The sequence below is a fragment of the Megascapheus bottae genome, chromosome 7, assembly GCF_031878675.1.
Source record: "Megascapheus bottae isolate mThoBot1 chromosome 7, mThoBot2.hap1, whole genome shotgun sequence".
Classification (NCBI taxonomy): Eukaryota; Metazoa; Chordata; class Mammalia; order Rodentia; family Geomyidae; genus Megascapheus; species Megascapheus bottae.
The window spans coordinates 41,197,767-41,262,835 of NC_143515.1; the positions used below are offsets into that span (position 1 = coordinate 41,197,767).

A 65,069-nucleotide genomic window follows, 5' to 3' on the forward strand; every position below is an offset into this window, starting at 1 on the left:
TTTGTTTTGTTTGTTTTGTTGGTGTTGAGACAGTCTCCATATATCCCAGGAACTCTAGATCATTCTGTCTCAGCCTCCAGAGAGATGAGATTGCAGCCAGGAGCATAGCATAGTGGTAGAATGTTCATCTAGCATGCACAATGCCCTGGGTTTGATTCCTCGGTACCACATACTCAGAAAAGGCTGGAAGTGGTGCTGTGGCTAAAGTGGCAGAGAGCTAGCCTTGAGCAAAAGTGTCCAAGGACAGTGCCCAGGCCCTGAGTTCAAGCCCCAGGACTAGCTAATAATAATAATAATAATAATAATAATAATAATAATAATAATAATCTTTAAAAGAAAATATAATATTTAAAGAAGGGTCCAAAATAGACATATCATCCTGAGTGACAGAATAGAAGAGGGACAAGTGAAAGTTAAGGGAGAGTCAGGGGAGGAATTGTTTGGTGAAGAAAGGTTGTCTTGTTGTATAGCTAAGTCTTTTGGGAGACTTAGTCTTAGAGACACCTTTTAAAAGATGAAAAGGTGTCACTAAGCAGCCTTCAAAACAGGTGATTGTTAAGCCAGACATCAAATTCCAGTCTCCTCTCTTCCTATGATCTGAGTTCATGTTCGCTGGTTGATAAGATTCCCAGGAGAGGATTCATGACAACTGAGTTCCTTCTAGAAGCTCCTCTTAGATGGATAAAGGGAACTCAGAGAAAGCCCCTGCCTGCCCCCACCTTGCCCCCAAGTGCCCCAGTTCAAAAGAATCAACAGACCAAAGTGGCATATTTTAGGGTGGCATTTCTTGAACTTCTGTATTCATGTATAAAAAGTAAGTTATTATTTCTACTTGAGGGTTGTGCAAGGATTAAGTGGGATAACGTATGCTTTAAAACATGCTTTGCAGGCATTAATGCATTACACGAACACTCTTAGACCTGGGTGGGAAGTGAAGGGGGTAGGGTTGTGTTTAGTACGTTGTTTTCCTGAGTACAGCTTGAGAGCCATGAATAGGTCATCAAATAATTTTTTTAGGGGCTATAAGAAGGGAAGAAGTATTTTCTTTCTATTTTTTTCCAGTTAGGGAACTTATTACAAGACACAAATTAACATGGGAAGATGAGGTAGGGGCGGGGAGAGTTAGAAGAACCATAAGTTTTCAGACCTAAAAAAAAAAAAACAAAACTTTTTTTTTGGGGGGGGGGGCAGTCCTGGGCTCGAGCTCAGGGCCTGAGTGCTGTCCTTGGACTTTCTCAAGGCTAGAGTTCTACCACTTGAGCCTCAGCACCACTTCTGGCTTTTTTCTATGCATGTGATATCAAGGAATTGAATCTGGGTCTTCGTGCATGCTAGGCAAGCACTCTACCACTAGGCCAAAGTCCCGGCCCCAAACCCAACATTTTTTAAAAGAGATATCTTTCCCTGTTTCCCAGACTGATCTTGAACTCCTGGGCTCAAACTATCCCCTTGCCTCAGCATCCTGAGTAGCTGGGAGTATGTGTGCATGCTACCTGCCCAGACATTTATTAATTAATATGTATATCTCAAGCAAAGGGCAGTATGGTGGTGCAAATCTATAATACCAGAATTCAGGAGGTTGAGATAGAAGGATCACAAGTTCAAATCAGCCTGGAATACACAGCTTAATCAAATTTGAGGAGACTGATGTATTATTGAATGTATACGTCAGTACTAGGGCCTAGAGTTTCAGAAGTGAGCTTGGACTGGATATCTGAGACCCCTGAGTCTAACTTGCCATTGATATGAACAGGAATTTAGGAAGCTTTCAATACTATGGACTAAATGAGGCTCGCCTCGTCTGATTGAAAAGCCTTTTCTTACAAAAAGCATCAGGCCTGGAGCAGTGTTCATTAAATATCCTTGCAGGGTTCTCTCCAGATGGTTCACCTCAGGAACAACAGGAAGATCCCTGTTTGGGAACAAACCATCTCCGAGAAGTGTGCACAACCTGTGATGGAGAAACAAGAAGGATCCAGAAATCAGGAACAACGCGGAGTTAAAGGATTCCAGAGACTTTGAGTGGCTTGGTTTGTTTGTACTATTATGCCAGTGCCAAAGACAGGACAATTTAGAATGAATAGAAATGCATTTGGCTTATGATTCACGAGTCTAGGAGGCCTATGGAAAATGTGAGATTGAGAGGCTGCGTCTAATAAAGACCCTCTCGCTGTATCATAACATGGTGGAAGATATCACATGGAAAGCGGGGAGGGGATCTGTATCCCAAGCCCTTTCTCCATATTCATTCGTTCATTAATGAGGGGGGGACTCTCTTGAGCCAGACATTTTGGGAATTAAGTTTCCAGTATACATTTTGGGTCGGGGAGGAAGCACACTTAAACCACGGCAATAGGGTGAATCCAGCATTGGTAACAATATCTGACAGGGAGCTGAAATTCTAGCCTCAGACCAGGTTAGTTTCTTTGAATATTTAAGTAAAGATTACTATGGATGGCTGGAAAAAATGTGGGCCACATTCCATGTCAAAAGCTAATGAGGTTCAAACACAGTTGAAAATTAGGAAGTTACTGGCCTGTAGCTTTAGGAGACCTCCCTTCTTGGCTGGTCCTGAAGCTCATATCTGTCACATAAAATTGTTTAAAAGCCTTTCACCTACCACTTGTGCATGTATATAAAAACACCGATAACAAAATTGATCATTTTAACAATTTTAAGTGTACACATTCAGTGGTACATCGTTGTTCTACCATTCATCACCTTTATCCATCTCCGGGACATCTACATCATCCCAAGCTAAAAATCTCATTAAACAACACCCTATTACTCTCTCTCCTCCCAGCCCATCTCTGCCACTGGTTAGTTCTAGTCTACGGATTTGATTATTTCTAAGGACCTCATACGTTTTGTGTATCTATTCATCACTCATGGTGTCAGTGGGATTGTTTCCACTCATTTGATTGTAACAAACACACATGTATGTTTATCTGAGTCCTATTTTTTTAGATCTTTGTGGCATAAACCTAGTGGCCTGGAGTTTGGCCTAGTGGTAGAGTGCTTGCCTAGCATGCACCAAAACCTGGGTTTCATTCCAGGATCCCATATACATAGAAAAAGCCAGAAATGGTGCTGTGGCTCAAGTGGTAGAGTGCTAGCCTTAAGAAAGCCCAAGGACAGTACTCAAGCCCTGAGTTCAAGCCCCAGGACTGGGAAAAAAAATAAAGAAAAAGGGAAAAAAATGTAGTAGTGGAATTGTTCAATCATATGGTAATATTTTTTTTGTCAGTTGTGGGACTTGAACTCTGGGCTTGGGTGCTGTCCCTATACTCTTGAGTTTAAGGCTAGCACCACTTCCAATTTTCTGATGCTTAGCTGGAGATAAGAGTCTCACAGACTTTTGTGTCCAGGCTGGCATTGAACCTCGATCCTCAGATCTAAGCCTCCTGAGTAGCTAGGATTACAGGTGTGAGCCACCAGCATCCAGCTCATCTGCTGACTTTTCCAGTACCTGAGAGGAAAAGCAGAGCCAACTGGGACTCATCTCTCTCTAGGCTTCCCTGGGTCAAGGCCTGTGTACTTTTCACTCTCTTAGTAATTTTCCACACCTATTTTGCTCCACTTTTTCTAGTTGTATTCAGTGGGAAGTTGGTTGAAACATGCTCTTCTGCTATGTCTGCCTTCTCTGTACTTTTGGAAACAAGGAATATATTCCAAAACTTACACCATGGGGGCTGCTAAGTCTTATGTTACTATGACAAAATGCTTAAGATCAACTTACAAGAGAAAAGATTGTTTTGGATCATAAGTCAAAATTTTCAGTCCATGGTAGACAGAGTCTGTTGTTTCTGGTTGGCGATGAGGCAAAACACCATGACTGAAGGTTATGGTGGAACAACGTTTGTCACCTTATAATAGGCAGGAAGCTGACAGACAGGAAGGGGTCAGGGACAGAGTGTACCTTTCAAAGTCACGCCCATAGTGACCTTGATCCAACCAGGCCCCACCTCCTATTTCCCATCACCTCCCAGGAAGGCCATCAGATTAGGAGTCCATCAATGGACTCATTCATTAGGTCAGAGCCTTCACAATTGAACGTCTCAGTGACTTACTCCACTGGCTCAAGAGCAAGTCTTTTACGCACAAGCCTTTTGGCAGGGATTTCATAAACACTGTAAAACACTGAGAGAACAGCTAAGATCATCAAAGTGAGCTCCTTATTTGTGTATTTTGCCAACTATTTTTTCTTTGGTCCCATTCTGGGAACATTAGGCCTGTATTTTTGGTATCTTTGTGGTTGCATGGAGGCTCATGAATAGTTGTAATTAATAAAAGGGTTACATGATATTTGCCAGATAGAGGGTGCATTAATTCACATACATTGATAGCCTTTCAGATGTCTTGGTCCCCATTACCCTCCCCCCCCCGTCTTGATTTTTTCCCCCCTTCCCTATCCAATTTCAAATAACCAAATACAAATAAATCCAATATATCAGATAACAAAGTGAGATACTGTAACAATATGAGATACCCAAGGGACAGCAAAAGAGATGAGAGTACATTAAGGACAACTATCATTCGTTATATGGCTTTTGTTTCACTATCCTTGGCCAATGATTTTCTTAAGTAGAAATCATAATGTCATTTGAGGGCCAAATGTCTAATTGCTGAGAAGACCTGACATGGTCACTGGCCAGTAGATAGCAATTGCTCACCAGCCTAGGTCTCCAGGATGGAGGCAGAAGGACTTAAAGCAGCAGCAGTGAACTTCTACGAGGTGTCAGAAATGCACTTCCGTTAGGCACTGGGATCTTTTTTCTTAAGGATAATCCAGTCTACTCTTGTAAAACATATTGGTGTGCCGCCAGTGGTTGGGTGTTACAGAGGTTCTTCAGTTCTTGGATGCTGCCCCCGGTACAGCAAAATTAAAAAAAAAAAAAATGTAAACACTTAAAAAGTAGAAAGGGCCGGGAGTTTGGCCTAGTGGTAGAGTGCTTGCCTAGCATACATGAAGACCCGGGTTCGATTCTTCGGTACCATATACATAGAAAAAAAGCTCGAAGTGGTGCTGAGGCTCAGGTGGTAGAGCTCTACCCTTGAGAAAGTCCAAGGACAGTGCTCAGGCCCTGAGCTCAAGCCCAGGACTGGCAAAAAAAAAAAAAAAAAAAAAGACGGAAAAAAAAAAAGTAGAAAGGTAGTAAAAAGTGATTTATTGGGAAAATGGAATTCATCCTGCTCAAGGGTTAGAGTGGGCAGCTCAGGAAAGTGGAAGCTGGTGTGGGAGGGGGTTATCCAATAGGGTGGGGTTACTGAGTCTCAAAAAAAAAATGAGAGCTCTGCCCTCATGGCCTTCCCAAAAGCTCTGGGTGCTAAGCAGAGTCTGCTCAGGTATAAGAGGTTTAGATCTGCACATCACCTGTGCCCTCCCTCACTAAACGTTGCTATGGAGAGTGGCCTCCATAAAAGCAGAGTCTGTGGCCATTATCTTAATTGTTATTCCAGGGTGAAGGTCATCTAGGGATTTCAGAACACAGTCTTGTAAGCACAAGGCATTATCTTGTTCCTACTTAGGCACTTATCTGTCTACAATAACAGATATGCTTTAAAAGATATAGGATAGGAAGTGTATAGGAAGTGGTGCCGTGGTTCAAAGGGTAGGGTAGTAGCCTTGAGCTGAAGAGCTCAGACAGCTGCCAGGCCCAGAGATCAATCCTCACTACCAAAATAAAAAAGATTAAAAATTCTAAACCAGCACCAAGGCTCACATCTGTAATCCTAGCTACTCAGGAGGCTGAGATCTAAGGATTGCAGTTTAAAGCCAGCTCCTGCAGGAAAGTCTAAGAGATTCTTATCTCCAATTCACCAACAGAAAACTGGACATGACACCCGGCTCAAGAGGTAGAGCAGGGGTGGGGGGAGGGTAATGGGGACCAAGACATGTGAAAGGGTATCAATGTATGTGAATTAATGCACCTTCTAGCTGGCAAATATCATGTAACCCTTTTATTAATTACAATAAAAATATTTAAAAAAGAGGTAGAGCAATAACCTTGAGTGGAAGAGCTCAGGGACAGCATCCAGCAGAGTTCAAACCCCACGGCTGACAAAAAGACAAAAACAAAAACAAAAACAACAACAAAAAAAAAAAACCTTGAAAAGCAAAAGAATTGTTCCCTTCCTTACTGGGTAGCTAGGATTACAGGTGGAGCCACCAGTGCCCCGTGTAAGCACCATTTTTAATGTTTATTTTTCTCTTAAGTGTACTGAGATGATGGGGGATGGAACATTTGATTTCCTAATGACAGATGACAGACTCTTCCCTGGGTTCCTGGCTGCCTTGATTGAAGGACTATCAGCCAAGTAACCAGCCAAATATTCTCAACCCAACACCAGCTATTTTGAACATCCATGGACACATGAAGGATACATATCCAAGCACAACTGTGGCTATCAAAGGTACTATCCCAGCAAATAGTTTGCCTGGTGCTTTTTGTTATTTCACATCTTGGTGAACTCTAGAGGGCCTTGGATCCAAGAACTAATTCAAGAACACTTTTCACCTGGTGCTTTGACAGAAATCTTGTGATTGGTGTAAACACAGTCCTTCATTTGCATTAGAGGCAGCTATGATTGGGATGGGAGACTGCCTTGATTGAGAAAAACACCATCCTTCATTTGCATGAAGGGGCCTGCAATGATTGGTATAGACATACTGTCATACTCCTCACCCTCTTCCTGTCAACATAAGCAAGCTACTCAAGTCAATTTCTGAGCAGCTGGAAGACACCCTCCTGTGCTGTCCCCTGTTGCTATAACATTTGGTCTCAATAAAGGCCTGTCTCTCAAGTAGTCTTGCCTAGCTTTGCTGAGCTAGAAGTGAAAGAAGAGAAGCTGTGACAAACAACAGTGGCAACAGGAATGACACTGTCCTCACAGCAGGACAACACAGGGGCCAACAGAGCTTTCTACAACAGTGGGAAGAGTGAGCAGAATGGTACTTGCCCATCACAACTGCAAGTGGAAAGACCCATTCCCACCTCAGGGCCCTGCCAGGAGAAAGAGCTGTTGCGCTTAAAGCCTGAGGCCTGAATATCCCAGGCTACACCCTCAGCTGTCATCCTTGCTGTCAAAAGGCTCAGCATCCCACTGCTGCTGCCAGCTGTCATCTACTCTATCCTCTGCCAAGAGCCCAGAATAATTAATTGAAAGAGCATCTCCTCTCCTGCCTATGATTTCTACCTGGACAGAGCAAAAGAACCCTACCCTGCCAGCTTGTGACACTTTGAGCAGCTTCATTCTAAAAACTCTGTACTCTGCCCTGAAAGGGTTCTGCCTAGTTGTACTGACCCTTTTACCTGATTTCTTCCATGTACATTTAACCTAGCTACTCTTGTGTATGTGTGTGTGTGTTAGGGTTTGAAATCAGAGCCTCGAACTCTTACTTGGCTTTTTGCACTCAACGCTGGTGTTCTACCACTTGAGTCACAATTCAAGCTCCATCTTTTTTGTTAGCTCATTGGAGGTAAAAGTTTCATGGGCTTTTCTATCCAGGCTGGCTTCAAATTGCCTCCTGAGTAGCTAGGGGAACAAGCATAGTCCTAACGTCGCTACTCATGATGTAGTCAGCAGACAAGCTAAGCTTTTAAAAGGCCGCTCTAGATTCAAGCTTTGAGACAGAAGCCAAAATCATCAATGACAAGAACAAGAAAAGTGAGTGCACGTTCTAGCACATATACATATATACATACACACACACACACACACACACACACACACATACACCACAAACCTTGACTTGGGGCAGTCAGACCTCTTAGATTAAAATCTCAATGTGCCCATTTATTGGCAGAGTAATCTTGGATACATAACATAATCTCAGAGTTTCAGTTTCCCCATCTTGTCTATAAAGATGCCTTCTCTGCCTTAATGGCCTTGTCACCCTTGTCTCTCCTAGTTCCTGCCTACAATGAGCTTGGTAGGCTGCAGATAAGAACCTATAGGCGGGTGGGGGACTGGGAGTTTGGCCTAGTGATAGAGTGCTTGCCTAGCATGCATGAGGACCCGAGTTCAATTCCTTAGTACTATATACATAGAAAAAAAAAAAAACCAGAAGTGGTGCTATGGCTCAAATGATAGAGTTCTAGCCTTGAGAAAGCACACAGACAGTGCTCAGGCCCTGAGCTCAAAGCCAAGGATTGCCAAAAAAAAAAAAAAGAACCCATGGGATATAGCAAAAGTGAAGCTAGGTCATAAGAAGCACTGGAATCTTAGAATGCTAGTCCAGAGGAAGCCAAAAGACAGTTAAGCAATCTACAGTGCTAGGAGGGAACCGAATGCAGAGAAGTATGTAGAGATAGCTCAGCCAGCCTCCAGATCTGCTCATCTCAGCGGAGACATGAGAGATCCAGTGTAGTTGGGACTTGCTTTGTTTTGTTTTGTTTTGTCTGGGTGCTAGGGATCAAACCCAAGGGTCTTGTGCACGTGAGGAAGGCAGGCTCTTCACCACTGACTTACAGCAAGTGATATGCAACTGTAAGAGAGCTGCTTTTAACTGTCCAAGTTTTCAGAGTGATTTGCTACACTGCGATTGGTAATGAGAACATCATCTGAGTATAATAATACCATGCTTCAATAGTTGTGTGAGAACAGAGAAAAAAATGTGTGTCCACATGGTATTTTTGTACTTTATGGAAAATGATTGGTAATAAAAATGGACTGTCCATATAAATACACACAAATGGAGTAAATTTCTCATGGGGAGTAAATACTGATAACCACAGCAAAGTCATTCTTGTAACATGTAGAAACGTAGCTAGGCTAAAAACAGGTACAACTTGATCAAACCAAAGACTCTCAAAGGTCACGGCAGAGCAGAGACATCAAGATGTATTTGCAGGTATAGGATGCCAGAGAAAACTCTGAGGCTTCAAGTTTATTTATGTTCCTGGGGTATCAGTAATAGCAAAAGGAAATGAACACAAGATAATCAATGCATTGTTTACTGTATTCTCTGTAAAATCTGACTACTTAAGCTTAAATTTGGTTCTCTGGATTAATGAAAAAAGACTTTATATTCTAGGGCCCGGGAGTTTGGCCTAGCGGTTAAAGTGCTTGACTAGCATGAACAAAGACCCGGGTTCGATTCCTCGGTATCCCACATACACAACCAAGCCGGAAGTGGCAGAGACGAGACACAACCAAACCGGAACAGTGGCAGAGACAAGACTGCGACGGCGACAGAGAGCGAAAGAAGCGAGCTGAGCTGAAGTGAACAGAGCCCAACCGAGTGGTGGCCGGAGCGAGCGGGGCCGGAGCGAGCGGGGCCGGAGCGAGAAGGGGCCGGAGCGAGCAGAGCCAGGAGCAAGCGAGAGCTGGCCGGGCTGGAGCGAGCGGGGCCAGAGCAAGCCAGGAGCAGGGCCGGGCCGGAGCGAGCGGGGCCAAGAGCGTGCGGGAGCGAGCCGGGCGGAAGCAAGCGGGGCCAGAACGAGCGGGCCGGAGCGAGCCGGGCCAGAAGCAGGGCCGGGCCGGAGCGAGCGGGGCCAAGAGCGTGCGGGAGCGAGCCGGGCGGAAGCAAGCGGGGCCAGAACGAGCGGGGCCGGAGCGAGCTGGGCCAGAAGCAGGGCCGGGCCGGAGCGAGCGGGGCCAAGAGCAAGCTGGAGCGAGCCGGGCCAAGAGCAAGCTGGAGCGAGCCGGGCGGAAGCAAGCGGGGCCAGAGCGAGCGGGCCGGAGCGAGCGGGGCCTGAGCTAGAAAGGGGGCCTAGCCGGGCCGGAGCGAGCAGGGCCGGAGCGAGCGGGGCCAGAAAGAGAAAGGGGCCAAAAAAAAAAAAAGACTTTATATTCTAATTGAATATCCTACTGCTGTGTTAATTGAAAAGCAGAAATGAGAAATAACCAACACTATACTGTGGGAATTAAAGTACTAGCTAATTATAATGCAATAGATAGATAGATAGATAGATAGATAGATAGATGTTTTTTTTTTTTTGCCAGTACTGGGGCTTGAACTCAGGACCTGAGCATTGTCCTTGAGTTTTCTCAAGACTAGCACTCTACCACTTCAGCCATAGCAACCATTTCTGTCTTTTTTTTCTGGGTATGTGGTACCGAGGAATCAAACCCAGGGCTTTGTATATGCTAGGCAGACATTCTACCACTAGGCCATACTCCTGGGCCATAACATATATTTTTATTTTTGCCAGCCCTAGGCTTGAGCTTAGGGCCTGAGCACTGTCCTAGGCTTTCTCAAGGCTAGAGCTCTTCCACTTGGTGGCCACAGCACCACTTTCAGCTTTTTCTATGTATGTGGTACCAAGGAATCGAACCTGGGTCTTGGTGCATGTTAGGCAAGCACTACCACTAAGCCAAACTCCTGACCCCCATAACATATATTTTTAAATAACAGATGCTGGCAGAGATATGGCCAGGAGAGATTGCTACTACACTGTTGGTGGGAGTGCAAACTCATTCAACCACTATAGAAAGCAATATGGCAGTTCCTCAAAAGACTAAAACATAGAGCTCCCCATGACCCAGCAATTCCAGTACTTGGCATTTACCCAACTGTCCAGAAACAAGGACATACTAAATCCACTAGCACAACAATGTTCACTGCAGCACTGCTTACCATAGCAAAGATATGGAACCAACCAAGATGCCTCGTAGTTGATGAGTGGATCAACAAGATGTGGTATTTATATACAATGGAATTCTATGCTGCTGGCATAAAGAATGGCATCCCCCATTTGTAAGTAAATGGAAAAAGAATTAGAAAAGTCATATTAAGTGAAGCCAGACTCAAAGGAACATAGCCTCAATGGTTTCCCTCATTTGTCATAATCAGTAGAAACCTTGGGCTCTCCTAGCAGAGATTTACAACAGAGCAAAACCTAGATACATAAGGCCATATAGTATGATGCTAAATGAAAGGATCTCCAGGATATAGAAAAAAAAGCCATATAATGAATGATTTTTGTCCTTAATGTACTATGCTATCTCTCATTTCTTTTGCTGTCCCTTGGTTATCTCATATGGTTATAGTATTTTACCTTGTTATCTGATATATTATATTGTTACAGTATTTTACCTTGTTATCTGATATATTGTATATATGTTTATTTGGTTATTTGAAATAGGATAGGGAAGGGAGGAAAACAAGATGAGAGGCAGGAGCGGGGGAGGGAAATGGGGAACAAGACATAAGAAAGGGTATCAATGTTTGTGAAGTAATGCATCTTTTATTTGGTAAATATAATATAATCCTTCTATTAATTACAATAAATATATATGAAAAAACACATATGTAGGCCAGGAACAATGACATATATTATAGTTCCAGCTATTCAGAAAGTTAAGGAGGGAAGATTACTTAGCTCAGCAGTTTGAGACTAGCCTGGGTAAGAGGCTGAGACTTAGTCTCAAACAACAAAACAAAAGAGCAAAAATACTTACACTATTGGCAAATCTTGCTGTGCAAAATTCCAAATAATTTATGTAGGTGTCCAACCTTCAACCAAGAGAGAATAATTCTCTACGCCTTGAGTGCATAGGGCCATCCTTCTAAAGATATAGTGTGGATAGAGGGAGGCAGAGTAACTTCATAGTGAGGAAACCACAAACACCACACCAACCAGATGATCAAGGTCAAGGAGAAGCAATGTTGACAGAGATTCCCATGGTGGATATAATGAAATGATACTTTCCCCCATGACTTTCCTCCACCCTCAACCCCAGGCATTCTTGGAAAAAAAATTCAGAAAAAAAGACCAACTAATCAGCATATTTCAAAACTGTCAAGGCCATCAAAAATAAGGAAAGTGGGGGCTGGGAGTTTGGCCTAGTAGTAGAGTGCTTGCCTAGCATGCATGAAGATCCAAGTTCAATTCCTTGGTACCACACACATAGAAAAAAGCTGAAAGTGAAGCTGTGGCTCAAGTGGTAGAACTCTAGCCTTGAGAAAACCCAAGGACAGTGCTCAGGCCCTGAGCCCAAGCTCAGAAATGGCAAAAATAAATAAACAAACAAACAAATAAATAAATAAGGAAAGTGAGGAAATGGCATAGCCAAGAGGAACCTAAGGATATCTGACAAATTAATGCAATGTGGTAGTATTCTGGATAGGATGCTGGAATAGAAAAGGGAGACTAGACCAAAACTAAGGAAATAAGACTACAGTATAGATTTTAGTTAATAGCAATAAATAATTTATCCCAATGAATGGACCAATATTCATTGGGATAACTATATTATAATAAATAAGCTAAAAGAGTTTAAACTATATGGGAACTCTAACTACCTTTATAATAGTTCTGTAAAAAATACTCATAGTTTATTTAATAAAAGTATTTGGACACCAGTGGCTCATACCTGTACTCCTAGCTACTCAGCAGGCTGAGATCTGAGGATCACAGTTCAAAGCCAGCCCAGACAGGAAAGTCTATAAGAGTCTTCCCTGCAATAAACTATTCAGAAAAGGCTCAAGTGGTAGAGCCACAGTCTTGCGCATAAAAAGCTCAGAGACAGCACCCAAGCAATGAGATCAAGTCCCAGGATTGGCACCAGTAGCCTTTCTTAATGTTTTTGTCACATAAACTTTGAATATGATAAACAGGCATCACATTGGCTGTTTGGAGTTCGTTCTGTCATTCTAGTTATGTGACACTGGGACTGTCCCTATATCTCACCTTCAACCTGCGTGAAGTTTAGGAGGCATGCTAACTTCTTACATGACAGATACTGTTCAAAATGCTTCACCTGAATGAACTCATTCACTCATTGCAACATCCCTAAAGGAAAGGGCATCTGTCCCTATGACTAGGATCCTACTTTTCAGAGTCCTTCCAGCACTTCTCTAGAGACTATACTCAGAAATATGTTAGCTAGGAAGTAGCTCTGTGACTCAAGGGGTAGGGTTGTAGCCTTGAGCTAAAGAGCTCAAGGACAACACCCAGGCCCAAAGTTCAAGTCCAACGACAGACAGACAGACAGACAGACAGACACACACACACACACACACACACACACACACACGAAATATGTTAGCTCCTGGAAGTCTGGGATCATGCCATGGCACACCCTTTCTCAGGTAGGTACTCCTTTTTCCTTCCACACGATTGTGGGAGAGTCAACAAGAGAAGGTGTCATCCTTCAGCAATGTGGCAGTCATGGAGACCTCGAGGCTGATTCCTCACAGCCTCCTGGACAGCTGAGGAATGGATCAGCCTAGCTCAGCCACAGTGGCTGGAGGGTGTATTGGGGGTTGGTGGCCTTGCACCCACAGTCTGGAAATGTCACTCTCTGGGATCTTATGTACCACACCTGTAAAATGTGATAATAAAGCCTACCCTGTATCTCTCTTCTGAGGACAACAAAAGAAGATACTTGAGCAGGGTGGCTCATGCTCATAAAATTAGCTACTCAGGAGGCTCAAGTCTCAGCATCATAGTTCAAAGCCAGTCAAGGCAGAAAAGTCCCCACGAGACTCTTATCTCCAATTAACCACCAACCCTCCCCCCCAAAAAAAACAACAACAACTAGAAATGAAGCTGTGTTTCAAGTGGTAGAGTGCTACTCTTGAGCATACTCAAGGAGACCACCCAGGTCCTGAGTTCAAGCCCTCCCTCTCCCACACACACAAAGATAATACTTGGGAAAGCACCTAGCAGGGCAATTAGCATGTAGCAAAACTTTGATAAAAGCCTGTTGGATCTGAAATGCCTCACCCACATGAGAGCCTCTTGGTCTCCTTATCTATAAAGTGGGGAAGGGCTAACAGCAGCACCTCCCCAGCTTTGTGTGATAAGCCAGGGGGACCAGGCAGACCCTGAGAAAACCCCCATAGAGGACAGCGGGCATGCTTGCTGCATTCCTCCACATTCCAATTGCTCTTGTGCTTGAGTCTAGATAGCTCTCATCCCAAAGCCTCTCAAACCAACCCCAGGACCACTCCTGGAAGAACTCCAGAGCCTTGGCAACTACTTCCTGCCCTAACTCTCTGGTGGTACAGATGAGCATCTCATCCACAAGCTCTCTACTGGCCAGGCAGGCCCACCCAAGTGATCCTGTGTCTTCACCACTTCAGAGCTAGGCCTCCCTCCCTTAGGAAGCTGCCTCAGACATCCATTATAGAAACCTCACAGACAAAGAAGCTTGGTCAGGTTCAAGCTTCTTTATTTGGTGGTCTCTAGATAAAGCACCTAGACCATCTGTATATTGTGGTTCACAATTCGTGATTTACAGGAAAACAGATATGGAATAGTCTAACTAGCAAATGTGAGGAAGTTCAGAGTTCTTCCAAGCTAGCCTTCTTTACCCTGAATTTGGGACTCGAATATCAGGTCCTGAGCCACCAGTGGAGAAATTTCAGCCAGTGCTGGTTTCCTGTCAGGAAGGGCAGAGGAGACACAAGCTGCCTCAGCTTTTCATGGGCGAAGGCAGTGAGTAAAGCCCACTGCTACAACAGATGCCCAGGTCCCTTCTCTAGATGTGTTAAAAACAACCCAGGCCTCCAGTAATCACTGGCGTCCTGGCCCAGAGATTGGGGATAGTAGGACAAGCACAGAGCGAAACTAAGCCAAGAAGTCTTACCCATGTGTTTACCTGAAATATTCACAAAACGAGTCATCAAAAGAAAGCAGAAAACAAAACAAAGCAGTGAGTTGTGTGGCCACGTCCTGTTCCACAGAGCAAAGAGAGGGGCAGGAGATGCCTGTGGGCAGTGAACTCTGCAGAGGGTCCCTGCCTACCTCCACCATACATCCGGCCTGACAAGCATGCACGGCAGGAAAGTCCCTGCAGGAAGCCTGCTGTTGATACAGCCTTCCGAGGCACTGGCAGCTGCTTTCTCCCCATGCAGAGGACTGGCTTATGGAAATCCAGATGTTCTCTGTGCTGTTATTCCAAATAAGGCCTTTCACTTGAACAGCATCAAGTGACATCTGATGACACAGCTGCACAGCACTCCTGATGCATTCCTATCTCATTTACCCAGGTACAGGGTGACTAACTGAGGCTTACAGACTTAAGTAACATGTCTAGATTAGTCTAGAGCCTGACTAAGAAGTAGCTCAGAGACAGCCAGATTCTGTCACACTGAGTGTAGTGTACATTCCCTCCATCGATGCCAAGTGTCTGGCACAGGTTTCTCAGTGCTCCAGCAGGCAGTACAGTAGTCACAGCTGCAATCACCCCAGCTCTCAGGAAACTGAAGGAGGACAGTCACGCAGCTGGGATTACTTAGTGAGACCTTATCTCAACGAAAAGAAAAAAACACAGCTAAGACCAACATGTGATTAAACATCTATAATCCTAGCTACTCATAAAGCAGAGACAGCAGGATCATGGTCTGGACATAAAGCTTGAGACACCTAAAAACGAACTTAAAAAAACAAAACAAAAAGAAAAAAAAAAAACAGACAGGTGCCAGGTTTACAAGCTCACACCTGTAACTCCTAGCATCTCAGCAAGCGGAGAGCTGAGGATCAAGGTTCAAAGCCAATCTGGACAGAAAAGTCCATGTAACCACCTAAAAACCAAAAGTACAGTTGTGACTTAAAGTGGTAAAGCATTAGCCTTGAGCAACAAAGTACAGGGACAACACTCAGGCCTTGAACTAAAACCCCATTAAAAAAAAAAAAAGACTAAAAGTATGGCTTATAGGGTAGGTAGAGAGCTTGTCTAGAAAATGTGAAGTCCCAAGTTCAATCCTCCATACTACCAAAACAAAATCTTTCCAAAATCTCTGTCACATCAATGAGTGCATCATTCTCTGTGCAAAATACTAGGCAGCGATCATCTCCTCTCATCTTCCACGTCACAGACGAGCTCAGGTGCGGCAGAAGGCAGGAGTGCCAGCCGCTACAGTCTGCATGACTAGTCAACATTTTCCTGAGACTCACATCCAGGGCTTTTCCCATGACACCAGTTGGCTGCCATCCACCTCAGCACATCTGGAAAAAATGACTCAGGTGGCAGTGGTCTGCTCCTGTTCTGAAGCACTTCAAAGTGAGACCAAGTGGCCCGGCTTTCCCCAGTCCTCTAGTAAGCAAAGGTCATGTGTTGACTGGCTCACAGGAAAGAGTTTCAAAGGCTGCTCTTGAGATAAGGCTGGCTTTTGGAAGCAGCTCTGCAGAGAGTGGCTGCAAAGATGCAGTCATCCCAAGCTGTGTGGTTTTGATGAGTCCCGGGTCTTACCTGCTGCCTCCACCATCCCTGCTACCCATGCAAACAAATATCCTAATGACAAGAAAAAACAAAAACCAAGAGAGGGTGAGGACCAAAGACCATTTCTGGACTCCCTGTGGAACAGAGATTTATTTATTTATTTTTCGCAGTGATTTTCATCCTATAAGGGGATATTTTCCATCTGGTATCCACAGAAGATTTCAGATACAGAGTCCAGAGGTGGCTTGAAGTAATCTGGTCTTTGCACTAAGACTTCAGCTCAGGTATTTCCTCTTTACGAAGACCCAGGTTCAATTCCTTGGTACCACATACTTAGAAAAAGGCAGAAATGGTGCTGAAGCTCAAGTGGTAGAATTCTAGCCTTGAGAAAAATCCAAGGACAGTCCTCAGGCCCTGAGCTTAAGCCCAGGACTGGCAAAAAAAAAAAAAAAATCTGAAAGTAGGTATGTGGCTCAAGTAATACAGTGTTAGCCTTGAGCAAAAAAACTAAGCAGGAGCACTAAGTTCTAAGTTTAAGCCCCAGAACTACCATACATGTAGGCACACACACATGTACACATACACACACGTGTGCATGCACATACATAAACATACAACAAGTAGAACAGGGGTAAGGATATCGCTTAGTGGTAGAATGTTTATTTGCCAAGAATTCACAAGGTCTGGAATTTGGTCCCTAGCCTAACAAAAACAGAGGGGTGGGGATGGGGGCAATAGAAAACATTCATGTGGCTTTAATTACATGAGGACTACTGAATTACTTTATATAAAATAAAATCCTAGACCTGACTAAAGCGTTTTTTAAAATTTTATCAATGAAAAATAAGCTTGCATGTCTACACACTTCCTATTCCTGCTTTGCAAATCAGGTGAGGCTTGGTGGTCCACACCTGTAATCCCATAACCAAGGTTAAGGCGGTGGGATCGCCACTTCCAGGCCAGCCTGAGCTACATGCAAGACCCTATCTGAATATTTCTCACCTTTCCCCAAAAAACTATAGCTATAAAATATTCCGTCATTAAGTACCAAGTTAGAGGTTATGTTTCAATACTCCCCTACCTTTCCCTGAAAGATACAGTTGTAAAACACTCTATCAATATTAGAGGTTATTCCTAGAGAATCCAGTCATTCCCTGGGGAAAGCCTGCTAGGAATGCCCAAGCCCAGCAAGCCACCCAAGTCCTAGAGGAATCTTTGTCCCATTGCCAAGTCTTGGATAATTTCCCTCCTACTCAGTGAGAAAACAGTGAGCCAGCTATCAAAGGAATATGGTAGTTCTGTATTCCTTTTTTTTTTTTTTTTTTTGCCCTGTATTCCTAGGAAAGCGCCAGCTTGTCTCACCCTGGGAGGACCTCAGTAGATTTCAGGACACTATATAACTATTTAGAAAGGGTGATAAGAAAACAAAATAACAACAACAGAGCAGGAATTGGTTTCTGGCTCCATAACCCATAAACCCCAGTCCTCGGGTTCATTCTCGTCCCAGCATCCCAAGAGAGTCCCTCTGTCCTTCTTTTCCAGACATTAGAAATGGGATGTATGCGGGGGAGGGGTTGTTAACTTGTGGGAAAGCAGGGGGGGGGGAGGGCACGGAGGGAGGAATTGGAGAACAAAGTGCTGTGGCTGGCTGGGAAGAGGTCTGGCCTGCCAGCTCCCCTAGAACAGCATCTGGGTTTGGATGAGCCCTGGTACCTGGCGCCATGCAAACTCCAGTAGCTACAGAAGAAGGAAATAAGCAAAGCTGCTTTGCTGGAAGAGGAATGCTAAAAATGTGTGTGACAGGGAGCTCAGAGCTGGCACAGGGAAGCCAGCCAGAACCTGTAAACAAAAGGTCCTGAGAACCAGGGGTGCAGGTGGAGAGGAGGTGGAACTGGACAGCCCAGGTGTGGCCCCTCCAAGACCAACCAGATGCCCTGTTTACAGAGCTGGTCACCCTGGGGCAGCTGGAACAGAGTCAACTGAATTCTTCTCCTCCCAGGGGACTATGACCAGAACAGGGAGGAGCTGACCTGTTCCCCATGGCATTCATGCCACCGGCCTCTCTCCTGAGGCTTAATAATTCAGGCCTCTCAGCCTGCATAGTTTTATTTGTGAGCTGCCTTTCCACACCTGGAGCCTACTAGAGGAGGGCTGAGAGGTCACTAGCCCAAGAGTGACATCAACGAGTGCCCCTACTCACCCACTCTGTGTCCTGACTGACCTTCAGCTGTTATCTCAGCCTGGGAGGGTTGCTTTGCGCACTGCTCTGTGGTCCTCTAGCCAATCCCTCCCTTGGGATATTGAATTCACACCTTCCTAGACACAGCTAAACTAGGGAAGTTCCCTTTCCCCTCCCTCCAGCAGGCCCTGAGCTCATCTTTCCTCTCCCTCATTCTGCCCTGTTCCCTAACCTGATCTGCCTACCAAGGGGAGATATCCAGGGCTCAGTGTAGAACTTCAGCCTGTGCCTTCACTGGAGACCTCTGACTGGGCTCTGAAGTAGTCTCCAATCTCCAGCCCACGGAAGGGTGCCCAGGTGTGTGGCTGAGCAGAGGACCTGGGCTTCCTAAGGACTTCCTCCCTCTGAGTGGGTCTCAGAATGTCTTGTCTCAGGCTTGAATCAGGAAAATAAACCAATGAAGAAGTGGTCTCCTGCCCCAGGAATAAGTGAGTTAGAGGGTCAGTCACTGACCTGGGTTCTAGACTTCCCGCAGTGCATTAAACTGGGACAGGTGGGTGTGAACAGAGCAGGAGAAGGGCCTGGTGTTGGGACTTCTCACAGACAGCTGAGGTGAGGGGGTGGGGAGGGTAAACGCAGCACGCACCCCCACACACAAACAACCAAATTACCAGGAGTAGGTGACAGGCCTTCTGCCTTGTTGCAGGCAATTTGGGGCCTTCAGGAAATCTAGAGATGCTGAATGACAGCCAGGAGAAATCTGAAAAGAGGACAGAAGTCTCTAGAGGGTCCCAGAAAGTCTCTTCTCTCTCCAAGCAAGAGGAACCATCTCAAAGAAGCCAAACGTTTCTGAACCTCAGTGAGAAACAGCCTGGAGGACAGCTCTGCTGATGTTGACACCGAAGCAAAACCAAGAAGCAAGGAAACTAAGATCTCACACAACCTTAACACAATGTTCCAAAAGCTGCAGCACACCCCAGATTCCTAATGACACTCTAGAGGTGACATTCCTTTACTGGAGCTCTTCTCATTACAGAGGTTCTCTTACTTTGAGCAGTTGAAAGCCAGGCCTAGTCTGAGCCTTCCCACTCCACCACAGCCAGATGAGGGGGAATTAACCCCCCAAAGATGTGGCCTGTGGTTAAGCTGCCCTCGCCTATGATCTAGCTCCATCTGAACGTCTGCCAGTCATTTTTGTACCCATATAAAAGGTGTCACATTTCATTCCTAAAAGTAATTTTGAGGCTAGGAGTTTGGCCTAGTGGTAGAGTGCTTGCCTAGCATGCACGAAGACCCAGGTTCGATTCCTTGGTACCCCATACATAGAAAAAAGCCAGAAGTGGTGCTGAGGCTCAAGTGGTAGAGCTCTAGCCTTGAGAAAGTCCAAGGACAGTGCTCAGGCCCTGAGCTCAAGCACAGGACTGGTAAAAAAAAAAAAAAAAAAAAAAAAAGTAATTTTGAAACTAGTCATAAAAGACTCCATAGAACAGGAGCCCATTTAACTGAAATGTTCAAAATAGGCAATCTGTAGTGAAAGAGTGCAGATGTGTGGCTGCTTAGGGCTGGGGGAATTGGGGCCTAAAGGGTACAGAGTTTCTTTTCAGAGTTAAAAAAAAGTATCCTAAAACTGGCTGTGAGGATGATTACCTAATTCTGTGCAAACTGTACAGTTTGCATAGGTGAATTTTACCCATATATGAACCTGTTATATAAAACATAATAATTGTGGTACATTTTTGCCTCATAGGATGATCTGTCATTTGTCATATGACATACAGAATGGCTTTGTGTATACTCAATAGCAAACATCACATGGGCCCAACTGACATCTCCTCTCTCTGTCAGTGAGTATGGAAGGGAAATGACCATTTTCAGATAATAGGCCTTAGTTCCACAGATAAGTCAACAAGAGGCATGTCAGTGACATCTATCCTCCTGTCAGGATTGGCACTGGGCCTTTGGGCAGTGTCAATGGAGGTTGTTGTGCCTTAAAACACAGATTCCAGAACCGGGAGTTTGGCCTATTGGTAGAATGCTTGCCTGGCATGCATGAAGACCTGGGTTCGATTCCTCGGTACCCCAAACATAGAAAAAAGCCAGAAGTGGTGCTGAGGCTCAAGTGGTAGAGCTCTAGCCTTGAGAAAGTCCAAGGACAGTGCTCACCTCAGGCCCTGAGCTCAAGCCCAGGATTGGAGGGAAAAAAACCAAACACATTGCCTTTCTGAGTGGGTCCTGGGATGGCCACAACTCTCAGGCTGATAAGCTCAGGCTGTTATTAACATAGTCCTGGCTCCAGAATTCTTCTAGCACGTGCCAGTGGCCATATTTTGCCCAGAGGTGAAAATGGCTGGGAAAAAAATGGCTGCCTAGCCCAGTCCTTCTCCAGGGCTAGTACTGAGATTAGCTGCAGAGCGTACTTGGAAATTTTTCATAAATGCAGATTCTTAGGTCACTCCCAAGACAAACCGATTTGGAAGCTCTGAGGGTGGGCCCAATGACGTATGTTTTAATAAACGCTCAGGGCACACTTGGAGATCTAAGAAGCATGGTATAGATTCTGACATTTTCCAGTGTGAAACCTCAGCATATCTGGTCCCAGCCTGGGATAGAGAAGACAGTCAGGAAGCAGCATTGAATGAATGAATGAATGAATGAATGAATGAATGAAGTGAATGAGTTCCATTCGTCACTGAGTATTTCTCTCCAACTAAGTGCCAACCAGCACCTTAGTAAGCTGATAAAAAGAGGAGGGTGTGGATGCAGCTGATAATTTACCTAGCTCTTTGTCAGCTCAGTTAGGTCTCTGAATTATTAAGCAGGACTCACAGCCCATTTCACATTGTCTTTTTAGAGTTGAGACTTGGCCCTTGGACAAGTTTTTTCTAACCTCCATAAACAAAAGCACTTACCATTTGATATTCAACCCTGGAAGAAAAAAAAGGAGGAAGCAGGTGGAAGGATGTTTTTGCATTTTTAAGTTAAAATCATTATATATTTGGCTCCCAGGAGAATCAAAATACACGGACCAATCATTTGTTAGAAGCTCTGGAGTGAAGAGGGAGGCAGTTGGACAGGACAAGGAACACACTGGCTGGTCCCCATCTGTAACCTGGTAGAATCTAGAAGCTGCTTGGAGTTGGGTGTCTACTTTCACCTGGTCTGGTAATGGGCTAACTCTCCCATTCTCCAAACCTGTCACCCCCTTTTTAAGCTTTCAAAGCCAGCACATGTTTGGGCTCTGAATTCCCCCAGGTACTACCTCAGTCATCTACCCTGTGCTCTACCTCTTGTAATCATACACATTTCAACTGGAACCATGCTGGCCTCAGACAGGCTGGGTAGTATCAGGACACTGAAATATCACCTATTTCAGAAGCCCATGGCTCCCTGCCACTGGCGCTATCCTTGCTGTCACCTCACTCGACTCACAAGCAGAAACCACCCACACTGGACACCCAGCACCTTTTCTTGCTTTTCCTTTTACAACACAGCCAGAGCAGCCATGTGGTAGAACAAGTGCATTAAGAAACAAACCATCAGAGCAAGGTGTGGTGGCTCACGCCTGTAATCCTAGCTACTCAGGAGTCTGAGATCTGAGGTTTGTGGTTCAAAGCCAGCCCGGGCACTAAAGACTAGGAGAGGCTCAAGGGGTAGGGCAGTAGCCTTGGGCTAAAGAGCTCAGGGACAGTGCCCAGGCCCACAGTCCAAGCCCCACGAATGACAAAAAAAAAAAAAAAAAAAAGAAAGAAAGAAAGAGAGAGAGAAAGAAAGAGAGAAAGAGAAAGAAAGAGAGAAAGAAACGAACAAACCATTAATCATTTTCTAGGCTGAAGAGTCATAATGAAAACATCAAGTACCTATTTTCCTAATGGGTAAATAAGTCCTCAGGGCTTAACTTTCTCTTGCCTTCTTATTTTTTTTTTCTTTTCTATCCTATTTTTTGGGGGGGAGGGGTGTGCCAATACAGGGGGCTTGAACTCAGTGCCTAAGCACTATCCCTGAGCTTCTTTGTTGAAAGCTAGCTCTCCACCACATGGGCCACAGCTCCATTTCCAGCATTCTGTGGTTAACTGGAGATGAGTCTCACAGACTTTTCCTTCCCCTGCTTGCTTTGAACCACATCCTCAGATAGCAATCTTGTGACTAGCTAGAATCACAGGCATGAGCCACTGGCACCTAGCTTCTTTTTTTTTTTTTTTCCTGGCCATGGGGCTTGAACTCCAGGCCTAGGCACTGTTCCTGAATTCTTTGCTCAAGTCTAGCTCTCTACTACTTTTGAGTCACAGTGCCACTTCTGGTTTTTGGTAGTTAACTGGAGATAAGAGACTCGTGGACTTTCCTGCCTGGACTGGCTTCAAACCCTGATCCTCATATCTCACCCTCCTGTAATCCTAGTTCCTCAGGAGATTGAGATCTAAAGATCACAGTTCAAAGCCAGCCCAGGCACTCAAGTCTGTGAGACTCTTATTTCCAATTAACTACCAGAAAACTGGAAGTGGTGCTGTGACTCAAGGAGTAGGGCCGTAGCCTTGAGTTGAAGAGCTCTGAGACAATGCCCAGGCCCCAGAGTTCAAGCCCCCAGGACCCCCCCACCCCCCCCAACACAAAAAGAGTCTTACAGACTTTTTTTGCCTGGGCTTTGAACTTATTGAGTAGCTAGGATTACAGGCATGAGCCACAGCTGGTGGCTGGATAAATCTTTTGGTTTCTGTTTTTCAGACAGATTTGTTTGGAATAATTTCAGATTTACAGAAAGGCTATAAAAATGAGCTAATGAGTTCCACATAGCTTTCAACAAGCCTCTGTGTCTGACACCTGTGAACCTTTGAGATCCAGGCCCTGCTGGGTCTGCGTCCCTCTAAGTCACTAGGGAGCTGCTTGTCTGCCTCAAGCCATCTTGGAGGTAAGAAAAGTTTTACAGTCACTTCAGAAAGGCTGTTCAGTTCTCTCTGAGCTCTCAGGGAAGAGAGTTCCAGAACAAGCTGTGGTCTGGTGTTTGCTCCACTGAGGGCAAGTCTGAGATCAAAGTCCACTAAGCACACACCACTTTTCAGTAAACAGGCACAAACAGCTCAGTAGGAGATTAGGGTGATACGGTGGGTGGACCTCACACCTGAGGATTGCCACATGGCTAAGCCAGCTGAGATCAGATCATATAAAAAGGAAAGGGCGGAAAAACCACTCCAGGCAAAATAGAATTACTGCAAACTGATCATCGCAACTGAAGGAAAAGTACTTTCCCTGTTTGGAGCATGTGTTCACACTGGGTCAAAGTTCTGCAGGGATAGGAGAGGACAGGGTGCCTTGGGGCAACTTCCTCTTCCTGTGCTCCTCTCAGCCCAGCCACCCACAAAACTCCCAGGTCTAGTCAGGCTCTCACTCTGTCCCACTGCAAATCTCTTAAACTCTGATGATCTTTTCTTCCTGATAACGGGCTTCCTACTCAAGGCCAGGGAGCCTCTGTCCTGGAAGAGTCATAGCAGGCCAAGTGCGTGCGTGCGTGCGTGCGTGCGTGCGCGTGCGTGCGTGCGTCTGTGCGTGCGTACGTGTGTGTGTGTGTGTGTGTGTGTGTGTGTGTGTGTGTGTGTGTGTGTGGTGTGGGTGCTGGGCCCAAGTTAGTGAGCTTTGAAGGAGGCCACCATAAAGCCAAACCCAGTCTTTATTCTAGTTCTTTTGTTCATGATTACATAAGCAACTCTTGTTATATTCATGCCAGACATGTGGAAAAACAAACCTAGATGTCACTAAGTGGCAAAGAATTGAAGCAGACATTTCTCTAAAGATCAGTAAATGTACTGTTGAAAAGGTACTCAACAATCCTTCGTATTTAGGGAAGTGCAAATCAGGAGCACAGTGAACTCTCCCTTCCCACACATTAGGAAGGCTGTTGTCTAGACAGCCCAGAAACGTTCAACAAGTGTTTGAAAAGATGGGGAGAAACTGGACATTACACATTGCTGGCGGGGAGGTAAAAGGTGCAACTGCTGTGGAGAATAGCTTCCGCATTACTCAGAACATTACACCTGCATTGCCATGAGTTCCCAAAGGAAAAAAAACATTCACATAGGGATTTTACTTGAGGCTGGATATAGTGCTTCATGCCTGTAATCTCAGCTATGAGAGGAGGATCGCTGTTTGAGGCCCAGTAAAAAGTAAGACTCCCCCATCTCAACCAATAAGTTCAGTGGAGTGGTATACATCTTTGATCCCAGCTGTATGGGAGGCATAGAAAGAAAGATCACTATCCCAAGTCAACCCCAACAAAAACACAAGACACTCTCTAGAAAAGTAACTAAAGCACAAAAAGGGTAGTATGTGACTTAAGGGAAAGAGATGCCTCCCCAGTAAGTATCAAGCCCTGAGTTCAAATTCCAGCACAGCCCCCCATCCACACACTTCAAAAGTTGTACTGACATTCACAGCAGCAGCGCCAATTGTGCCATACCTATACAATGGCAATAAAAAGGACTGAAGTACTGATGAGTTACAATGTGGATGAGCTTTGAATATATTAAGCTAAAAGAAGTCAGATAAGAAGGTTGCATATTCTATTATTCCACTTATATAAAATGTCCAGAATAGGCAAATCAATAGAGACCAGATATAGATGAATGGTTTCCCAGTGCCTAGAGAGAGGAGAGACTACTAATGGGTGTGAGGTTTCTTTTTCAGGTGATGAAAAAGTTTTCAAAGTAGCCAATAGTGAGTGTATTAAGGACCATTGTTTTATATATTTTAAAGCAGAGAAATAAAGCCAAGCATAGTAGTACATGTCTATAATCCCAGTATTCAAGAGTATAAATCAAGACTGGGTCAAACAGGTCACCCTGTACCAAAAAAATAAAGGTTGGGTACCAGTGACTCATGCCTGCAATTCCAGCTGCTCAGAAGGTGGAGACTTGAGGATTTCAGTTCAAAACCAGTCTGAGCAGGAAAGTACATGAGATTCTTATTTCCAATTAACTACCAAAAAAAAAAAAAAAAGCTAGTTGTGTAGAGCTGTGAGTTGTGGCTCAAGTGACAGAGCATTAGCCTTGAGCAAAAAAAGCTCAGTGAAGCACCTAGGCATTAAGTTCAAGCTCCAGGACTGGTACAAAAAAAAAAAATCTAAACACTGTCGGCTTATGCTTGAAATTCTAGCTACTTGGGAAACTGAGAACAGATTTGCAGTTGCAGACCAGCCATGAGGTCTTTTCTCAGCCCATACCTGGGTGTAGTGCTATATGCTTGTCACCCTAAGCCTCATGGGAGGCCGGGATCGAGAGGATGACAGAAAATTTCATGAGACTCCATTTCAACAGAGGGAAGCTGGGGTAGGAGAATAAACAGGGAAGGGAATGCAAACAGTAATGTATGATATGTACCACACAACTGGGAAAAATGAGGAAAAATGACACAGACCAATATCATGACTCAGTGTATACATAAACTGCTTTGTTAAATGACCAAAAAAAAAAAAAAATAGGGCTGGGAGTGTGGCCTAGTAGTAGAGTGCAGAGTGTTTGCCTATCATGCACAAAGACCCAGGTTTGATTCCTTGGTACCACATACAAAGAAAAAGCTGGAAGTGGTGCTGTGGCTCAAGTAATAGAACTCTAGCCCTGAGAAGACCCAAGGGCAGTGCTCAGGTTCTGAGTTCAGGCCCTGGAACTGGCAAAAAAAAAAAAAATTCAATATAAAACCTAAAAATTAAGAAAAGCAAAGGAATGGGCTGGAAGCATAGCCTAGTGATAGAGTACTTGCCTAGCATACATGAAGCCCTGGGTTTGATTCCTTGGTACCACATACACTGAAAAAGTATGTGCTGTGGATCAAGTGGCAAAATGGTAACCTTGAGCAAAAAGAGTGCAGGACAGTGCCTGGGCCCTGAGTTCAAGACCAACTGGCAAAAAAAAAAAAAAAAAGGAAAAGAAAAGTGAAGGAAGGAGAAGGGAGGGGATGGAGAGGATGTTGAAAGGTGACATTGATGGAGAGGCATAGTACTCATCAATGGCTCTGCTGAATGGCAAGGGCTTTGAACAACTATTTAAATAAAAACATTCCAAAGAAAGAAAAGAAAATCTAGGGGAGGGTTTGGGAGGAATGGAGAAAGATGAAAGGAGTGAGTCAAAAGCTGATTTGTTGAATGGTAACTCCTTTGTACAACTACTTAAAAATAACCACAAAAAAAAAAAGCTGGGAGTGGTGGCTCATGCCTGTAATCCTAGCTACTCAAGAGGCTGAGATCTGAGGATAGTAGTTTGAAGCCTCCTGGGGCAGGAAAGTCCATGAGACTCCAATTAATCACCAGAAAACTGTAAGTGCATCTGTGGCTCAAAGTGGTAGAGTATAGCCTTGAGCACAAAAGCTCAGAAACTGGGGCTGGAAGTTTGCCTAGTGGTAGAGTGCTTGCCTAGCATGCAGGAAGACCCAGGTTCGATTCCTCAGTACCACATACAGAGAAAAAGCTGGAAATGGTACTGTGGCTTGAAGGGACCCCTTTCTTGACTTCCCAAAATCCATCCACTCTAGGCATTTCCCATCTTTATGACAAAGGAGGACTTGACCTGAGGCAAGGGCTGCAGAATCTCTGATAACAGCTCAGATTACAAGAGCAGCTAAACCAGGTGGAGTTACCAGAATTCCTCCCCACCCCACCTCCCTTGGCCTGCCAGGGAATTCCCTCCCCTTCCTTTGTCCGTCAGAGCAGTGCGCCAGAAGCCCACCAAAATGATAGGTCAGTTCAAACAGCAAAGGTGTCAGTGGTTGCCCCAGCCATCAATCAACCATGCTGAATTCCATTGGCCACCTGTGTATAGCCAGCCCAACCACATGGCTGGGGCCTATAAAAATAGCCTGTAAGATTAGGCGGGGTTGCTCTCTCCTTCACATCTTAGAGGCGGCCCTGACCGGTCAGTATGATTCTCGATTCTAGGCGCAGAATAAAACTCTGTTTAAGTTCCAAATTCCGCTTTTGTGTCAGACTCGTTCCTTTGATCATGGACCCTAACATGGCTCAAGTGGTAGAGCTCTAGCCTTGAGAAATCCCAAGGACAGTGCTCAGGCCCTGAATTTAAACCCCAGGACTGGAAAAAAAAAAAACCTCAGAGATTGTGCCCAGGCCCTGAGTTCAAGCTCTATGACGAAAGAAAGAAAGAAAGAAAGAAAGAAAGAAAGAAAGAAAGAAAGAAAGAAAGAAAGAAAGAAAGAGAAAATTCATGGGCTCACAGTCTAGAGGCTGGGAAATCAAGGGGCTAGCCTCTAGCAAGTGTTTAACTACATTATCATGGCAGAAAGTGAGAGGTGAGAAAGAGACAAAAGGAAGCATCTGTGATAGCTTGGATCCTGAATGTCCCCTGGAAGCTCATAAAGGCTTGGTCCCCAGCCTGTGTTACTATCAGAAGGACACAGAACCTTTAGGAGGTGGAGCCTAGGAGAAGGAAGTTAGGTCACTGAGCATAAGCATTTTGCAGGGGCATCAATAAATGGGTTACTTAACTTTCTGTCTCTGTCTCTGTCTCTGTCTCTGTCTCTGTCTCTCTCTCTCTCTCTCTGTTTCTGTCTCTCTCTCTGCTTTTCAGCCACCATGATATGAACAGGCCTCCCCTACCATACACTCCTTCCATGAGGTATTGTGCCACCACAGGCTCATAGCAACAAGGTCAAATGACCATGGATTGAAACTTGTAAAACTGCAAACCAAAGTAAGTCAATTTTTTGTGTTGGTCCTAGGGCTTGAGCTCTGGGCCCAGGTGCTGTCTCTGAGCTTTTATGTTCAAGGGCAGTGCTGTGACACTTGAGTCTTACTGAATTTCCTGCCCAGGCTGGCTTTGAACCATGATCCACAGACCTCAGCTTCTTGAATAGCTAGGATCACAGGCATGAGCCACTAGAACCTTTCAGCCTTTTAATTTTATTTGTCTTAGGCAGTTTGTCACAGGAACAGAAGGCTGACTAACAGATTTCTACAGACTAATGACATTAACTCATTCACAGGGAAAGAGTCCCCATGATTTATATACCTCTTAGAGATTCTACCTTGTAATACTTCCAGATTGAGGACTGAGTTTCCAACACATGGGAGACAGTCAAACCACAAAGGGTATTTTTCTAGGCCTATATTACCTTAATATGTACTTAAGAAAAAGAGTATCAAATTTATATTATTCATTAGTCTACAACTCAACTCAGGTTAATAACTATGGCTCTGCATTATTTATATATGTAGCTACATGTGTTCTGCTGCTAGAGATAACTAGCCAATTTACTATTGCTAGATATCAACACTCTTCAGTTTTTCATTATTTACCTATAGCACTTCAGAATATTCTTGGATTCTTTTTTTCCTTCTTTCCCTCTTCTTTCCTTTTATACCAGTCCTGGGGCTTGAACTCAGGACCTGAGCACCATCCTTGGGCATTCCCAAGGCTAGCACTAGCACTCTACCACTTGAGCACCACTTCTGACTTTTTTCTGTGTATGTGGTACTGAGGAATTGAACCCTGGGCTTCCTGCATGCTAGGCAAGCACTTTTACCACTAGGCCATGCTCCCAATCATATCTATATATCCATATCTATCTATATCTATCTATCTATCTATCTATCTATCTATCTATCTATCTATCTATCTCTCTCTAGAGAGAGAGAGAGAGAGAGAGTGTTTTGTAGAACTTGAACTCTGGGCCTGGGCATTGTCCCTGAGCTCTTCAGCTCAAGGCTACTGCCCTACCCCTAGAGCCACAGCCCCATTTCTGATTTTCTGGTGATTAATCGGAGATAAGAGTCTCAAGGACTATAGGGCTTTAGTGCCCAGGCTGGCTCTGAATCGTGATCCTCAGATCTCAGCCTTCTGAGTCGCTGGATTACAGGCATGAGCCATCTCCCCAGCTCATAAAATATTTTTTAAGCACAAAAAGGGAAAGACTTGGGGGTTCTCACAATTGAAATGATACTCTGTTACAGTCTGTAAAGCTGCTGAGAGCTGAGGACAGAGAAAAACAGGAGCACACAGCTCGCCCTCCCATACCCACTTCTGGGGCTTCCGACTTCCTCCAGGCTCAGATATACTGGCTCCATTAGGTAATGTTCACCCTTTGTAAACTCAGAAATGAAGTCCCCTCCCTGTGCATTCACACCCAGTGAGACCAAAGGTGGATACTCTTGGGAAGGTAACACAAAGGTGAAATAACATCTATGTACATCTAATCATCTAAAATAATTTTTATCAAAATGAACTCCAGGAAATGGAAATAAGATTTTTTTTCCCTTTGTTGTTTTTGGTTCTTTATGTTTTCTTTGTATCAATCATGGAACTTACTAGACACAATGTTGAAAATGAACTATACAACTTGTGGATGGGGGAGGGGAAACTGGGCGAGCCTGGGAGCCAGTAACATTGTCCAAAAAGAAACATGCTCATGGGGCTGGGAATGTGAGTTAGTGACAGAGTACTTGCCTACTATACATGAAGCCCTTCAACCCATTCCTCAATACCACATAAACAGAAAAAGCCAGAAGTGGCACTCTATGGCTTTAGTGGTAAGAGTGCTAACTAACCTTGAGCAAAAAAAGCTCAGGGACAATGTCCTGAGTTCAAGCCCCAGCACTGACAGAAAAAAAAAAAAAAAGAAAAGAAAGAAAAGAGAAAGAAAAAGAAGTACTCGTTCCTGACTTATGTAGCTGTGTAGCTGCAACCCCTCTGTATATCACCTTTATAATAACAATTTTAAATGATTTTTTTAAAGAAAGAAATGGAGTCCTCAAGTCAACTGTGACTTAGATCTCACTGCTTAGGGCAGCACCTGGACCAGAGCAGGTCATCCACCTATCCAGGCCTGAGGCCTTTCTGGAACATCAGGGCCTTCACCTTAGTCAAGGTCCTGGATGGCAGTACCCCGGGCTGTTCTCAGCACTTTACTCACTGGCCCTGGGGCCTTCCAGCTTGCAACATTTCTCTACTAGTCTCTGCAAAGCACTTCTCACTTAGTTCCCTTTAGCTACAATCCTGCAGATCTTAGAGTTATATACTTAGGGATTTGTATAGGCCTTGCTGTGGTGGTCTCTCAACAAATCAGACCTAGGCCTCAGCTAGGAAGAGTCAAAGGGAGAATGGAGCCTCTCAGGGCTCAGGCTTCTCACCACATCACTGTTGGCTTCTTAAAAAGGAGTGTATTCCCAGGGGTGTGGTAGCTCATGCCTATAGGCCTAGCTACTCAGGAGGCTGAGATCTGAAGATTGTGGTTCAAAGCCAGCCCAGGCACTAAAGAACATGAGACTCTCATCTCCAATTAAGCACTAGAAAATGGGACGTGGAGCTGTGGCTCAAGGGGTAGGGCAATAGCCTTGTGCTGAAGAGCTCAGGGACAATACCCAGGCCCAGAGTTCAAGCCCCATGACCCCCACCTCCCAAAAAAAGGAGTGTATTCAATAGATCAAGGCAAAATTTCAGGGCTTCTTCCAACCTACCCAGGAAGGCATGCAGATCACCCTACTAGTTTCATGATACTGGAGTTGACAAATAAAATCCAACCATCACCCAGGCACACAGACACCAGTACTCACTCACTGTTTCTCTTTACTTCTGATTTTTTACTTGCTGAATCCAGCAACTTCCCATGGAAGTTAGTCAGGGCAGCCAGATTCAAGGGGAGAACTCAGCCCACTGGGGTAAAGGAATGGCAAGGTCAAACACACGGCACAGGATGCAGGAGATATTCTCGTAGTAATCTGAGGACAATGGTCCACTCTATACACCCTGCTGACGGGATCCTCACAAAGGTAGCACAGACACTTTCATGGGTCTCCATCACCAAAAAGTTGACAAGTTTTGTGTGTTCCACACCTGTAATCCCAGCAGTCAGAAGGTTGAAGCAGAAGAATTATGGAATTTGAGGCCAGCCTGGACTACAGAGTGAGACTCAGTCTACCCCCCTGTCCCAGTCCATCTATCAATCTATCAATCAGTCCATCTATCAATAGATAACACTCAACTGTCATGGGTTCAGGGACAGCACTGGTAGAAAGGAACTTCACTGATCTTTGTTCCCCTTCCTCTGGGCTTTGAGTCCAATGTCCTTAGATAATAGCTCAAGGCTCTACTCATTGCCAGTAAGCATTAGGTAATTCCAAGACAGAAAAAAAAAAAAAAACCAACTAGTTATAAATAATGAGCATAGATACTCCATAATCCAGTGGTAGACAATGGCTTTGCTAAAGTAAGGCCACTCAAGGTGCTCTGGATACCTTGAATAATCAAGGAAATGTTAGAGAAAAATGACTTTTTATCTGGGAGTCCCAAAGTTCCAGCTTGGCAACAGAGACTCTCCTATTTGTATCTTCCTCTCAGCCAATAAATGGCACATGGAGGGATGGGTAAGGCTCTGTGAGAATAGAGCACTGGAGGAATAGCAAGAACATCACACAGTAAGTGAAAACAGGACATCAAACTGAAGGGTAGAGTCAGGGAGCAAAGACTGCCGAACATGCATTAGGTTCTGGGTTGGCTCCCCAGAATTACAATTTTATTTATTTATTTATTTATTTTTATTGTTTAGCTGAAAATATTTTGGCAATATAAGTATTTCTGTTTTTTCCTAATTTACTTTATTGTTGTTTTGTCAGTTCTAGAGCTTGAACTCAGGGCCTGAACACTATTTTTGTGCTCTGTCACTCAAAGCTAATGTTCTATCACTTTGAGCCATAGCTCTACTTCCCAGAATGACAATAATAAAAATAATAATAAAAATATGGCCCCAAATTTGTAATGTATGTGTCCACATGCATACATATATAGACAGTATTTGTATATGTGTGTATATGGTTCAATTTACCTGTACATTCTGTGATGGGTAATTTTTTTTTTTTTTGTCAGTCATGGGACTTGAACTCTGGGCCTGGGTGGTGTTGTCCCTGAGCTCTTCAGCTCAAGGCTACCACCCTACCCCTTGAGCCACAGCGCAGGTTTTCTAATGGTTAATTGGAGATAAGAGTCTCAGGGTCTTTAGTGCCCTGGCTGGCTTTGAAGTGAGATCCTCAGATCTCAGCCTCCTGATAGCTGGGATTATAGGCTTGAACCACCACACCCAGTTTATGATGGTTAATTTTATGTGTTTACTTGGCTAAGTTAGCCAGTGATCAGGTAGCTGATAAAATATTGTTAGATGTGTGTCTACTTGGATATTTCCAGAAGACAGCATCTGAATCATTAGACTGCATATAGTAGGTATCCCTCACTAATGTTAGTGAGCACCATATAATCCATTGAAGGCCCAAACAGAATAAAAAGGAAGAATAAAATAGGAAGAACAAATAAACTCTCCCTAATTCTAAGACCTCTATTTTCCCCTGCCCTGGGCTATCAGTGCTTCTGCTTTCAGGCCTCAGGCTCACTGAGATTTAACACCATCAGCCCACACCCTCCAGGGCTTAGGCCTTTAGACTCACTCCATTTCACCATCAGCCCCACCCTCTCTCTTCCTGCCTTGGGATTAGAGCTGAAACTGCATCACAGGCAGGCCTGGTTCTCACACCCTCCAGTTTGAACTAGAAACCACTCACTCTCCTGGCTCTTTGCCACTGGAAAAACTAAACTCTTTTCCCTGCTCTCACATAATCACAACACTCACTAAACTATTTCCCCTCTGATCACCAAAACATGTGGGGATTTCTCCCCACCACTAACCAATTCTCATCAGATAACTAGACACCTACAACAGAATGAAATTCTGGCACTAGCTACTGAAGTTAGAGTGAAATATCATGGGTGGAGGACTCCCTCCCGTAAGGCTGACTCACTTCAGGTGCCAGTCAGAAGTTCCAGGTTGTGTCAGGAATTCTAACCAACTGGCTATAAACCAGGTGTTGCTATGATGCCCTTCAGGTTCAATTAATTTGCTAGAGCAGCTAACATAACAGGGAAAGCACTGACAATGACCTATTCAAAATATTACAAAGAATCCAGGTGTGCAGGAAGAATGGGGAGCTTCCGTGGCAGGTGGAGCTCACAGCTCACTCTTCAAGCACTTGCAAACTGGAGCCACTTTGAATCCCAAAAACTTCCAGAATTTTTTGGAGGCTTTATTTCATAGGTGTGATCAACTGTTAAGCCCTTTTCAGTCTCCTTCTTGGAGGATGGTAGAGGAGACTGAGATCAAGGCACAATCTTTCTGGGGACCAGACCCCATCCAGATTCTACCAAATTACCCCAATAGACCAAAAGGTGCTCCTATCACCCAGGAAAATGTAAGAGATGAGTCCTGGACTTGTGCCAGGACTGGGAGTCAGACACCAAATATTTCTTATGATTTACCATACCACAGCCTCCAGCTTGCAGATAGCTGATCTCACGGCTCTGCAACCTCTATTATCACATAAACCAATCTTTATAATAAATTTATTTCTACACACACACACACACACACACACACACCTCCTATTGGTTTGGTTTCTCTGGAGAATACTAACCAATACATCAAATACTCAAACATGCAAGTGTTTGGTTAGTTTTTTTTTCTTCTTCTTCTATGTTTCCTATATTCTTCCCAATGAGCACACATTGACATATACAACAACAAACACACACATTATGGAGAAGAAAGAAAGGTCAGACTATAACTGAAGGACTTGCTTCTCCCTTCTAGGCCCATTCTTTCTATGTATCCAAAGATATAATATGAAGGACACCCTTCACCCTCTTTTCCCAGGTGCATATGGATACCAGACAAACTACCAAAGATAAGTGCAGCCTGCCTGACACCAGCAGGGCAACCTATTCTAAGCCTGGCTGTAAATATTACATCAAGGGCTCACCCAAAGAGCACCCCACCTCCCTTGACCTCATGGCTTTTTCATTAACGTCTGCCTCTTTGCTCAGGTGTAGTTAAAACCCAACTCCTATTCTAGCTCTTTACACACTGTTTCCAAGAACATGGGGAGGCTGCATCCCTCACTGTTCTATCTCAATAAACAGTCCTCATCTGAGGAAGATCAAGTCCAGCCTGTTTCCTTTCTTTCTCCTCCATTTTCATAACATAACAATTGCAATTAAAGAGAAGATAAACTAATAGGTTATGAGTCATAGTTGGTTACTTACCATTGCCTTTTCTTCTTCTTGTGAACAAAATTCTGAACAGTGTTGCCAGCTGAAAATTGAGAACGATAGATCCAAAGCTCTTCTTCATAATACCTGGTGGTACTGGTACAGACCTGTAATCCTAGTACTCAAAAGGCTGAATCAGGACAGTGATTTTTAGGCCAGCCATGATACATAGCAAGACCCTGTCTCAAAAATCAAGTAACAAAAACTGATCCAAGGTAGTCCACTTGACTTGCTTTTTTTTTTTTTTCCAAGTTGTGGGGCTTGAACTCTGGGCATAACCCTGCACTCTTCAGTTCAAAGCTAGAGCTCTACCACTTTAGCCACAGCGCCATTTCCAGTGTTCTGGAGGTTAACTGGAAATAAGAGTTTCATGGACTTTTGTGCCCAGGCTGCCTTTAAATCGAGATTCTCACATCTCAGCTGAGCCACCAGTGCCTGGCTTTGACTTATTTTTGCTGATAAAATACAAGTGTAAGTTTATCTGTGGCTATTAGGGAAGGATTTTCTCTTTGATTATAAAAAAAGAGGAAGGACAGCAGTGCAATGACTCACGACTGTAATCCTAACTACTCAGGAGGCTGAGATTTGAGGATCACAATTCAAAGCCAGCCCAGGCACCAAAGTCCCTGAGACTCTTATCTCCAATTAACTACTACAAAACTGGAAGTAGTGCTGTGGCTCAAGTAAGTAGTGGAGTGCTAACGTTGGGCTGAAATGCTCAGGGACAGCACCCAGGCCCAGAGTTCAAGCCCTGTGACCAACAAAAAAAACGGGGGGGGGGGGGGGAGAAGAGGAGGAAGGGAGAGTAGAAGGGCAAGATGGAAGGAAAGACAATGAGGAGAGAGAGTCAGCCAGTCAAAACAGTAAACATCCCATTATAGCCTTCTTCCTTAAACATCATAGCACAATACTTGGTGCTATGGCAACCATCTTGTGAACATGAAGGGCAGCTGCCAACATGCTGAGATGGTAGAAGGAAAGTTGAGAAGTCTCTATGGTTCTAAAGTGTGATGATTGAGGCTTTATACTATTGTGTGAAGTATATCTCCTTCCAACTTGGTTGTGACCATATCACATCTCCTACTTAACATGAGCAGAGAGAAAGAAACAGAAAAGAAGGAAGGTGGGAAGATTCTAGATCCTCAGTGACATTACTGAATCACCTGATGAACCCTGAAACTGCCTCCTGCTAAACCCTGGAGCAGGGGAAGGGCATGATCTTCTTCAGCATAGTGTGTATCCTAATAACTTGGGCCAGCTCCAGTCCCAGTGGTAGGAAGAAAAGATGAAAATCATATCAGAGGCCAAGGGTCTTCCACAAATACCTTTTGTCCATCTTTGTGTATGTATTTGTAATCATAATCTTCAAAGTCCTCAAAATGGACTTGTTGAGTCAAAAGCATATAATTTCAAATGTTAATAGACAGCAATGGATGAATAAATAAGCAAAATGTGGGAAATATCTAACTATGCAGCCTTAAAAACAAGAAAAATCCAAACACAGATTATAACATGAACAGATCTTAAAACCACTACGCTAGGTGAAATTAGCCAGCATGAAAGAGGCCCAGTGCCACATGCGGCACCCAGAATAGTCTAGATTGTAAGATGGGAGGTAACGCTGTGATTACCGGAGGATGGGAGGAGGAGGGAAGGGGTTAGAGGGGGAGTCTCAGCTTGAAAAGATGAGTACATCAGAGGGCAGAGTGGCTGCAGAACAACATAAATGTGTTCCATACCGTTCAACTGGATGTTTTAAAATGGTTAAAGTGAACTGAGGCTCACGCCTGTAATCCTAGACCTCTCAGGAAACAGATCTGAGGATCCATAGGAGGCAGACTGGGCAGAAAAGCCCATCAGTCTCTGCTCTACATGTAACCACCAGAAGGCTGGAGGCAGAACTGTGGCTCAAGTGGTAGAGTTCCAGCCTGGAGTGAAAAGGCTTACAGAAAGCACCCAGGCCCTGAGTTCAAGCTCTAGTCCTAGCACTCATGCGTGCGTGCGTGCATGCGTGCACATGCACGCACGTGTGTGCACACACAATTAAAACGGTAAATGTTATGTTATGGATACTTTCACACAATAAAAATTGTATAGGGAAGGGAGACTGAGGGGGCCCATTACGTATACCTATGCCTCACCAAAACCCCCTCGAGTACAAATAATAGATGTTCATTAAAAATTCCTTATTAAAATGTGCCTGTGCAATGCCAATTTGCCCCCCAAAAGGCTTTGACATTTCTTCCTCTCACTCCTGAGGACAGAACTTGGCTTCCCTATTCTGTTCTGAGCCCAGAGTTATTTCCCAGGCCTCCATGTGTTGACACACAGTTGGATATGAGACCAGATACAAGAGCAGTAGAATTCTAAGGAAGGAGGTCAGCAGGCTATCCTCCATAGCTGTCTTTACTTTCACCATGTTGGGGTTTCTTTCCCTTCATAACCTCAGTCCACCATGCTGGCTTCAGCTCTCTGTAGTCCTGTTTACTTCTCTGACTTCAGTAAAGACAATAATCTAGTCCCTTCCTTCCTCTGCTTAAGAAAAAAAAAATCTAAAAATTACTAATTCAGCAAAAAATATGGCTTCATGCCCTTTCAAAGCCACATGACTGTATTTTAGAGCAATCTGCCTGAGAGTCACAAGATCCTCTAAGGGACATTTCTAGATCTGGCCTACTTTTTACAACTGATTGGGCTGGGTTCTGGAAAGCTCAATTTCATGTGTAGAAAAAGACGACTAAGTTTTCCAAATGACTTTTTCCTTGTGGAGACAGAAATGCCTTTTGCCTGGTAGAAAACACCAAGGTCTTATGGGTTTTGTTGTTTTCGTTTTTTTGTGGGTCATGGGGCTTGAATTCAGCCTGGGCGCTGTCCCTGAGCAGTTCTTCAGCTTAAGGCTACTTCCCTACCCTTGAGCCAAGCCCCACTTCCCGAGGTTAATTGGAGATAGGAGTCTCAGGTCCTTTTGTGCCCAGGCTGGCTTTGAACCTGATCCTCAGATCTCAGCCTTCTGAGTAGCTAGGATTACAGGCATGAGCCACTACGCCCATCTAAAGCACCAAGTTTTGCCTAGTAGTTGAACCCCAAAGTTGCAGTGATTGCTGTGTCATCATGCTAACCCAACTTGTTTCTTACCCATCTTCTCCTGGAACCCCCTCTTCACTGCTTACCTTCCAGTCTAGTCTCCTCCAGACTGGCATTATCTCAGCTTGCTTCCATCAGCAAGCTAGATTCAAATCTTTTTTTTTTCCTTCCTTTCTTCCTTCCATCCTTCCTTCCTTCTTTTTTTCTTTCTCTCTTCTTTTGTGTATGCTGGTCCTGGGGCTTGAATTCAAGGCCTTGGTGTTGTCCTTGAGCTTCTTTTTGCTCCAGACTAGCATTCTACCAGTTGATCCAGAGTTCTACTCCCAGTTTTTTAGGGGTAATTTATCAAAGAGTCTTACTGACTACCCTGGCTTCAAACCACAATCCTCAGATCTCAGCCTCCTGAGTAGCTAGGCCTACAGGCACCCAGCACCCAGCCTTTTGCTTTGTTTATGTTGGTATTGGGGCTTGAACTCAAGATCTTGTGTTCTTGCTTGGCTTTTTCTCTCAAAGGTGATACTTGACTATTTGAGCTACAGTTCTAGTTTTTGGTGGCTAATTGAAGTTTTAAACTTTTCTGTCTGGGCTGTCTTTAAACTATAATCTTCAGATCTCAGCTTCCTGAATAGCTAGGATTACAAGTATGAGCCACCAGTTTCTCACTAGATTTGTTCTTGACAAGGGCTTGCTGTATGCTTATAGGGGAGTTTTGTTCAATTCAAGTTAGAAGAGACTACTGTTTTTTCTGTTTTGTTTTGGCCAGTCCTGGGCTTGGGCTCAGGGCCTGAGCACTGTTCTTGGGCTTTCTCAAGGCTAGAGCTCTACCACTTGAGCCTCAGCACCACTTCTGGCCTTTTTTCTATGTATATGGTACTGAGGGATTGAATCCAGGTCTTTGTGCATGCCAGGCAAGTGCTGTACCACTAGGCCAAACTCCTGGCCCTGTTTTTGTTTCTTTTATTTTATTTTATTTTATTTTATTGCTGTTCCTGAGGCTTGAGCTTAGGGCCTGGGCACTATCATTGGGCTTTCTCAAGGATAGAGCTCTACCTCTTGAGCCACAGCACCACTCCTGTCTTTTCTATGTGTATGGTACTGAGGAATCCAACCAGGGTCTTTGTGCCTGCTAAGTAAGCACTCTACCACTAGGTCAAACTCCCGGCCTGAAACTACTGTTCCTGCCCTAGACTGCCATGAACCAGACCAAAAATCAAAATAGTGTCACTCATTCTAAAGTTCCATAATTCCAAACCAAAAGTGAATTATCATCTAATCTTTTGAGAAAACTGACGACAGAGATACTACTCAAATTTCCCGGGCAGGCCCGTTTCAATGAGCATAATAACGAAATTTCTTTTGTTTTAATCTTTACAGAAGAGCAGCCTGATATTAGCAAAGTCATCTTGAGTGCAGAGGAGACAACTCTGGAGTGACCTACCTGAGTTCAAGCCCTACAACTGACAAAAAAAAAACCCAAAATCTTAAAATCAGACTTATTGTAATTTTATCCTTGAGCAGTTATGGTGTTAACTTTTTGAAAATGAACAAAGGAACCTTATGAAACGTAAACCAGGTTGGCTCATTTAGGCGATGACTTCTGAGTCCATCACCATAATGGTGATGCCTGCTTCCAGGATACACAGTTGCACAGTGACACTGTTGCTCCTCTCTGGGGCAGCAACACGGGAACGGGGAGGGACACACAGGGCCAGCCTGTAGTCCCCCGGGAGCCGAGCGAGATGGTAAGTGTCGAAGACCCAGCCCTCCCCCAATCACAGGGGAAGAAAAAAACCACGCTGAGTCAGAAGCAGTGTTAACCATGAAAGCGCATCAGATCTCTCTGCTGATCTCTGCTGATCTCTGCTGATCTCTGATGCTCTCTGATGCTCTCATCACTTTATTGCGTCAGACAATTAGTTATATACTGTTAGGGTAGGAGAAGGTGGGCACTGGGAAGCTAGCCAATAGGAAGAGGGCCTCTGTGCTACCACTAAGGGTCTGGGTGGGGCTTTTCAGGTACTGGGCAGGACAGGTGCAGGAAAGCGCACGAGACTTGAGCTGCTGCGAGACCCGCGAAACTGCGGGGGGTTCAATCGAGTCACAGAGATGCCTTAAGAGAGGTATGCAAAAGACCGAATGCCTGGACAAAGCCCTTTAATTGCAGCTGAGCCAGAATCAGGCCTCAGAGATGGAGGCTAGGCCCCAACATGACATCTGTCCAGCTTCCAACCAGGCCCCTGAAGTCCGATCACAAATGCCTCAAGATCCACTACCAGTCCTCTAAGCACTGATGGTTCATACCTGTAATCCTAGCTACTGAGGAGGCCAAGATCTAAGGATTGAGGTTCAACGCCGCCCAAGCAGAAAAGTCTGTGAGACTCTTATCTCCAATTAACCAGCAAAAACGAAGTGGAGGTGTGATTCAAGTGGTAGAGCACCAGCCTGAAGCAGAAAAGGCCAAGTGAGGGCATACAGCCACCTGGCCCTGAGGTTAAGCCCTAGCACTGGAACAAAAAAAAGAAAAAGAAAAAGAAAAAAAAGAAAGCTCTGCTGCCACTCATTGACTTCATTTTGAGATTTGGGGCTTGGCTGTTCCCCAGATGAGGAGGCAGGACAATTGAGGCTGGCATGGCATGTCCTCCTCCAGGAACTTCTCACCCTACCCCCAACCCCAGTAGCAGCTCAATAGGATATGGACTCTAGAAGAGCCCATGATGTAACCAGGATGTGGGCGGGGAAGTCCACAGCTTGTGAAGTGTCAGCCTTGGGGACTTATCCTTCCTTTTAACCTTTGTATCCAAAGGCTATGTGTTCCTGGATTCTGTCACCTTATCTTGGAGTTCAGCTGCTCCCTTTTGTTTGCCCAGAGTTGAGGTGTGAGCAGGTCTTGGTAAAGGTTTGGAGAGAGGTTACCTTGGCAACATTGTTTGGTTTCTTTTTCCATAGGTGCTATTGCTATGCTCAGCCTCTGTCTGAGCAACCTGGCCATGAAGTACATTCCTCCTTTCCCGAATCCTCAGCATTTCTCCCTAGGGCTAACACTAAGAATTCAAAATTTTTCCCAGTTTACTAAGCAGAACAACTCTAGATGGTCTTTTAAAGGGCCCATCTCCAAATGCCCTCTGAGTAGCTGTTGGAGTGGAATGCCAGACAGGAATCAAGCTATCCTAAGATCCCTCTCACCTCTCTACAGTAACATCTGATGTGGACATGCTCAGCCATCACTACACCATGGAGCTACACCCTCATATAGCACGCTTTAAGAAGCGCAATTCTCTACCTGGGCTGGGGTTCACACTTGTAATCCTAGCTACTGCAAACAGTTCGGGAGGATTGTACTTTGGAGTTGACTCAGGCAAAAAGTTAGTGAGGTCTTAGGGCACATCCAGCTGTACAGGAGGCATAAGTAGGAAGACCACGGTCTGAGGCCAGTCCCCAGACAAAAAATTCCAAAGCCTTATTAAAAACAAACATTAAACACACACACAGACACACACACACACACACACACAGACACACACACACACACACACACACACACACACACACACACACACACACACCAGGAAAGAAAAGAGGACTAAGGGCCTGCCTAAAGTGGTAGAGTGTCTGCCTAACAAGCATGAGAAGTATGAGGTCTTGAGTTAAAAAAAAAAAAAATGATTTCCTTCCTTCCTTCTTTCATTACACAAGAGAAAGAATATATGACTATATATGCCTATATGCTCAACTGGAGAGAAAGAGGAAGGAATCTTTTTTTTTTTTTTTGGCCAGTCTTGGGCTTGAGCTCAGGGCCTGAGCACTGTCCTTGGACTTTCTTAAGGCTAGAGCTCTACCACTTGAGCCTCAGCTCCACTTCCAGCTATTTTCTATGTATGTGGTACCGAAGAATTGAACCTGGGTCTTCGTGCATGCAAGGCAAGCACTCTACCACTAGGCCAAACTCCCGTCCCCAGAAGGAATCTTTTCTTTGCAGCATATTGGCCCCTAGACACGAATACTAAGCTTCTATTTTATGTCCTCTTGGAGCCCTAGCTAGCTTAAGAGACCAGTTTCTCAGAGGTGGAGCAAAACTGCCTGGCAGCAGCGATTCCAGGACTCATCCTCATATACGGGCGCTGAGCTGTGCCCCAAGTGACAAGCCCACAGGCAATGTCTTAGCAGTAGACCTGGAATCCTGGAGGTAGCAGCCCCTCCTGCAGTGGGCATCAACTGGTGATCTTCGTTCTGCAGCCTGTAACGGCTTCAGCGGACAATTAAGTTTCATGCTCCATTTTCTAAAAATAAAACTTCCTGATTTTGAAACTCATGCAGACTTCCTCTGGTTTTACAATAGTCAGCTCATGTCCTTCCTTTCTGATAGGGACTCAACTGTCACACTGCTTTAAGCTATCTGCTCTTCCCTGAAGAGGCTGGTCTAGGAAAAATCTATTAGGCCTTCGGCTCTTACTCCTGGGAGCTTCCAGGTCCACGAGGACCCAGACATGGTGTCCTGTGACCTGTTCTTCCTGGTGGGGAGAAAGTTCTCTGTACTTTCTTGAGGGCTCTGCCCTATGAGCTCAGCCAGTCCCAGTTGTGTCCCAAAGTACAGGGTTTCAACATGAACCAGGGACTGTGAAACAGGATCCTAAGCGGGGTCTTATTTGGGTGTGAGCCTGTGGCAGTCTCCTCAATGCACAACCAATCTCCTCCTGGACGTGCCATTTGAAACTCTGCAGTGCCTTCCATCTTCTAGTAGAAATAAGAAAGTGCTTTTTGAAATACTTTTTAATATTGTTCTTTCGATACTTCCAGAGAATAGTAAATAGTAGCATTCCTCTCTCCTTAAAAAAAGTTTTTGCAGAGAGGCCTTGTTCTAGAAAGAGATTAGATACTGGAAGAAGGTGACAGCAAATTCCTCTCCCTAGAATCTAAAAATACCCAGAATACCTCATGTTCAAACACATTAAAATGCACAATGACTTTCTGCCTACCCTTTTGCATTTCCATCTATGGACAATGATTCATAAGAATGCCCTGTCACTAGAAAGGCATAAAAATGAAATTTCACCAGGTTAACAACCACCATTTTGTGTTAGAAATGTACAACTCTCTGACTCTCTGGTGTCGGAAATGAATAGACATGCAAGAGATACAGATTTCGTCAGGGCAATTTACTTTTCCCCAAAAGGGTGTAATGTCATTAACTACCCCCAGAGCTAGACAGGCACACTGGACAGGGCAGTTTGCTAGGTTTTTATTCCAATCCAAACTGTTCCTCCTCCTTGTCAAGGAGTTAGGCTCACAGTCAACGTACAATTGATTACCAAGTTTAGAAAGGGAGCTATTCCTCAATTCCTATCAAAACACTCTTCTGTTCCCTCACTTAGAAATTATAGTTCATTATTTTAACTTTGCCAATACAAGATTTATCATCTGAGCCAGTGGCTCATATTTAATCCTAGCTACTCATGAAGCTGAGATGTGAGGATCATGCTTCAAAGCCAGTCCGGGCAGAAAAGTCCCAGTGAGACTCTTTTTTTTTTTTGCCAGTCCTGGGGCTTGAACTCAGGGCCTAGGTGCTGTCCTTGGGCTTTCCCATGGCTAGAGCTCTACCACTTGGGCCACAGCACCATTCCCAGCTTTTTTTTTTTTACATATATGTGGTACTGAGGAATTGAATCCAGGTCTTCATGCATGCTAGGCAAGCACTCTACCACTAGGCCAAACTCCTGCGTGTCCCCCTACCCCCAGTGAAACTATTAACTATTCAAAAACCGTAAGTGGAGCTGTGGCTCCAAGTGGTAAACCACTAACCTTGAGCAAAAGAGCTCAGGGACAGCCCCTACAACCAGCAAAAATATTTATCATCTCCCTAACATGGCTAGCTGATAACAAGCAATAAGAATAAGTTATAGTTGAATTAAATAAAGCAAATAATTCCAGGAAATATCTGCACAATACCAAATACACTTTAGTTTAACAGAAAAGAATACAGTTTCTCATATTAGAAAAACAGACAGTGTGGAAACTATGTGGGATACATCCTGTACCTTCTTTTCTCTTCTGTTCTCATCCTTCTGTCTCTCATCCCTGTTGGTATGATGTTGATGGGACAATCATTCCTAGAGGAAGAGTAACGGTCTTGACTGAGTCCCTAATACGCACCAGCAACTTGCAAAGGTTCTCTATTTTCTATCTCGTTTAACCTGTATCTCAAAACCTCACGAGGTAGACACATTATCCACAAAACCACAAAAATATTAAATACTTAAATAGTAATCATGGCTTCCCTGCTCTATGCTTTCTTTGAGCTCAAGGCCTGAGCACTGTCCTTGGAGTTTCTCAAGGCTAGAGCTCTACCACTTGGACCTCAGCACCACTTGCGGCTTTTTTTCTATGTATGTGGTACAGGGGAATCATGCCCAGGTCATCATGCATACTAGGCAAGCACTTTACCACTAGGCCAAACTCCTGGCCCCTAAGAAGTGGATTGTTAAAAGTATTTTATTGTGGTCGTTGTCGTCGTTGTTGTTTGGGTGAGGGGTGCTGTTTCCAGTTTTGGTGTTAGTACTAGGGCTTGGCACTATCCCTTAGCTCTTTTTGCTCAAGGCTTGCACTCTACCAGTTGAGCCATAGCTCTCTTTCTGGCTATTTTGGATGGCTAATCAGAGATAAGAGTCTCAAGAATTTTCTTGCACAGACCGGCTTTGAACTTCAGTCCTTAGATCTCAGCCCCCTAAGTAGCTAGGATTCTAGACGTGGACCAGTTTGTTTTGTTTTTCTAACTAGCCTGTAATCAAGCCCATACATTGCATTTGATTCTTTCTAATCTGAATCCTCCTACTCCTTTTTTAAAAAATTTATGATACTGACTTTTTGAAGAATTTGGACCATTTCATTTGCAGAATATTATATCATTGAGCCAGGTGCAGTGGCTCACGCCTGTAATCCTAACTACTCAGGAGGCTGAGATTGAGGCTGAAGGGGTAAGTGGTAGTCTCCAGCTGAAGAGCTCAGGGACAACACCCAGGTCCAGCGGTAAGGCAGGAGCCTTGAGCTGAAGAGCTCAGCACCCAGGCCAAGTTCAAGCCCCATGTTACCACACTGTGCAATAATGCTTTTTTTTTTTTTCCTAAAGTTCTGGCAAGGATTTATTTAGTGTAACAAGATTAAATTAGGGAGAAAGAGAATTTTTAAAAATTTTCCTGCTTCCCACATAGGAAATCAGAGTTAAAGACCCCATATTTGGGTTTTTAACTTGTTATTATTCAACAGAGCTAGATCTGAGTTACCCACAAAGACCTTGTTGTATTTGACTTGCAGCCATTTTACAGAAAAGAAAACTGAGTCCCCAAGAAGCTCAGTTACCTCTAGGATCTCAACTAGAAAGTGGAGAGCCCAAGATTCCAACCTTGTCAGTGTGGTCTGGATGGAGTGTGTGTGTGTGTGTGTGTGTGTGTGTGTGATGCGCTTTCGCTCAGTTGGTTCTTTATCACTTCTATTTCCTCTAGGTTGGGTAATTGATGTTTAACATTCCTTTTAAAAAATATCTTATGTATTATCTGAAATAATTCAATTTACACTAGTGGGATACTAGAAAGAGATGATCAAAAGAATTTAGAGTGGCACTGAGATCTGAGCATATTGGCTCTTTACTGAATAGAATTAAGTAAAAAAAAATATTACAAATATTTTCTTGTCAGGTCATTACTAGAAGAAAGAGATAAAGGACTAATCAGAGATAATGGCAAGGAACCAAGGAACTCTGAAGGCAGGGTGTTAAAAGAGACCTAAGATAAGGCTGAAATAACTTTTTTTGCGGGGGGGGGGGGGGGGTCAGTCAAGGGGCCTGAACTCAGCCTGGTCTCTATCTGCGAGCTCTTCAGCTAAAGGCTACCGCCCTACCCTTGGGCCAAACCCCACTTCCCGTTTTCTAGAGGTTAACTGGAGATAAGAGTCTCAGGTCCTTTTGTGCCAGGCTGGCTTTGAACCTTGATCCTTAGATCTCAGTAGCTAGGATTACAGGTGTGAATCATCTCACCCAGCTCTGAACATTCTTGATAACATCATTTCACAAGTGATTTTTCACACTTCATGACCCCACCAGGAGCCAGGAGTCCCAATGTCTGCGGTAAGTTGAGATCTCACAATTAAAGTTCTCATCTCCATATCGCTCCCTTTTAATTAACAACTTAAGGAGTGGCACTTGGCAAGCAATGCCCTGCTCTGCCTGCTTCTTCTTGTAGCTTCCAGTTCTGAGCACAGGCTGTCCTCAGTACCTGGATGAGCTCTACCTTGACTTTCAAAACTTGACTGAGCACAAACACCACTTCTCACCAAAGCACTTTCTCAAATGGATTATCCTGGATCAGTGGAGACCCTGCAACCCAAAGAGGGATGGGGATCACCACAGCACTCGTGTGTGTGTGTGTGGGGGGGATTCACAAAGCTTCCTACCAATGTCCCACACAAGCTAGATGCTACAGTAGGGTTTTCCTTTCAGAGTCTGCTGGGAAAGGCCAGAAAAATAAACACTTTTAAAAAACTATCTTTTCAATACTGAGAGCAGTTTTTTGTTTATAATAAGCAGACAGGGGAATGTCCCTTTGTTCTAGGAAAAGCACCTGCCAAGTCTATTCATGTTATGCAAATGTTAGACAGGAAATGTTTGCACTAAATTGCTTTTTAGAGTAAGGTAAAATGCTGTCTGTACTTTGATAGAATCCAGTCTCTTTAGGGTTTGTCCCCTTTGGAAAACTGTGGCGTTTTCTGCAGATTTGTTTGTTTGGAGGGTGGGGTTGGGGGGAGCTGCCTAAGTATGATTTGAAAACTGAGCTTGAAAATTGATGTTAGCTCAGATGGGCATGGATGGAAAAGGGCAAAACTGGCCTGTACACAGTCCTTGCTGTTAGGATGGTTTGGTCCATGGAAGTTCCTTTGGCTGAGTAGAGACATGGAAAGATCCGAGCACCCACACTCTAGGCATTCCAAAACCCCCTAGGGGAGCACCCTGAGAGGAGGCTCAAAGTCGTCATGTGAGCAGTGAGTCAGGACATCTTTCAGCTACAGCATGCAAATTCCAGCTCCACTACCATGACTGCAGGAAGCCTCTGCCCGAAAATGCTCTTGGGTGCTGGCCAAAAAGATTCGAAGGATGGCAGCCTCTCCACTGGTAGCTTTGAGACAGGGCACACATCAGCATCAAATCCTTTCAAATATTAAATTGACTCAGGCCAAGCCAGTCCTCCCTCTCTCCCTTCCTCCCTCCTCTTCCTTCTTTCCTTCCTTCCTTTTTGTCTTTCTCTCTCTTCCTTCCTTTTTGTCTTTCTCTCTCTTCCTTCCTTCTCCCCCACCCTTGGTCTTCAACCCAAGGCCTTACACTTGCTAGGCAAATATTCTATCATTTGACAGCCCCTACCCCCAGCCCTTCTTGGCTTTCATTTATCCAGGTAATGTCTCAGATTTTTTTTCCCCTGGGCTGGCCAAGACTCTACCTACCACTCTCCCAACCCCAGAGTAGGATTTTTTTTTATACTGTTTTACTGGTTGTTCACTTTTAATTTTATATGTCATGGTGAAGATGTTATATGTATCATTTCTGTTTTTTACAATTTAAAAAGTTTTCTTGATAGTCCTGAAGTTTTTCTTGATGGATTGACATATAACCAATAATAATAAATGTTTCACGAGTAGTTATAAAGAGTGCTCTCCAGGAACTGAGAGTTTGGCTTAGTGGTAGAGTGCTTGCCTACCATGCATGAAGACCAGGTTTGAATCCTTGGTACCACATACATAGAAAAAAAGCCAGAAATGGTGCTGTGGCTCAAGTGGTAAAGCTCTAGCTTTGAGAAAGCCCAAGGACAGCACTCAAGCTCTGAGTTCAAGCCCTAAGACTGGCAAAAAAGAGGGTTCTCCAGTTGTAGGTGACAAAATGCATAACCAAAATCATGATCATTCATTATTATATATAATAAACTATATTAAATCAAGCTTATTAATTATATTATTCTAGCTGTTAACTATTTTTGGTCTCAAGCTCAATTTACATTTCTAAAATTTTTATTTTGTTATTTACAGTTACATCTATGTTTATCTGAGGTTAACAAACATTAAAATACTTAAAAATTATAGACTTGGGGCTGGAAGTGTGGCCTAATGGTAGAGTCCTTGCCTAGCATGCATGAAGCCCTGGGTTTGATTCCTCACTACCACATATACAGAAAAAGCAGCCAATGGTGCTGTGGCTCAAGTGGTAGAGTGTTAGCCTTGAGAAAACTCAAGGACAGTGCCCAGGCCCTGAGTTCAAGCCCCAAGACTGACAAAAAATACTTTATAATAACCAATAATGAACTTATTACATACTAAAATTAAATATTTTTATGAAAATATTTTTCAAAATAAAAAATACAATACAGCAGCTAATTCTATTTTGCAAATCTCTTTAATGTCTGACTTATTAAAAGGCAACTTGAGAAAATGACAAAAGTGGAGAAATAAATCAAGATATATCATGAGTATAAATGGTAACTTCTTTGTACAACTATATAAAGATAATAAAAAATTTTTGAAAGCTTGATTCTCATATCCATGTTTAATCTGTCATATATAGTTGAAGTGTGTTATATATAGCAATATATAATTTGCTATAGATATGTGAATGGGAAATGATTTTTTTTAATTGACAGGATAATGTATAGAGGGGTTACGGTTATATTCATCAGGTAGTAGGTACATTACTTCTCACACATTGATATCCCTTCTCATGTTTTTGTCCCCATTTCCCTCCCCATACCCCCCTCCCAATGGAAACAAATTTTTGAACTAGACCTTCCTTCCTTCCTTCCTTCCTTCCTTCCTTCCTTCCTTCCTTCCTTCCTTCCTTCCTTCCTCTCCCTCCTTCCCCCCTTCACTTTCTTTCCTTTTGCTAGTCTTAGGGCTTGAACTCAGGGCCTGGGCACTGTCCTTGAGCTCTCTCAAGGCTAGGACTCTACCACTTGAGCCACAGTACCACTTCCATCTTTCTCTGTGTATGTGGTACCAAGGAATGGAACCCTGGGCTTCATGCATACTAGGCAAGTACTCTACCACTAAGCAACACTCCCAGCCCTAGCCTTTTCTTATAATTGTGGATATTCTTTAACATAACACCAAAGCTTCCAAGTGATAGATACTTTGTTAAAAGTTAGTTGCAGTGTGGAATTTGAAGCCTAACAATGGACTTTTGTACTCTGTTCCTATAAAAATCCTCTGGTCTCACTTGTGCTTTGAATGAATCTTTTCTCTGTGCATGATTTTATAACAATGCTTTGGAAATACTAATCCACTGAATTGTTGAAACCTTCCAATTATCAACATATTTTATCACACTACGTTAACAAGAAAGAAAACTCAACCTTTATTCATTCATATCACCATTGATCAGAAATGTCTTTAAGTGTAAATAAGGAGTTTCTCAGAATCTTATTTTTGCTGCAAAGCTAGAATTTTATCCTTGGCAATGAAGACTGTCAATTGTTCCTTTTGAAGTGATAGACTCACTGGCTCATTTTTGAGAAAATGTTCATCATATGCAAGTCTGAATAATCATTGTTTGTCAGTCCTTTTTTCAAGTAAAAAGAAATGTTCCTGAAGAAAACCAGATAGTTCAACTCATATCTCAAACAACTTCACAAGTGCTTTCACTCAAAACAATCATTGTATCAAAGTACATGGGTTTATGTGGACTTATATTTTTCTTTCTTTCTTTCTTTCTTTTTTTTTTCTTTTTTTTTTTTTTTTTTGCCAGTCCTGGGGCTTGAACTCAGAGCCTGAGCTCTGTCCTTGGACACGTTTTGCTCAAGGCTAGTGCTCTGCCACTTGAGTCACAGCGCCACTTCCGGTTTTTTTCTGCGTATGTGGTACCAAGGAATGGAACCAGGGCTTCGTGAATTGGAGAGCACTCTACCACTAGGCTACACTCCTGGCTGGTAGATAATCTTTTTAACATAGTCTTGAAAATTGTTTGCAAGTAATTACTTGAGATTACTTGCATCTACACGCATTAAGGAAATTAGTCTGTGGTTTTCTTTCTTCCCCCTGTATCCTTATTAAGTTTTCTATATTTATTTTTCCATCTATCTATTTATTTATTTTTGCTGGTCCTGGGGCTTGAACTTTGGGCCTTAACGTTGTCCCTGAGCTCCTTTTGCTCAAGGCTAGCACTCTAGCATGCCACTTCTACAATGCCACTTCTGGCTCTTTTTTTCCCTTTCTTTCTTTCTTTCTTTCTTTCTTTCTTTCTTTCTTTCTTTCTTTCTTTCTTTTGAATGTTTATTGAATAAATATTGAATGGATAAATAACACTGAGCCTGGACAAGGGGTAAAGTGAAATAACCATATTGATAGCACTGATGTCAGCAAGACCCAGGACTGGCAAAAAAAATAATAACAATAATAACAATTGTTATTATAAAGGTGATGTACAAAGTGGTTACAGAAACATAAGACAGGTAAAGACTACATTTCTTCTTTTTTTTTTTTTTGTGAGTCATGAGGCTTGAACTCAGCCTGGGCCCTGTCCCTGAGCTCTTCAGCTCAAGGCTACTGCTCTGCCCTTGGGACAAGACCCACCTCCTGTTTTCTAGAGGTTAATTGGAGATAAGAGTCTCAGGTCCTTTTGTTCCAGGGCTGGCTTTGAACCTTGATCCTGCCAGTCCTGGGTCTTGAACACAGGGCCTGAGCTCTGTCCTTGGTTACTTTAGTGCTCTGCCACAGTGCCACTTCAGGCTTTTTCCGTGTATGTGGTACTGGGAAATTGGACCCAGGGCTTCGTGTATGCTAGGTGAACACTACCACTAGGCCATGTTCCTGGCTCCAATAAAAAAAATTTGTAAAAAGTGAATCATTCAATCTATTTGAATACTTATTGATTCCTAGTTTTATTCCATTTTGGTCTGATAAAATACTGGAAAATATTTCAGTGTTCCTATATTCATTAAGATTTGCTATATTTCCTCTGCTATGATCTTTTTTTAATGTTTATATCAATTATTTAATTTAAATATAAGCTCAAATTCACAATGCAATAAACCTTGGTGGTTTCCAGTTATGATCTGTTTTTGAGAAAGTTCTATGGATTGCTAAGAAGAATGTATATTCAGTGGCTGTTGGGTGAAATATTATATGAATGTCTGTTTAGTCCATTTGATCTATAATATTTATTCTGAATTTTACTTCTTGGTCTCTTGTCTATCTGACTTCTCTGGTTGTGAGAGTAGGGTATTAAAGTTACTCATTAGCCGGGCGTGGTGACTCATGCCTGTAATCCTAGCTACTCAGGAGGCTAAGATATGAGGATCATGGTTCTTTAGTGCCAGCCTGGGCTGGTCTGGCACTAAAGACCATGAGACTCATCTCTAGTTAACCACTAGAAAACCAGAGTGGTGCTGTGACTCAAGGGGTAGGGCAGTAGCCTTGAGTTGAAGAGCTCAGGGACAATACCCAGGCCCAGGAGTAGGATAGTAGCCTTGAGCTGAAGAACTCAAGGACACTGCCCAGGTCCAGAGCTCAAGCTCCAGGACCAACAAAAAATAAAATAAAATAAAATTACTCATTATTATTGTGCTGATGCTTATTTGTGTTTTTTAATCTTTTTTTTTTTTTTTTTTTTTTTTTTTTTTTTTTTTTTTTTTTGCCGGCCCTGGGCCTTGAAGTCAGGGCCTGAGCACTGTCCTTGGGCTTTCTGAAGGCTAGAGCTCTACCACTTGAGCCTCAGCACCACTTACAGCTTTTTTCTTTTTTTTTTTTCTATGTATGTGGTACCAAGGAATCGAACCCTGGTCTTAGTGCATGCTGGGCAAGCACTCTACCAGTAGGCCAAACTCCCGGCCCCTTATTTGTATTTTTTTGTGCCAGTCCTGGGCTTGGAGCCTGAGTACTGTTCTTGAACGTTCTCAAGGCTAGCGCTCTACCACTTGAGTCTCAGCACCACTTCCGGCTTTTTTTCTATGTATGTGGTACCAAGGAATCGAACCTGGGTCTTCATGCATGCTAGGCAAGCACTCTACCACTGGGCCAAACTCCCAGCCCCCTTTTTTGTGTTTTTATGTCCAGTAGTGACTGCTTTATGAAATTTGATGTACCAATATTTGGTGAGTATATGTTTATAGTTGTTTTCCCAAATATTTTGTTACAGTGATGAAACCTGACTAAACAATCACCTTTTGGTTTCAGCAATATTCTCTATTGTTTTTTTTTCCTGTTTCATTGATTCCTGTTTTTAGTCTTCACTATTTTCTTTCTTTTGCTTACTTTGGTTTAATTTTGTCTTTTTTCCATCTATTTTCATTAGTTGTAAGTTTCAATCATTGGTATCAAGTCTCCTTTATTCTTAACAAGGCCATTATGTCATAAATTCCCCCCTAAGGGTTAGTGACATTCCACAAATGCTAATGCACTGTGGTTTTCTTTTCATTCCATTAAAAGAAGACTTCCTAATGTCTCTTTGATTTCGTGACTATAACTTATTTAGCCATATATTATTTATTCCTAAAGTCAAATTAAAATTTCCATCTGGAGATTTCCTTAATTTACTTTCATTGTTATCACAGAGGTGATGTACAGAAAGGATTACAATTATATGAGTCAGGTAATGAGTACATTTCCTTTCGTACAGTGTCTTCTGTTCCATCATTCTCTCCCAATCCTTCCCTCCCATCTCCACCCACAAGTTGTATAGTTCACTTTCCACAGGGGCCAGGGAGCTCCACTGCTGCACTCTTTCACCCTTTTTCCCTCAAGTTCTGTACCATCCTCCCAACCTTTCCAAGGAAGTATACTGGAATATACCATACATAAGGTAAAGAAGACAGAATCATCAAAAACTAAAAAAAAGAAAAAGAAAGAAAGAAAAAAGAGGTCTCTTGTTTCCATTTCTTAAGAGTTCATTCCAGTATGCACGTTACTTTATATAAATACGAAGAGGAGCTTAAGCATTGTGCCTTTGTGTTTCCCTCCTAAGAGTGTCCTCTTTTGGTCTCACTGTGTGTGAGAAACTAGAATCCTGTATAATTTATCATGTCCCAGTATATTTTAGACTCAACTTCTGCATATCAGAGAGAACATGCACCGTTTGTCTCCCTGAGCTTGGCTTGCCTCACTAACATGATTTGTTTTAGTTTCATCTGGAGATTTTTTGAAGGTCAATCAATCATCAGTTTCCAGTGAGTTCTGATGTGTTCTAAGAAAACATATGGTAAGGCTTTAATCTTACAAAATTTGTTGAGACTTGACTTATGGTCCAAAATATGGTCTATTGTGGTACATCTTCTATGTACACTCAAAAATATTTGTTTGGCAGGGAGCATGGCCTAGTGGTAGGGTGCTTGCCTAGCATGTATGAAGACCCAGGTTCAATTCCTCAGTACCATATACATAGAAAAAGCCAGAAGTGGTGATGTGGCTCAAGTAGTAGTGCTAGCCTTGAGGAATGCCCAAGGACAGTGTTCAGGCCTTGAGTTCAAGCTCCAGGACTGGGAAAAAAATATTTGTTCAGCTGTTATTGAGGAGTTGTTTTAGGCTAGTCCAGTTGACAATGTTCTTCAAACTGGCTATATCCATACTGATGTTCTGCCTTAATGTTGTATCAGTTATTGAAAGAATAGAATAGAAATCTTTAATAGTAGCCAAGTACCTGTGGCTCACAACTATAATCCTAGCTACTCAGGAGGTTGAGAGCTGGGGATCACGACTCAAAGCCAGCCTGGACAGGAAAGTCCATGAGACTCTTATCTCCAATTAACCACCAGAAAACCAGAAGTGGCACTTGGCTCAAGTGGTAGAGAGCTAGCCTTGAGCCAAAGAGCTCAGGGATAGCACCCAGGCCCCAAGAAAAGAAAAGAAAAAGAAATCTTCAATAGTGGAGTTCTTTATTTCTCCTTGATAGTCTGTCAGTTTTTGCTCTACATGATTTGAAGATCAGTATGCATAAACATTGAGGATTATTGTGACTTCTTGATGAACTGGTTCTTTGGTTATTATAAAATAACTTTATCCTTATGAAATCTGCTTTGTCTACTATTAATATAATATAATCATTCCATCTTTCTTCTTCCTTCCTTTCTTTCCTTCCTCTTTCTTTCTTCCTTTCATCCCTTTCCTTTCTTTTTTTTTCTTCCTTCCTTCTTCCCTTAGTCTTGTATGGCACAGACTTAAACCTGCAATCCATATCCCAATACGGATGTATTCTACATTCCCAATCCGGAAATACGGGTATACTCTACCACAACAGCTTCTAGACTTGATAAGCGTTTTCATGCATATCTTTTTTATTCTTTGTACTCTTATGTGGTTTTACACTTAAGTGTGCTTCTTGCACCAGCATCTAGATGTGTCATGTTTTACTCTAATATTCTCCTGCTCTGTGTATTTGAATCCAATGTCTTGTATATGTTAGGAAAATCTTTGCCAGTGAAGTACAACACTTTGTGTGTGCGTATGTGTGTGTGGCTTGAACTCTGGGCCTGGATGCTATCCCTGAGCTCTTCAGCCCAAGGATAGCACTCTATCACTTTGTGCCATAGCTCCACTTCCAATTTTTCAGTGGTTAATTGGAGATGAGTCTCATGGGGGCTTTTCTGCCCGGGCTGACTTCAAATCATGATCCTCTGATCTCAGCCTCCTGAGTAGCTAGGATTATAGGTGTGAGCCATAGGCACCTGGCTCTTAATAGTGGTCGTTAACATATTCAGTCTATCTTTTGGTAGTACTATGCCCATAACAATTTTGCAATCGTATACTTTCTCATGTCCTTTACATAATGCTTTTCATCCAATATTGTCTTTGTGTATGTGGAAATGTATTGCTCTCAAGCATAGTACAAAAGTGCTACTCCCTTAGCCACTTTATATGTTATAAATCCCAACATGAATGCGTTTGTTATTGTTTAAGTAGTCAACAATGTTTTAAAATGTTAAATAATACAGTCTTGCTATAAGAGATTTTTCTCAGTTTGAGATTTTAATCAACATTAGAACTGAATCAGAAGATAAGGTAGAGACCCTAAGCCTTCTCCAAAGAGTCTCCCATTAATATTTCTTAGAAAACATAAGAAGTTATGATACTTAACATAAAGATCAAGTTAAGGTCATTGCCTTTCCTTCAACTCTACTTCTCCCAGTGGTCTAATATAGCTGTCCTTAGGCTGAGCAGAGAAAACAGTCAAAAACAGAGATTTGCTACACAAATAGATGGCAGGAGGCACACAATGGCCAGAAGGACTTGTACCACTACCAAGACATGACGGCAGGCTTGTAAGCCAGTCCTGAACTAGAAGAAATGATCAGATTTCTCAAGACTGGTGTTTGCTTTAGAATTTGTCCTTTCCACAAGCTGGCTTTCTGTTTTATCCTGAGCCCTAGATCTGTCATTTCGAACTGCTCAGTCCTCCTCACATGACCCACATTATAGTTCTGTTCCAAAGTTCCAAACAGCCTTCCCACCACCATGAGGATTCCCTGAAACCATTTTCAGGCCCAGGTCTCATACTCGTTCTGTCTGGCAGGACCCTGCACCCAGGCCTGAAGCTACCCCACCACCTACATAGTCACAGAGAGTTTATTCAGACACTAAGGAGTCCTCTACTGGGCTAGGCAGAGTCCTTGACAGACCTTCAAGTCTTAGAATATTGTTTCTCTCAGTGAAGTGAGGTATCTTGACAATAATTTCCACCAGAAGGCTCATTTCCTTCAAGATCAGGCCTCAGTGACATAGATTCTTTAGCTGAATTTAATGTAAAGATTTAATTTAAAAAAGATTTAATTTGTCTAAGGATATGTAAAACATAGCTGGAATTAGACATGGAAAAGCAGGAATGGACTGGGCACTATACCTGAGCTCTTCCGCTCAAGGCTAGGCCACAGCACTACTTCTGGTTTTCTGGTGAGATAAGAGTCTCACAGTCTTTAGTGCCCAGGCTGGCTTTGGACCATGGTTCTCAGATCTCAGCCTGCTGAGTAACTAAGATTACAGGCTTGAGCCACCACACCCTGCTTGGTTTTAATATTTTGAGACAGGGTTTTACTCTATAGCCCAGGCTGGCTTTGAACTTTGATCCTCCTGCCTCAGCCTCCCAAAATCTAGAATTATAGCATTCATCACTGTACTCAGCTCTCAATACTCATATTAAGTACTTTTGAAGGACTCTACTTATCAACTAGTTTATTATTAATACTTACAATGTGGTTGATTGTAAGGTTTGTTTGTTTTTTGTATCGGTACTGAGACTTGGACTCAGGGCTTCACATTCTTGTTTGGCTTTTTGTTCAAAGTTGGTGATCCATCCCTTGAACCACAGATCCATTCCAACTTTCTGCTGTTTCCAGTTTGGGGCCAGGAATTTGGCCTAGTGGTCGGGTGTTTGCCTAGCATGCAAGAAGACTGCGGTTCAATTCCTTGGTACCTCATACAAAGGAAAAGTTGGAAATGATGCTATGGCTCAAGTGGTAGAGCTCTAGCCTTAAGCCCAAGCACAGCGCTCAGGCCCTAAGTTCAAGCACCAGATGGCAAAAAAAAACCAAATAAACAAACCAAAGTTTCCATTTTTTTTTTTGCAGATCTTCGCCTCCAGAGTGCCTAGCATTACTGAGAGTTTTTGGTCATATAAATACTTCATATCATAAGGCAGCAAAATCTTAGTAATAATCTATACAGATGTGCTGAAAGATCCTTTTCATCTGAGTTCCAGAAGATCAAATGAAGGATTTAGGAATGGTGGCAACCAGTGAAAAGTCTGGGGCATTAGACCAGAGGAAGGTGGAAGACAGAGCCCCCTGTGAGAAATGTCTGAGGATGGACTCTCATGCGTTTAGTTCAAGAGGTCAAGACTACTGATGAATCACTGAGATCATAATAACGAACCTAATTTAGTGCTATACACATGGACTCAGAATGAGACCAGAGCCTGGGATTGAATCCTAGCTCTGCCAAGTTAAACATTAAGCCTGTTAAATGTTGCCAATAACAACACGGCTTTATACAGAAGTGACTCAAGCCATGTGAATGTATAACCCTTAGTCCCACTGAATTATTATTATTTTTTTTTGGTTGGTCGTGGGGCTTGAACTCTGCCTGGGCACTGTCCCTGAGCTTTTCAGCTCAAGGCTATGGCCCTATTCTTGAGCCAAGCCCCACTTCCTGTTTTGTAGTGGTTAAATGGAGATAAGTCTCAGGTCCTTTTGTAATGGGGCTGGCTTTGGACCTTGATTCTCAGATCTCAGCCTCCTGAGTAGCTAGGATTATAGGTGTGAGCCACCCTGCCCAGCTCTCCTCCTTTTTTTTTTTTTTTTAAACACTGCCTTTCTTATTCTAGGCTTAATCTAGGCTTGAAAAACACCTATAAGCCTTTCAGGAAGCTCTGAGAAACAAAGACCTTGAGATTGCTATTTCTGACCACATAGTGCAGAGGTTTTGCTCTAGAGGCCAGATGGGTCTACGTGCTTTGTCTGGACCAGATCCCAAAGCCCTGCTGCCCCAGACCCGCCAGACACTTTGGGAGACCCTCAAAACTATCTTGCTGGTGCTCCACCTCCAAACACAAGTGCCAGCCCTGCCCCCCCAGGCCCAACCTGATCCAGGTCTAGGGGTCCTGAGCATGCCTCTTGTGAAGCCAACGCACAGGAACCATCTCTAAGTGATGCCTGGCCTCTCTCGTGTTTTTAGCCTTAGGGAAAAGCTGGTGTGGTTTGGGGGATGGTGAGTGGAACTTGTGATATATTTCTAGGTGTTGGTAGTTAGGAAACAGTTCCTGGGATAGGGTAGAACTGAACGATTTCTAACTCAACTTCTCTTTACCAAAGTCCTCAAAATACCTCTAGTCATTCTCATAGTTCCCAGGTTCAAGGGAAAGTAGGAGGGAGAAGCTAAAGTGAGAGAAAAAAATGGCACCAGCTCCAACTCATTGCAATGAAGTATCTTCTATAAACTTAACAAAAGCATTATTATTATTATTATATGAACCCACGGCTGGGGACTATCCGAGGCTCATGACAGTGAGGAGCTCTGAGGCTTAAGTTTTGCTAGCTTCATAATACACTGGATCCTGATAAAGGACATAAAACATAATGCATCATTACCTCATTGAGTAACAAACTCTCCATTCATTAGTGCTGCTCAAAATAACATTGTTCACTATCTTGCAGCTTCTATGGACCAGAAATCGAGGCATAGAGTAGGTGGTTTCTCGGCTTCATGGGTCTCCACCAAGTCAAGGGATTGCCTCATCTGAAGGCCCAGTGGGGAAGAGTGGCTTCCCAGCTCTGCATTTGGTTCATGGCAAGATTTAATTCTTTGATTACTATTAGATTGAAGGCTACATTTCCCAGTTTGTTGATGACTAAGGCTGCTTTGAATTTCTTTTTTTTAATCAGTCCTGGGACATGAATTCAGGGCCTGAGCACTGTCCTTGGGCTTTTTCAAGGCTACAGCTCTACCACTTGAGCCACGGCACCATTTCCAGCTTTTTCTATGTATGTAGTACTGAGGAATTGAACCCTGGTCTTCGTACATGCTAGGCAAGCACTCTATCACAAGGCCAAACTCCCAGCCAACTGCTTTGAATTTCTTGCTACATAGACCTTTCCAATATGGCAGCTTGTTTCATCAAAACTAGCAAAAAAAAAAATTTTTTTTCTGTAAATAAGACAAATGTCCCAATCACTTCTAACCCTGGGCTTGCTGTATTCTGTGTGTGTGTGCGAGGGGAGGGGGGGGACTTGAACTTTGGGCCTGGGCGCAGTCCCTGAGCTCTTCAGCTCAGGGCTACCGCCCTACCCCTTGAGCCACAGCCCCACTTCTGGTCTTAAAGTGGTTAGCTGGAGAGTCTCACGGACTTTAGTGCTCGGGCTGGCTTTGAACCATGATCCTCAGATCTCAGTGTCCTAAGTAGCTAGGATTATAAGTTTAAAGCCAGCTTGGTCACAAAAGAACCAAAGAATCCTGTCTCCAATTACCTCTAGAAAATACAAAGTGGGGCTTGGCTCAAGGGTAGGGAGGGACAATGCCCAGGCCAGGTTCAAGCCCCATGACCTACCAAAAAAAAAAAAAGCTGCTGAGGGCCAGGAGTGTGGCTTACTGGTAGAGTGCTTGCCTGACGTGTACAAAGCCCTGGCTTCAATTCCTTGGTAATACATGCACAGGAAAAGCCGAAGTGGTGCTGTGACACAAGTGGTAGAGCACTAACCTTGAGAAAGCCCAAGTACAGTGCCCAAGCCCTGAGTTCTAGCCCCAGGACTAGAGGAAAAAAGACAGAGAGAGAGAGAGGAGAGAGACAGAGACAGAGACAGACAGAGACAGAGAGAGAGACAGAGAGAGACAGAGAGAGGAAGAAGGAAGGAAGAAAGACAGAAGCCACTGAGCTGGGAGCTGTTGGCTCACGCCTGTAATCCTAGCTACTCAAGAGGCTGAGATCTGAGGATCACAGTTCAAAACAAGCCTGGGCAGGAAAATCCAGAAGACTCCTATCTCTAACAAACTACCTAAAAGCAAGGAGAGAAGGTATGGCCCAAGCAGTAGAATACTAGCCTTAAACAACAACAACAAAAACTCTGGGACAGGCTCTGAGTTCAAACTCTAGGACCAACACACACACACACACACAGAGACATAGATATGCCTAGATTTCTTTCTTTTCTTTGGCTCTTCATATTTCATGCAGACTGAATCCACCCAGGGGAAGAAGGATGTCCTGATTCCATTCTTTGGAAGTTTTCCCATTTTTTGCTCCTAAATAGGTGCATAATTTCCTTTCCCTTGCTGTCTCCTGCAAGCAGCAGATGTCTACAGCAAGGTTCTACCTAGAACTTAAGAGAAGGAACAAGGCTTTCCTGGTCATCCATCTGGACCAAGAAGCCAAACTCTGGCTAGCTTTAGCAAAAGAGAGAGAGAGAGAGAGAGAGAGAGAGAGAGAGAGAGAGAGAGAGAGAGAGAGAGAGAGAGAGAGAGAGAGAGAGAGAGAGAGAGAGAGAGAGGAGGGAGGGAGGGGGAGAGGAGGGAGAAGAGAAGGGGCGGAGGTGGGAGGCTCACATGGCTGGGAAGATGGGAAGACATGGATCTGGGCGCTGTGCATCACGGCTCTGCTCCACTTCCAGCCTCTACATGTGTGTGGCCCTGCTCTCACTTTTATAGACAGGAAGCTTCTTTCAGGTAGCAAGCATTACCTATAAAGCTTGCCTTGATAAGATGGTCATCCCCATGTCACCACACCTAAGGAAGATCAGCTTCCCTGGCCTGGGCCAAACTTGTTGGTGCCCTCCCTGTGCCCTGGGCATGGAGTCTCCAGGAGGAGGATGGAGAGTGGCTGCTGGGCAGGCAAAAAGCAGCAGCTTTCTCTCCATAGCAGCTATTTTCAAACATGGGAACCTTCCCATCTCTGGGTAAAAATAGAACCAAACGCTCTAAACTAGGGGAAAGTCTGGGAGGTGGAAAAAGCTGCCAAGAACAGTCATCCGGTAAATACAGTTGTGTGCCGGAGAGGGGCCTCCCGGGGAGCGGTCCCAGCTGCTGTGCTGGCCTGTGAGATGATGGCTGAGGAAGGAGGGCTGGGCAAGGCCAGCAGGCTCAGTCCTAGCTTGGGGGGTTCAGCCAGTTTTCCATGCTGATTCCTAGTGTAGATTCTGTTCCAGACATCCAACATGTGAGCTGAGCCACCAGCTACTCAGGAGGCTAAAATCTGAGGATCTTAAAACCAACCTCAGCAGGAAAGTCTATGAGACTCTCATCTCCGATTAATCACCAAAAAGCTGGAAGTGAAGTGGCTGCTCAAGTGGTAGGACACTAGCCTTGAGTGAAAAAGCTCAAGGACAATGCCCAGGACCTGAGTTCAAGCCCTAGGACCAGCACTAGAGAGAGAAAGAGACGGGGGGGTGGGGGGGAAGGAGGGGGTGAGGATGGGCCAATCAGGGATACCCTCAAGTCACCTCTGAAATGGGCACACCCTGCACTGAGGAATCCTCTTGGTTGGCATATCTTTCTCCTTACCTATAGGTAACAACAGTGGGCACCTCTTCCACCTTGATCCACATATGCTAAGAAGCCCTAGCTCTGTGCCCTTCTCAAGGCCATAGATCCTTGCAGTGAGCCTGCCCACCCTACTGTACATGAGAGGGTGACCGATCAGGGCAAATCAACAGATCAAGAGATGACAGTGGGTGAACAGCGAAAGTACCTAGCATCAAAAGAGAACAGAACAGAGCGCGGACAGAAGCACAATAATAATGACAGCAAAACACTACTTGTTGGTCACTACTTTACTCCAGGTTCTAAACAGTTAACATACATTCTACTCATCTACCTACTTGTTGTACCTTTTAAATGTACAAATGTCACCAAGGATATTTCTTAACTACAAAGCAAAAGATAGTACCCTACTGCGGAGAATCCCAGTGTTCAGGGTAACACATTATTATTAGTAGAGACACCGTGACATCATGAGCTCAGATGTGAACACAAAACATCACTTCAGTGGTATCCTTGTCAAGGTACATAGCCTCATTTGTATCATGAGGAAACAGCTGAAGATTTGAAGAAGGAACATTGTATAAATTACCCAGACTCAGAAAAACATTCAAGTTAGTGAATATGGTAGCTCACACCTGTAATCTTAGCTAATCAGGAGACTGAGATCTGAGGGTCATGGCTCAAAGCCAGCCTGGGCTGGAAAATCCATGAGACTTATATCTCTAATTAATTACCAAAAAGCTGGAAAAAGAGCTGTGGCTCAAATGGTAGAGCACTAACTAACCTTGAGTACAAAGTTCAACGACACTGCCCAGGCCCCTGACTTCAAACCCTGGATCAGCACTAAAACAAACAAAGGGACGGGAGTTTGCCCCAGTGATAGTGTTCACCTAGCATGCATGAAGCCCTGGGTTTGATTCCTGGATACCACATAAACAGAAAAAGCCAGAAGTGGTGTTGTGGCTCAATTGGTAGAGCACTGACCTTGAGTAAACCCAAGGATAGTCCCAGGCCCTGAGTTTAAGCCCTAGGACTGGCCAAAAATAAAAATAAAAAATAAAAATATTTTTATATATATGGCCAAGTTGTGTATAAGAAGGGAAGACTGAGAAATGGAGACCAAAAGAAATCATACTAAAGCAATAAAGGGCCTGGAGTAGAAAATAGGTATTAGTAAAAAGCACTGAGAAAACTTACATCTGCAGTACAGGGGAATAGACTTGTTTAGTAATGTTGATTTTCTGTTATTCATTGATCCATTGTGTCTTTTGATAATTATACAGTAATGTAAGAAGTTAATGCTAGGGAAATTTGGGTAAAAAGGTACACAGCCACTATTTACTACTTTTCTGCAAGTCAGAAACTAAAATCTAAAAAATGATTTTTCATTTAAAGTTTGTTTTTAGGCTGGATCTCATTGACCTTAAATTTTCGACCCTCCTGCCTCTGCTTCTTGAATGCTAAGATTATGTGATAATCTGCCATGCCTCATGAATTTGAAGTTTTCCAAATGGAAGATTTGCCTAACAATTCCCATCAGTCAAAGAATATTAGATTACTGAGGCTGGTAATGTGACTTAGTGGTAGAGTGCTGGTCTAACACGAATTGAAGCCCTGGGTTTGATCCCAGGGCTATAGATCCTTGCTAGCCTTGAGCAAAAGCAGCTCAGGGACAGTGCCTAGGCCCTGAGTTCAAGTCCCAAGACTGGTGGGGGAAAATAGAAAGAAAAGAAAAAATTAGTTTACTGAGTTGGTCTGTTAGCAAAGAAAGTGTAAGAGACTTGTGAGTAAATTGGAAACTCTTTTAATTATCTACCATATAATGACCAATCCACCCAAAGTGGAAGCATTTGTTGTTTTGATTTTAAGGGATGGACTCTTCCTACAGAGCTCAGCTTGGCCTGGAACTCACAAATCCTCCTTCCTCTACTTTTCTAGTGCTGGGAGTACAGGTGGGTTGTTGTTTTGGGTGTTGTTATGTTTGCCTCTCTTCATTGAGCAGGTGCCCAATTGCAGGGATAAGGGCTAAGCACTTATGTAAGTTAGCATCTCTCCCGTGTCTGGGGTGTGAGTGGTGAACCAGGCTGCCTCCACCAATAGAATTCTCCTTCCCATTGTGAGAAGCTCCCCAGGGGGGTTGTTTTGTATCTTGTTTGTCCCATTCTTCAGTCCAGCAGGGCTGAGTGAGCAAGAACGTTCCCCATCCTTCTTGACACCCCTTTCTTCATTCCTTGACTCATGAATCGTGCTTTTGCCATCAAATAAAGGCATTTCCCACCGACTTTAAGCCAAACAACTTAACCTTCAATGGCTACCCTTTATTTATCATAGCCCACAGGAGGGAGAATTAATGGGAGACCCTTTGAGTGTGTCCGCATTCTGTGATGCTGTTTGCCTGGGTTTCTCCAGGTCACCAGTCAGCAAGCAGAGCAGCAAAGGCTGCCACCAGCGAGCGTGGATCTGGCCTCCTGGTCCACTGCAGCTCAGAATACTGATAACATTGGTCCTCAAAAGTTCCACCAGCTAAAACAAGGCAGGACTTGTGCCCTGTTCTGCACACCATCTGCCTGGGTCTCTGCCTAGATTGGTTTCCTACAGCTTTCTCCTTCATTGGCTTTGTGTGCTCTGCCAACACAGCTCAACATTCTCATTCTCTTCACACTGCAGACTCGACATAAATTATCCAGAGATTACTTCTCATCTCCTGATGTTTTGCAGTGAGGAAAAGCATTCCAACCTCTGTTGTCTGAGCCTTGAACAAAAAGGAAGGCTGCAGAGGGTGGAGGCAAGGTCTTGTGGGGACACTAAAGCTGGAGGCTGGCTACTATCTACCCCAGAAAGTTATGGCAGCTGAGGAGCTCCTCAGAGTGTGCAGTTAAGTTTTAGGAAGAAGCCAGGTCAGAAGCTCCTGGAGGGGTGGAGCCTACTAAATAAAGGAGGACAGACTGCTTTGTCTCAGCATCCAGGGGAGATGCAGTCCTAGACATGGTAAGCCGGATGGAAGTGAACCTGGAAGTTTCCTCATTGGCTTCAAGGACCTCTTACCCTGGAAGATGGAAAAGCCAAACTGATTCAAAACAAAACTGAAAAGTAGCCATGCTGGAAAGAGGGCCACCAGAGATAACCTTGAGGAGGAGCAAAACAGGAGGTATCTAGGGCTCTGAAGATAAAGGAGACTTTAATACCTAAGCCTAGATAATGGATGTTGTGTCACCTAGGTGGAGAGGCCAATGTGGTGAACTGCGGCGGAGGTCAGGGATAACATATACAAAAGTACCAGGACAGCTGGTATTGGAGACGCCCAAAGCTGCACTTTCATTTCTGGTAGCGAAACTTTATTGCTAGACAAATGGAAGAGAAAAAATAATCACAGGCCAGGATGTGAGTGGGAAGCTGTGGAGGACGAGGGGGTCAGCGTTCCCAGCAGAACCCAAGAAAAGGTACCCAGCTCTTAGAGGGGGGCAGTCTGGGTGACAGTGCTAACAGCTGGACCAGCCCTCGCAAACACTTGGACCCACATAGATACAGTTCAGATGCTTACCTACTAGGCTGACCATACAGTGTTTAGGTGGGGAACAGATGAGTTGAACACCCCAACACAGATCTAAGAAGAGGAAGGCAGGTAGCTCTAGCTTCTGGGATCAAGACTACTTGTTCTCTTCCTGCTAAATCTGTGAGACCCTTTCCTCAACCTTCTACTACAGGAAAAACGCTGGTCAATTCAGTCCTCTCATAAAATGCCAGGGCTCACTTATTGCTGTCTAGAATGGGTGTGGGGCCAGCAGACTCATCTAAGACAAGATGAACTTGCTACACTATGAGCCTTGTGGGGAGGGGTAGTTCCTGAAAGAGCTTTTAACGAAACTCTTGTACTCTTCTCATTGTGTTTGTGCACACGAGTTATGCACCGATACTGGGTCTTGAACTCAGAGACAGGCATTTTAATGTGGCTTCTTTTGCTTAAGGCTAGTGTTCTATCACTTGAGCCACACCTCCACTTCTAGGTTTTTTTGCTGGTTAATTAGCCTGGTCTGGCTTCAAACTGAGTTCCCCTTGAGTAGCTAGGATCATAGGTACAAGCCAACAGTACCTGGCTTCTGATCTGCTCTTAAAGAGGTGAAAGAAGGTGGGGTTGTAGATCAGGGTTATTCATGATAGGTCAGTAGAATGATTCAGAAGGTCAAATTCAAGGAGAGTTTGGAGAAAGGTGACTACTGGCTGACACACTAGAAAGTCCCAGGACAACAGGTTTCTGGTGCAATGGAATGAGTCCTTGCTACACTTAATATGAGATTTCTCCAAGTGGCTTATTGCTGTAGTAGGGTATGAGCACTTCTCCACTCCCCAAAGGGCGGCTACCAGAAAGCTGCTGCATGCCTCTTTGATCAACTTAGATAAGACCAAAATGATTCTGCTGCTTACATGAAATCAACACATCATCCTTCAACAAGAGGAAGAAAGGAATTGCCAAAGCTCAAGCCACAATAGATGATTGGGACAAAAACTGCTGAACACCCATTAAGAGAACCAGGAAACACAACTGAGTAAGACTCCCTTTTCTCCTTATTTAGAGACAAAGTTTAACCATGTCACCCCAGGCTAAGCTACAATTCAAGATCCTTTTACCTCCACCACCTAGTCCT

General features: G+C 43.8%; 1 non-coding gene across 1 annotated transcript; it reads left to right on the forward strand.

Moving 5' to 3' along the window:
• The first annotated feature begins 35,357 nt into the window (after positions 1–35,357).
• LOC150060689 (small nucleolar RNA U13) lies at positions 35,358–35,461 on the forward strand. Its single transcript, XR_016536327.1, has one exon. It is a non-coding gene; the product is annotated as a small nucleolar RNA U13 (small nucleolar RNA).
• The last annotated feature ends 29,608 nt before the right edge of the window (positions 35,462–65,069 follow it).